Consider the following 60948-nt stretch of genomic DNA (forward strand, 5'->3'; position numbering starts at 1 on the left):
GAAAACGGAATGAGGCCTACAAAGAAAAGAACACAGTACCACAGTTCAAAAATAGTACAAATATGGTGAAGGTTGAAATATGTTTTGGGGTTGTTTTGCTGCCTCTGGCACTGGGTGCCTTGACTGTGTGCAAGGCATAATGAAATCTTAGGATTACCAAAGGATTTTGGGTCGCAATGTAGGGCCCAGTGTCAGAAAGCTGGGTTTGCATCGGAGATCGTGGGTCTTCCAACAGGACAATGACCCCAAACATACTTCAAAAAGCACCCAGAAATGGATGGCAAAAAAGCGCTGGAGAGTTCTGAAGTGGCCAGCAATGAGTCCAGATCTAAATCCCATTGAACACCTGTGGAGAGATCTTAAAATTGCTGTTGGGAAAAGGCGCCGTTCCAATATGAGAGACGTGGAGCAGTTTGCAAAGGAAGAGTGGTCCAAAATTCAGGGTGAGAGGTGTAAGAAGTTTATTGATTGTTATAGGAAGCGATTGATTTCAGTTATTTTTTCCAAAGGGTGTGCAACCAAATATTAAGGTAAGGGTGCCAATAATTTTGTCCAGTTCATTTTTGGAGTTTTCTGTGACATTTTGTCAAATAAGCTTTTTTCCCTCCTTGTTTTCGTTTTGTTCCAATACACACAAAGGGAATAAACATGTGTATAGCAAAACATGTGTTAATGCAATACTTTTCTGTGAGAAAAACTAGATTTTCTGAACGTATTTCAGGGGTGCCATGACTGTATCTAAAACTATTAAATCATTTCTGTATGAAATCACATGAATTATAGGCTTACATTTTTTTTAAACTTCAACGAAACAAAAATTAGAATGGTTGCCCTTAGCAATAAATTTGTGAAATAAATTTGAGATGAGGCAACTTAAATCATTATCTTAAAAAATAAACTAAAACTACGATGAAAATAAATGTAACATAATATAAATAAATAATAAAATGGTAAAAAAACTGAACAAAATGGCCAGAACTAACATGAAAACTATACAAAAAAATCAGTTCAAAATATTAATAGACCTACAATAAAACTAAAGAGAAGTTAAATCACTACATGCTATACATACATGTACATAAGAAAACCCATTGTGTATTGTACATACCGATACATACATTACATTACATAAAGTGGGGCCTAAAATGCTCTCTAAAACCTCAATTGAACCTACAATTGTATAAATGTACAGACATTTAACATTGTTTATCTGTAGACGTTACCACAATGTGGTAACAATATTCCCACATTGTTGCACATATGCATGGTGTGTTTTATTGATTTATTTTGCATGATCTGCATATCTCCCACCTTCATTATCCCTCAAAAGTTCAAATACAAATTCCTTCATAATTGTTCTCCCCACAAAGAGAGCAATCTCGACGCAATGATCGCTCAATAGTGCATAAATCCTTCCTGCATTGTTTACGAATTTCATGGATATTAGTGGAGATGTGTATGTATCTGCATTAGTTTTCTTGTAAATCAGAAGTAAAAGATATCAGGGATGACTTTTAATGATGTATTATTGCATCTGTTAAAAAGTAAGAGGGCATGCTTTAACAATTCACAGAGAGAGAGAGAGAGAGAGAGAGAGAGAGAGAGAGAGAGATGTGGAACTGTGACAGAACAGTTAGTTAATTGTTCGTCATTACTGCAGGACAAACATGTATACTGGCAGAACCTGAATGGAAATTGTGTTTACACTTTGTGCACAAACACACAATGAGTAATTGTTTCTTAGTCTCCTACTAATGAGGACATCAAGAGCTGAGATTAGATAACACGTTCACACGCTGACAGTGAAATGCATAAAGAATATTTTATTATTTACTAAACTGCATCCTAATGAATGTTCGGGAGGCGCATGTTCATTAATTCTGCCAATCACAAGGAAGATACAGACCATTTCAGTGACTGCGATTCTGATTTTAAAATGTACTATTTATAGGTGTTTAGGTTAAATTATCATTTTGGTTTTATTCTGTGAACTACTAGCTACTTTACAGAATTTCAAATAAAAATATTGTTTCTGTTTGCAGAAAATGAAAACAGGAGAAACGGAAAAGACGCTCTTTACTTTTTCGGACCTCAAAAACTGCAAAGTAAACAAGTTCTATTATTTACATCTAAGAAATTCACCTGTAATATTTGTACATGTATTTGGGAAAGTTCAAAAACATTTTTGCAAGTGATAATCACAGTTTTTGTGTGTCTTGTCATGCCTTTTCAGTTTTACACGTTGCTTTTTTGATTTATTGTCACTCCTGAGGTTTGATTTTGTAAAAATTCAACAGACAATGGGCTGGAATGGCCATAATACTTCTAGAAATGCTGATTACATGACAATTTGGAATGGTCTTAATTTTTATCCGCAGCTGGATAAACAGCTGTCAATTCTTCTGGCATCCCCCCAACAGTCCAAATGTCTTATCTCAAATGTAATAGACCTTGCAGAGGACATCTGATTGATTCTGATAGACAGGCATTGCAATCACTAAAAAAACACCACTGTTTTATAGTCATCCAGTCCATTAACCGAGATCAACATGCTTAAAAGAAACATTCAATGATGGGCTGGACTGTTTTTATTATATTGTGTTGTGTGAGTGATACGTATGTTTCAACATCAGGAGTGTGCTTCTGTTGCAATCGTGTTAACATGCAATGTGCGTAAGACGCTAAGTATAAAATAATTTAAATAGCAAACTGGACTCGCAATACATTGATGAATCATGTCAAATTAAAAATAATATAATTATTCATAAACGAGCAGAGTACATCCCGTTCCAATGTTTGTATGACAGCCAGCATGTCATACTATACTTTTATTGTCGTAGATGTTATAAATGTTTCCTGTATGTTCATTGTGATTTGTTAAAAACATCAAAATTGCTTTCTAGAGTAAACAAACTAGAAGGTGTTATGATGACACAGCCAATATGGATTCATTCATAATAAAGCAGAAAATAACTTGTATTCATGTAACATGACTGCATTCATTTCACTGCAAAATTTGCGTTACAATATTTTACTGTAAAATTAACACATTCAAGCAAGTCATATGGGTATAAAATACTGTATATTCAGTGCCCTACATATCCTGCATGCAAAACATGAATTATACTTGTAGAATTCCAGAGTCTAAAGCACTGAGGCAGAGTTTAATAATGTTAATTTATTTGACAGCCTTCTTGCTGTTTGGCCTTTGACAGTATTTCAGATTAAATGAAACTTTGAATATGATTAATAGGCATATCAGTACAATTCATTAGCCAATAAAGATAGAAATTGATCTTACACTGCAAGTAGTCAAGCAAGCTTTGCAGATGGACAAGCACTCAATGATCCTTAAGAGATATTTTAAGATTAACGCTATGAACTGTAACTTATGCAACACATTGCACATTACATTCCTGTTTGCACATCCTGTAGCATACACTTGAACTCCACACTGCTCCCTTAACATTTATAAAGATAATGCATGAAAATATTCTGTTTATGCTTTATACTCTGTTTTACATTCTTTCTACACTTTTAGATTCCCAGTGTTTTTTTAAATGTGCCGTGTGATATTAATGAGGATCTATTGCTAGAAATTCAATATAATATGCATATGTCTTCAGATGTGTATAAAGACCTTACATAATGAAGCAGTATTTTTTATTACCTTAGAATGGGCATTCTTCTATCTATACGGTATCCCAAAACGTTCAAATTGTTCTATTGGGCACGTTTTGTAAGTACGTTATTCCTTTCGGCAAAGAAGCGAAAACGTGACGGCAGTATTACTTAGAAAGGAAGGGGTAGAGTGATCCGTTGGTTGCAATCTCGTTGGTTGCTATCTCACCGCTAGAAGCCGCTAAAATCCCCATGTGGCACCTTAATTCCTGTTTTTATCCAAAATTCCTGTTTTTGATTTAGATTTCTACTTATAAACCTTTATACACCAGACACACTTTTTCGCATCGCGCAGCGCCACGTCCGGTGTCGACACGGCGTAACTTAAATTAAAATTTTGTAAGCTTTCAACTGGATAACTGGTTGTAATTCAAAGGCCTAAATATTTTTGGAACAACATCAAAAATAACTTGAATAGTAATTTCGTTATGGAAGTGCCCTAAATTGGTACATTTTTGGAGGATGGTTGTCTGTACCCTAAGTAACATCAGAAAAATTCAAATACCATGCATTGCAAAACTTTGTATTCTGGGGATATACCCAGATCCTCTTTCTATCAATAACCATCAGAAGATCCTTATCGACTTTGGCCTTCTGCGAGCCAGGAGGATTGTTGCTCTGAGTTGGAAAGAGACTGAAAAATCCTCTGCACAATCTTGGATTATGGAGATGGCAATGTGTGTTACTTTAGAGAAGTTAACACATTACAAGGGGCGAAGCGCAGCAATTTGAAGAGATGTGGGTATAAATGTTTTGAGTGTGACATATTTTTGTTCTGTTTTGTTTTATTTGAATTACTGCTGCTTTGATCAACATATTTAGAAGGTTTTTGGTTTCCTTTTGGTGACATAATAAAAAAATAGTAATTTTGAGAGACGAGAGTTATTTTATTTTTCTACATTCTAAGAAATTGGTCAAATGTGTATTCTAGAGACCTTTCCAGTAGTTTGTCATGAATATGTAATAAAATGTAGATTTTTAAGTACACTTAAGTGTTCCACTGAAGAAACCAAGGTGTCCTTTAAAATGACTTACTTTGTTATTGTTTAAATTGCACTTTTTAGTATTATAACTATGTTGTATTCTATCACTTCTTTTCTTTTACATTCTATTACTTGCACAGTCTAAGAAAAGCTGACCAGACATTTCCCCACAGGTAGAATAATGTGTAACTGTAGGCCTATATGTAATAAATAATCAAATTAAATGAATTGAAATATATTATTATAGACCTCAAACACCACACTATGTGTGATAAAATGAGGGGTGAGTTGTGTCATCTGTCGTATATGGCTTATGGCTCTGTTGGTCATGCTGGGCATTCAGTTCACTGTGATTTGATGAAGAAGAGCCGGTAACAGGACACTCAGAAAGGAGTCCATGGACAGCTGGACAGTCTGCAGAAGGCATGTCAGTGTGCGGAGCCCTCGATCGATGCAGGTGCGTTGAAGACGTTCATTTGTAAAATGTGCATCTATAGGCTATTATTAACACCTACTGTACAGCTTAGTTTGAGCTTTTTATTTAAAAGTTTTCGTTTAAGAGATCCTTCATAAATCAGATGTGAATATTTCTTTAAAATATGTTTGACCTATATTTAATATGTTCTTGATATGATCCACTGAAGTGGGCACGTGTCTGCATGTGTTGATTTCTCTGAGAGCATTCGTGACCCTGTTTAAAGTCCTGCTGTATTGTTTGTCCTTATAAAAAATTTTTTTTGCCGGTAAACACTTTAATGGAGGATGGAGTTGTTTTTATCACCAGCAAGCAGATAATGATTTGTTTACCAGTCGTGTTTAATGAATCTTAATGGTTTTATTTGAGAATTGAGGAAATGTTTGTGAATCAGAGGGAGGAGATGCTGAGGACTTTCAGACATGTGTTAAAGAAAGGATGCGCTGTAGTTCACACACACACCGCAGTTAAACCAGCACGCCTACAGTATATTCTCGTGACTGCGTTTGCGGTAGACTTCACCCGCAGACAGGATGCGTGTTCAGGGATGAGAAAAGCGTATTCGCACGTCTCGGCTTCGGATAAAAGGTGTGGTTGTCTTCGGTAAGTTTGTCGGTTTTTTGTCGCGTTGCTTTGGAAACGGATGTTGCTGAGCAAGTCCAAATTTGGACTGGTGTATGGAAAGTTTGACGCACCTGACAGAGAAGATGCTGGATATACGAAATGATCGTATTTCAATAAAACATCGTCGTTTGGTTAGACAACGATGAGTTATGAACCCGCACGAGAGAATACGGTTAAAAAGTGTTATATTGTTATTTTTACAAGAACACCATTATTCATTCATTTATGTGTTTATGTGTTCATGTTGTTAGGATTTCAGCTAATTGGTTAACAACATCGAAGAATGTAAGCCAACATAGGCTAACCACAGTTTATTTATTTAATCATTTCATTAGTGAAAACAATGTCGCCGTCACTATTTGTGCGTTTTGCTGTTGCAGATTGAACACTCGCTGTTTGGTTATTAATACACACGCTGTGTTTATGAATCTTTCTGTTATTTTTTGTGTGCTCTTTGGGTTCCTAATTGGATGAATTTCCACTTGAAATGAGCTCACAGATGAACTGCAAAGAGACACTTTTAAGAGATATAACGTTGCCCTTTAAAAACACCATGATAATCATTTTAATGAACATTATAGTAGAATTATCTCCTCTTTCCTGGATTTAGTCGGAAAAAATAAAGTTCACTCTTCAAAAAGGTGCTTCAAGATGGCACAGAATAACCATTTTTGACTGAATGGTTCCGAAGAACCTTGTTTCATAAAAGTGGTGGGAAGATTGTGAAAAGAAAGAAATGGTTTGACTAAATTGTTTCGTCAGAATGAAGAATCTTTAGTAGCACTTTTTTTCAAGAGTGTTCACTGAAAGTTTCTTTGTCAGAACCATACACCTCCATAAGACCTTTCTGTTACACAAAAGGCTCTTTGTAGTGGAAAACATACTGTTAAAAGTTTTTTTAACTGAATGGTTCTTCTTTGGCATCACAGCAAAAAAAAGCAATAATCCTCTCTGTTAAATACAGTTTTGCTTTTGTGTACAAATAATAACACAGGTGTTTATATGCTTACTTTGTGTCCCTTCAAGGAGGTGTGTATCATCCTGCTCATGCAATAACACTGTCATGGCCGCCTTCAAGGGTGTGTGGACACAGGAATTCTGGCGAGCCGTTTTGGGGGAGTTCCTCGCCATGTTAATATTTGTGCTGCTCAGTCTGGGATCCACCATCAACTGGTCGGCAAAAGAAGATAAGCCTTCCCCTCCTGATCTTGTCCTCATTTCTCTGTGCTTTGGCTTGTCCATCGCGACCCTCGTCCAGTGTTTTGGCCACATCAGTGGTGCCCATATCAACCCGGCTGTTACGGCAGCAATGGTCGCCACACGGAAGCTGAGTCTGGCAAAGGCTGTGTTTTATCTGTTGGCACAGTGTCTGGGGGCATTGGTGGGGGCAGCGATCCTGTATGGGGTGACCCCTGCATCAGTGAGAGGAGGAATGGGAGTTACTTCTGTGAGTTTGATTTTAGGCCCGGTTTCAAAGACAAGGCTTGGATGACGACAGGACTAGGCCTTAGTTAGATTATGATATTTAAATTGTTTTTATAAACCTGCCTTAGAAAAAGACATCCCTGGTGTGAATCTTGAAACAAAACAGTGACATCTACATGTTTTAAGATGTAAGACGGGTCAAACTTGCATTTTAGTCTGTAAAACCAGGCATTAAAGTTTCAACTGTACATAAAGCTGCAAATCGTAACTTTTGTCTCTATATCGCCATCTCTGTTTGAACCGTAAAATTGCAGTTTACTTATATTTACATGACCTTAAAAATAACTTATATTTTCCACAAAATTAAACCTAAGTGTTCAAAATATAAATTATTGTAAACTTACTGTTGTGAATCAAGGCTTTTTAACATTTAGGAATTTTAACAAAAAAAACGTACTTATTGCAGCTTTAACTGTTATTGTTCTTAAAGGTACAGTCTACCCAAAAATATATGCTATATTTTTTCATATAATATAAATAATAATTTACTTCACCCTTCATTCCATACAAACAACTCACTCTCGCCCCCTGTAGGTCAATCCTGAAATCTCCACTGGCCATGCAATTGTGATTGAACTCATAATCACCTTTGAGCTCGTTTTCACCGTCTTTGCCACGTGTGATACCAAACGCAGTGATCCCAAAGGTTCGGCGGCATTGGCGATTGGCCTGTCAGTGTGCATTGGTCATCTGTTTGCTGTGAGTATCCAAATTTTATAGCTTTTAGAAAACAGGACATTTTTTAATTGCTTGGTTCTTTTCTGAGATATTTCTAATGAGCTTAAACAGTTTTGAGAGAATCCAAAGTTTCATCCAGCACTGTCAAGCACATTTTTAAACAGTGCTTGAAGATCTTTATCCTGTACAGATCAATCCCTTGAGAGCGTATCTGCTCTGTTTTACGGGCTGCACTTTCCTGTGGAGAATCTGTGCCCTAGCTACAATCCCATGTGATAAAATTAACTCCATGCAAAAAGTCCCAGCAGAATTTCCAAAGAGGTGTTTTTACGAAGTCGTCTACGTTGTTAGGGATGTTGGCATGAGAGCAAAATGTCTCCCTCTTGGATTCGGGCCTGACATTATGACAACATATTAAAAAGACCAAACACTCTCAAATCACTCTTGCATATCGTCTTCTCTTCTGTTTCTTTGCATTTTACATACTACTGTTCAGTTTGCTTTCGTTGACCAACGTTTGCCTCTGTTGTGATCACATCACAAGTGCACATATTTAGTATAATGCAATGTAAGTCGCTTTGGATTAAAGCGTCTGCCAAATGCATAAATGTAATGTAAATGTGATCTTGTATCTTTTGTTTTGTCATTGTGTCTCATTTCATGATCAATGTAGAAAGTCTTGTCTGTGCATTACAGATCCCGTACACAGGAGCCAGTATGAATCCGGCTCGCTCTTTTGGGCCTGCGATCATCATGGGAAAATGGCACGATCACTGGGTGAGATTCACTGTACACAGTGGGTTCGTGCAGATTCTTAGTTGATGTTTATGTGCACAAAGATTGAAGGTCAGAATTGAGTTTAGAACTATGGTATGATTGATGGGACTTTTAAAATGTTTCTGATTTAGTGCCAGAACATTTTTGAGAAGGACTAACTGTGTCTTGCACAGCAAGAACTTTCACTGAGTTCATCTCTGACCTATCAGGTTGCTTTAAATTTAAATAAATATGTAAACGGATTGTAACTTGTATGCCTATATGTCTAAAAATGGGGACAGAGCATAAAAACACAAAACATTTATTAAAGCATTATTATGCCACTATAATGGAAACCTATGGGTGCACTATTTACGCCGTTTCTTGAGACTTCTGACTTAGTTTGGTTCGTATTTGGGCGCATGTTATTTCACTATGAGTGATGCTTGCTGTCCTCACTGCCGCTGTAACATTAGAAAGGTCAGAACATCTCCTTCATGGAGTGTTTAATACACCTAGCATGTTACACATGCTTTTTAAAGGCTGGGTGTGGGTTTCATCAATGGAAGATTTAGGAGATATCACTGTAAGGAGAGATGGGATACTTGAGAGACTCACAGGCATAAATCAGAGACAATGCCAAATAAATGCTTAACGGTCAGCTGGTTCACCCGGTGATAGCTGCTGGAATATAATAGCTTGGAAATAATGACGAAACAACTAAAACTGTATGCGTAACCAATATACATCTGCAAATCAGTTTTGTTCGTGGCACTTGGAAAGCAATGAGCAGAACAGTGCTTTGATTTCTGTGTTTCTTTTTTTCGTAAATTACTTTTAGAGACTAAGACGCGCATATTGCGCAATTTTAGTTCTGTTTTCAGTACAGTTTCTTATTGTATTCACCACTTGTTTGTTATTGTGACTTCCTCGATAAATCTCTTAAATAGCACAACAGCAAAACAGCTGTTTTTGGTCTCTTTACATGTCACTTAAAGAATGTCTTAACTGTTCTTAGTAATAATAAGATGTTTGAACCACAGTGAATGTGGATTCCCCAAGCTTGTGGTGAACTTTGTCCACTTCATCCTAGCATGATTTCATAATATGCCAAAGAACATTTTGTATGATTCAATGTAATTTATATTCATATAGTCAATGTCATGAATTCTTAAAAATAGTGCCAAATTATTAATACTTAATTTTTTGGTACTTTATAAAATCCTAAAACCTTTTTATTTTGTCAGGTTATATTAAGTTAAAAATTTTTTATATACATCTTTTTCTGTGTTTACAACAGACAACTTAACAAGATTCATCCTTTGTCTTTTATCTCTCTCTCTCTCTCTCTCTCTCTCTCTCTCTCAGGTGTACTGGGTGGGCCCTCTAATAGGGGGTGTACTAGCTGCCACTGTGTATGAATATTTATTTTGTCCTGACCCTGACCTGAAGCGTCGCTATGTTGACGTCCTCTCCAAGAGCCCCTTCCAAATCGACCCGTATCGGGTGGTGGACACTGATGCTTTCCCCAACGATCAAGCTCAGCTTATGGTCAAGCAGGCCACGATCAGAGTGTTGGACATGGAGAGGGAGAAGAAGAAGAGAGAATCGACTGGAGAGGTGTTGTCATCTGTATGACTAGTAAGACGCACTGAGAAGGAACCACAAAACAATGAAGAGCTCAAGGAGACAGATTTGATCTAGTCACGGTGTGTCAAATCTGCTACGAAAATACACCTGACTAGCAATGAGCTAAAAACTACCTTAAAGTCAGGTTTCACACATAATTTGTAATAACTTTTGTAATGGCCATACACAGGATACAGCCATATTGTCAATAGAACCCGCTATGATGTTTTTCCCTATTCTTGTGCATTTCTTCAGCAAATGCATCCTAATTTATCCTCAGTAAGTCAAATACCTGAGGAGTCTGACACGGGTAACAGTTTTGTTTGGTCTACATGTTATTTCCAGCACTATCAGGGATCATGATTAGATCATAACCATTGTAATTCAAAGGCCTATAATTTTTCTTCTCAGTGCACTCTATGTGAATAATCCCCTTCACTCCCATGCATGCCATACTGTACGGAGAACTTTTAGTTATGAAGGTTAATGTTTGGAATGTTACTTTAGTAATATGTAGTATTGCAACTTTTATGAATTAAGTACCTTCTATTTGATATTTGATGCTTTCAGGTTTTTGCATATCCGACTTTATATATGATGGACATGTGCACAAAACAAAATCTTAAAGAACACAATTTCAAAAACATATACAACTTTTAATAGTGTAATATCTTAAAAAAAACATTTTTGATTAATAGGTAAGTGATTTATAAATTTTTTTATTCAGTTTACAGTCAAGCTTCACAAATTAAGTTTTTACATAATAACTTTGTGTTAGCCAATTCTGTTGATTACCCAAAAATGTTATTAAAACTACTTGTTGCATAGCTTATATAACTAATAATCGAAATCAAAAAAAATATTTATGTACATTGCATTGTGCCTACCTGTAATTATTATAATCTGAGCATCTTTTCATTCTAACACCGAGTGAAATGTTTAATGTATATACTCTTTTTACCAGCAGAGGGCAGCATACACTAAATCATCGCTGCCCACCAGAGATCCCAATAACACTTTGATTATCTTTTTTATAACAGATTTGTTTATCTTTTATTGACAGATTTTTCTTTCGTTTTCGTGAACTTAGAGGAGGGACCTTCAGCTCCTCTCTTTGGTGTACGATCAATACTCCCGATTAAATACAGTAAGCAGGGCACACCTTTTTTTAAGTAAAGGCTTTTTATATATAGCCAATGACACGTCCTTTGATTTTTCTGGGTGTGTAAAAGGGGGAGGAAGAGGGAATCAAATTGCAATAAAAGTGTTTATATTTATAATTAAGAATGTGGTAAATCCCAAGGGTGCTGACGGCATGACAGCATCCCATTCTTCAATGCCTCCCTCAGCTATTTATTAAAATTTAAATCTTAATTGCTCCATTTAATTTAATTGGAGAAAGAAAAAAATCTCAGTAGTTAGTGTGTTGAAATATTTATTTTCCCATGAGTCTACAGAGGAGATTCTCTAGCACAATGCACGTAGAAAGCTACCCAGACTACTCGCTATTCCAGCATCAAACACTTGCGTGTGCATGTGTGAATGTGCATTAATCCGGTTTAACAGCCTTAAAAGTTATAACAGAAGTGATGAAAATTGCAAAAGCATAGACAGTCAAACAGATGCATACCTAGACACACACAGACACATGTGTAAGGCACAAAGGAAGGAAGTTGCATTCTGTGACAGTTGAAACAGGGCCAGGGGCTGAACACAATAAACATTCTCAATATGAATATTCATACAAGCTCACACTTTTGGTTTTGTGTAATATAAAGCAGGCCAATGAATATTCCTGGAGACAAATTCACTGTATGTGGAAGGTTGTGTCTATTTCTTTAAGTATTGCATTCCACCCGGAGTGTTTAAATGGGACCTGAGGAGTTAAGCTTACTGACCTTTATGTAAATTGGCTTTCCGAGTGACAAATCTTAAATGAATGAAATCAGGTATGAAATAAAATTATTCAGGCTAACTTTAAAACCTTCTGTCTTGTGAAATGTTTATGTTGAATGGGTTTTTGCAGGTAAACTGACTCCTAATTATTCATTATATCCTATAGACATATCAGATCCAAATACACACAATGATTGACAGGCCACAAACATGTTTGTTTGGCTTAGCTTTGTCCCATCTAAAACCAGCCTGGATTACTTGTATTATCTGATTTCCAAGTCTGGGCCGGGATTCCCAAAACATTCGTATCACGGCGTTGTTTTAAAGAATGACGTAGCATTAAGAGGGTTTTGGGAAACCCAGTCCTGATCTCCTGAAAAAGTGCCCAAAACCCCAAAAGCGCCTTAACCCGTCCAACAAACCAGTTGGGACAAGCTGGTAAACTGGCAAATACAAACAAACTAAGCGGTTGCCCGCCACAGAAGTGTTTTTATTTATTTATTCCAATTTATTTATTATATTTACATTCATGTATTTGGGGGACTCTTCAAAGCACCTTAAAAGGGCATTCATGGTACATTTTACAAAATTGTATGTTGGCATCGAACCTGCCATCTTGGCTCTGCACACTAGTCACTAGTTTAGCTACAGTATAGGAATCCATTTCAATTATATACATCGACACTTTCACAGCTTTGAATACTGCTTTTCCCATCATCCGTTTCATAATAAAAGTTTAACACAAAGCAAAACACTCTAGCCTTCATTCTAACTCTATCAGATCAACCTCGGGGATTTATACCCCGGCAAACACAGACAGTTTTTCTCTCATACAGTACATCAGCCAAACGCACCATGCAGAGATCCAAAGAAATAGCCTTTACTTAGGGAATTCTGAATTTTAAATGGCAAATCAAGCATTTAACACTTTCAACCTCCTAATAATTTATACAATAAACAGGAGCCTAAGTCACTTCCTTAATAATTTAGACATAAGCTAATGTTGATTTATTCAGCAGGGCTAGTGCCAGCAGGAGACCCGCAGGAGCTGAAATGTGTATTAAAGTAGGACAGAGGCAGCCGGCGCCATAATAACATTTGGATAATTTTATTATGGCTCACGGCTCAGTTCATTTCCCCTTCTGCTCGCTGCATGAAATTGTTTGATTCTCACAGTGCCTGGAGTGAACTGAGAAGGTGCCACACGAGCACGTAAACATATGCAAAACACACTTTTTTCGCGCAGTTCGCGCACCTTCTCCCTCATACCTCCATTCCTGTGATGCGCACACACCTTTTCACATAAACACACACAAATGGGTCTCATGGTTCCACCTGACAACCTGAGACACACAGAGAACAGGCAGATAAATGATGTGTCTCATTACCAGAGATGTGGAAGAGTGGCAGCGCTTTCAATGAGAATGGACTGAGATTAATACCCTCTATCAGCCTTTATTCTGTCAGGGAGACAGACAGCGAGACTTGGAGAGAGCGAGGGGAAAGAAGAAAATCGGGTGCACGTGCATTTGTTCAACTAAAGATAAAACGCTGATGGTAAGATCAGTCTGCATAGAGAGACACTGGAACACAGCAGTCAGCCATAATGCTCTGGCCTCAGGGTTCTATGCGTTGACGCCTTATTGTCACTTCTGTCTCTTTACTACCTTTTCTTTCACTTGAATAATATTTACATCACATCACAACAAGCACGTGTTTGTCTGTGAGTGTGCATTTATTTAATATGACATGTTTTATTATTTCTGTCCTTGCCAATGAAAGGAACCCGATCAACAAGTCACACCAAAAAGCGCCCAAACTTCACGCTTTGTTCCACTTACAATTTTTTACCAGACACAGGTAGGCATTAGAGCAACAAAATGCCATAGGTTTCCATCTGTGCACTGGCCCTCTTCCCCTCTGTGAGCGCGCCTGTGCGCGCGCACGCATCATCCATTTGCAGGAAGCGCCTGCGGCAGCGTTCCATCAAAACTAATCATAACCATTCAAATCTGCCTCCCCGCTGCAAGATGTAGGAAGGAGGACGACTGTTTTAGGCAGAAAAACACCAGAGCCTTTTTTAAAGCCTAGAATAAGACAAATTGCACATCTTTTTTGCTCGTTCGTGCCATCGGTTAATTCACTAGTTGTCCTGAAGTGAGCAGAGATCTGCAGGGGCGTTTGTTTCAGAGTGCGCGCTCTCTCTGTCTTTCTTTCTCTCTTTCTCTCTCTCTCTCTCTCTCTCTCTCTCTCTCTCTCTCTCTCTCTCTCTCTCTCTCTCTCTCTCTCTCTCTCTCTCTCTCTCTCTCTATCCGGGTCTGGCCCAGAGGGGTTGTGAAACCCCTGGAGCGACTACCAGTGATTTCAGCTTCAGCTACCTTCAGCTGGGCTCCATTCCTCGGCGTTTGAGCGAGGGGCGCGGACAGGAGCCCAAACGTAAAGGTGACACGTCGCTGGATGTCCCATGTTCCAGGTGAGAAGCGCCGGATTGGGTTTTGTGGGTTTTTTTCCTACAGAGAGTGAGGTAGTGGAAGTGGGTCTTCAGAGCGCAGCTGCGTGTACGCATGTGCCAGAGGATGAGCGCGTTTGGGACAAAAATATGTATCTTCTTAGTCGCTCGCCGATGTGTAGAATAGCGAACAGCACTTGAAATAGTTCAGGCGGTGTCATGTGTTGAAACTGTCCTGTAGCGTTGATTCATATTATTGGCTCGATGTAGAAGCCTAATGGCGTCCTTGATTCGGTTTCGCGATGCGCTGTGATAAGTCTGGCTATATTTAAACGCATTTGCGATGTCTGCTAATGTGGGATAGGTTTGTTAATACACGCTTTTAGGGACGGCGTTCGAGATGTCGCTGCGATGTCGGTGCTTTTGTTATACATGCATTGTTTATTTGGGTTTACGTCAAATCGGAAAAGTGTGCGTTCGAACGAATTCGCAACACTTTTAATGTTGTTTTTTATCATTTGTATTCGTTGACTATTGTGTTTGCAAGTCCTCTAAACATCTAGCAACCATTCCATCGTCTTCTGTAATGTGCTACAGATGCCGCACACCAAGCACGAGCGAGAGGAACAAGATGCGTGTGCTTATGTTACAACAGCGTCAAACGTAAAGATGCACTGCGTTAAGTGTTGCGCCGTGTTCACTTTTGTTAGAACTGTTTCTAGAAGTTTGTTGCGTTGTCTCACTGCTGTTCACCCCAGTGATACAACAACTCGTAGATATGCTTTTGGCATTTCAGTTGTCAGATATGCCCCCTATACCTGGTCGAGGGTCTTATCAAATGGATATTCTTGTGCACTAGAGGGGGCTTTATGTTGTTATGCCTTGCTTTTACATGCCCAAGTCTGTAATGGAATGGCTGTGCATCTATCTATCTATCTATCTATCTATCTATCTATCTATCTATCTATCTATCTATCTATCTATCTATCTATCTATCTATCTATCTATCTATCTATCTATCATCACGTTTAAAAACCTTTAGGAAATTTTTATTTGTGCCTCCCTTATTCTTTGTTAATAATAAAGATGCACTTCTCTATTATTATCATAGCTACTACAGTGTAAATACTTATTCCATTGTCTGCTTTTAAAAAATATATTAAACTTAGTTGAATTTAGTTAAGTTGAATCTCATATCACTTATAAAAAGTATTGCTTACAACTTTTTCAGTCTGCACAGTAAAATCCCCAGTGTTAAAAAAGGTCAAATTAACTCACAGTGTATATATTATCCACATTTTGAGAGTGTGGATTATATATATACACTGTGAGAGTGTTAATTTGGCCAATTTTAACACTGGCGATGTTACTGTGTGTTACAGCAAGGGAGCGCTGTGCCTGCTGAAAAGTTCCCTCAGTGACATAAGAGCTTTGATTCATCGATTCTCCAAATAGGATTTGACATTACATGACAAATAATTATTGTTGTAGCATTAAAGCGAGTGGAAATGACAGAAATGCTGAATGCAGTGATATTATAGTGAGCTGTGTAAGTGGCCTACAGCAATGCAGGTTGCTGTTTGCCTAAAGAGGAAAAACGAAGGAATAAAGCACTGACTAGAATCCGTATTTGTGTCCATGACACAGCACAGATTCATCTGTTAAATCTGGAAGAAGTCTTGTATAACTTAAGGGGATCATAAAGTACACATGTAATTGGTCTTGCAAAGAACACAAGCATTCCTGTGCGGAACACAATCAACCAGTAAAATGCACATGGACACAATGGATTGCGTGCGACGTGCTGAAAAACAGATGCTGAATCGCTGCCCACGATCTGAGTTTTATAGATTATTCAACATGTTAATGTGAGCTTGGATTCACCTCAAACACAGGTTACTAATCCTCACCCTCTTCACCGGTTTTCCAACACATCCATATTTATACCCAGGCACCTATGAATATGGATAGGATTAAAACCAAGAATGCGCAAGATGTTATGTCGAAGGCGCCGCACCAGAAAAACCACGACCGTAGACCAAACAGGCTACTTTTATCAGTCAATGGGAATCCAACCCATGACCTCATCGTTTTTCGTGTGAATGAGTGATCCACTTAAAAATTGCGCAGATACATGTCATGGTGGACCAACAAACCCAACAGGTGCTATATTCAAAAGCGACGTGCATCGCCAGGACTTCACCCTGATGTACACACTCGAATATGGTTTCCATCTCTCTCCGAGCTGTACATACCCAGACACACTCACACATTCAGTAGTTACTCTTTTTTTTGGACAGCCCCGGGCACTGGCAGTAGGTTCAGCTATATCGCACCTTGGTGTTCCTCTCTCTCTCTTTCATTCTCTCCCAAGCCTCGGAGGAAGAGGCGATTTGTGATGCTGCGCTCACACTGTTTTTTAAAAAAGTGCTTCCTCTGAACTTCTCTATCTCTTTAGATTAGTCAGGGAACAAATTACCTGCCTGCACATAAAAAGCCCCTCTCCAATCCTCCACACAGCCATGTAACGAGCCTGATCTCCCTTTTGAAGAGTGGGCATGTTATTTTCCCTCTCGCCCGCAGGCTACCCTGCCATGCAAATGATTATGAAATTAAATTTAAAACTATACATGTATTCAGCCTCTCTCTTATCGCTATCTGCACAAAGCGCATACAAATCAGGCCGGGATCAGGGCCCCGGCTCAGGACTGCACTTTAAAGCTTTGCTAATTGCTAATTGGGTATCTAGGTGTGAAATGGGCTCTGCTAACGAGAATTTAAAACATGGAAAAGGATGGCTTATTTATTTATTTCATGCTCCTGCTTTCTCTCACTCACACTCTCTCTCTCTTCTTCCCTTTGAGAGATGTCAGAGCTGTTTCTGGTGACGTGCCTGTGGGCACAAATGACAGAATAAGACAAAAGAAGAGAGGTCTCTCATTTCAAAATGGAGGCACGGGGATATATCTGTGTGCTCTGCGGAGTAGTGAAATGAGATACACGACCCGCGTTAGATTCGATGGTGGTAGCGCAACGATTAGAAGCTTGGGCTTCGAACAAAGCTTGCGGCTTCGGTTTTTAGCTGGGGGTAACCCGGGAACTTGAGTTACTGAGATCACAATCTTGCTACATTCACACCGTGGCCTTGAGCGAGGGACTTTACCCCAGGTTTCTTCCAGGGAACTGTGTGCAGTTTCTATAGTAGCTGTACCTCGGGCGCTCCAGCACTGCAGAATTTAGGTCTAATTTGACACACCCCTTTCAGGTCTTCTTGGAGTGCTCTGCTTATAAACTGAAGCAGCGCCGGGCGGAATGATGGAATATGTTGTTAGAGATTTTTCTATTCCGCGTAATGCAAATAAGTAGGCGTGGTTTACTCGGCGCTCTGCAAGTTGGGAGTTATGATGAAAAAATAACAAAGTAACAAATCATCTAAGCTGAAGAGTTGAATGGGCTGTGTTCCCAACATCTTTAAAGTATGTGAAAAGCAGTACGTCAAATGAGTATCTAAATAGTAACTTTATTATTTGATCACAGGAGTTTGACTAAACTTTAGATGATAAAAACATTAAAGGTCCAACGTGTCATTTTTTTGGGAGGCTCTATTGACAGAAATGTAATATACAATGTGTGTTCAGAGGGGTGTAAAGACCTTAAATAATTAAGCGTTATGTTTTTATTACCTTAGAATAAGCTATTTCTATCTACATACACCGCGGGTCCCCTTTCATGGAGTTCACCATTTTGTTTCTACAGTAGCTCTAAACGGACAAACTGCTCTAGAGAGCATGTTTCGTAAATGGGTGTTTCTGCAAATGGCAGGCAACCCAGCAGTGAAATTTTATATTCAAATTTTGTCATATGACACTTTAAAAATATATTCACAGTTTGACACAGCTTGAAAGAAAATAGAATAAATGATTAATGTGATTTAATATAAAATTATATAGAATTTATAGCCACAGCTCTGGTCACATGTTAAATAAGATAATTGAATTACAATTTGACATCATTTTTAATTGAATTGTTTAATATACACATTAATTAAAAGCATTTGAAATGTTTTTGTATATTTTACTATATAATTTTTATAATTTTATGAAGTAAATGTGCCTGTCAGTGTCCCACACTTTTCAGTCCTTACAGTGAAAAAGGCTTTTATAAAGAAGTTTTATCAAAGACAAACAAGTTTCTATGGAAACAGAAATTACCACATGAGCATATTGCTGACAGATTAGACCACCTCACTACCTCACTCACAAGATCCCAAAAATATAAGGTAAATTTAATATTTTCTGTGTCAGTATTTATTTTGTGTCCTTACCATGCAGCTTAGTTATTCTGTACTTTGAACTACATTTTTAAAATAAATGTATATTACTGTTTAATTCATGTATATTAAGATGCTTTTGTGGTTGTCATTAATACATCATAGGTTAAGGCACGTATACGTCACAAGATGATGCCAGCATGCGATAAATGTAATATCTACTGTATACTGCTATACTACATTTGCATACCTAATAAAACTTTTCCAACTGTATTCAAAGCTATCCAAAATGTTTAGTCCTGTAGTGCACAATACATTGTAAGCTAAACAAATGTTTTTACAGGGAAAAACTGGCAGCTGTGGTTGCTAGAAAACATCTGTAAAGATACAGTAAGTTTGTAAAAAAACGTGACAGTTTGATAATAAAACATCCTGATGTACTGTACATAACATAATCGGTAAGAAATATAAGAAACATAATTCTTAAAATGATCTGGTTTTAGCATGAAGAAGTTGGTTTTACACTGTAGAAAGTAGTAATTGGGATGTGCTTAAAGAATATTCACAAGGCTCTGACTGTATAAAGTTAATGAGTCAGATGATCACTGTTGATTCGCTGATGGATGAATAGAGCTGTTTTTTAACCTTCCTATAGCTTTGAGCCCTACTGAGCTCTAAAATCCGCTTCCTCATGCGTTGCCTTTCTCTGAGGCGCAGAGCCGGAGACAAACATCTGCCTTATTCTCCAGAGCCAAACCTCAGCTCTGTGCTGTTCATACTGAGACAGCGGTAGCCTCGGGGTGCTCACGACACACACACAAAAACAGGAGAAGAGAGACAGAAGAGAGAGAGGCGTGAATGTAGAAGCACTTAGAAATGTGTTCTGGATCAAGGTCACTAATATATAATGATCTTATATTAGTGGGTGAGTGTAGGAATCAAATGACATTTTTTTAAAGGGTGTGTTTAGAAGTGGTTCGTGGATTTTTATTCACTGGGCCAAAAGCAATCATATATGGAGTACGCTAGAATCATTCATACATACAAATATCAATGCGTTAAAATTGTGAAAATAATTATCCTACATTTGTTCCAAACCCATATGTTGTTACTTTTATTTAAATTATTAAAGAATTTTCGAACAGCTTCTTTATCATCAATAAAACGACACTATATTATATCATTTTTCTATCACTAACAAAAAACACCACAAGAGCTGTCCATAAAAGGCATGATGTGTTTGGTGTGAGGAGCAGATTGAAATTTCAGGCTGTTGTTTACAGATATTGTGCCTTTCCAGTGAGCTGGAACTGGATCATTGAATCATCGAGTTGAACTCAAACAGATTACGTTGGTTTGTAAATTAATCATTCATCCTGATTTATAAACAGGACCAGAATTTGGTTGAAGAGTCAAAAAACAACAACAATGAATCCACAAATGGGACTGATCCAGTTCTTGACTTCAGCTCACTGGCTATAAGGGGTAGTTCATCCCAAATAGAACATTCGGTCATCATTTACTCACCCTTAAAGGAACAGTTCACCCCAAAATGAAATTCGGTCATCATACTTACTCACTCACAAGTTGTTATAAAATTTTTTATAAATGTGTTTGTTGTGTTGAACATGACCGAGGTAAATATTTTAAAGAACTTACAATGTCAAAAGTACCCCAGAGCCAGAACTGTTTGCTTTTCTACATTCTTCAAAATATCTTAATATATAAAGCAATTCTTTTTACTATGGTAGTCAATGACAGCCAAGAAATGTTTGGTTACAAGCATTCTTCCAAATATCTTGCTCTCTGTTCCTCTATACAAATTTAGAACAACCTGAGGGTGAGTAAATGATGAATTTTGGGTGTCATTGTAAACGGCTTCTTGAAGATTCTTCAAAATTTCTACATTTGGGCTCCACAGAAAAAATAACAGGGTTTTTTTAACAATCCAAGAGGAAATAATGATGGACATGTCATTATGGGTAAACGACTATAATGTAAGCCCTCACCTTTTAGGCTTCATTCACATTATAAACACTTTCTTGCTACACAGAACATCAGCAAAAACAAAACAAGAAGGTCTGCGGTAAGCAAACTGCATTCGTAAGTCACAACACATACCACATCTAAATAGCAGAAGATACAATCCAGTCATACTAACACATTATTAACAAAATCAGCGCATTTTTACATAGTATGTCCCTACTGGCCATAATTGTTCACACGCAGGGTGTGCAGTGCAGACATTATCCTTAAAATACACAGAAATATCAAGTATATTATCACACCTTTGTTCCCTCTCCCATCTGGCACATTCTCTCTCTCACAAAAGGCTGCATTCTCACATAGCCATAGAAAGATATAAAAGTATATGGATGGCCTAAGGGATAGACATGATCACAGCTGCTACTGGAAACTCCAAAATAAAGTAAGCCTGCCCGGGCTTCATAGCCCTTTAATAATAAGCAGGTGTGTATCTGTGCGGGCGAGCGTGTATAGTTGGGCATCTGTAAAGCATAATTGCAAATGTATTGCCTCGCTGCGGTCCAATATAGAGTATAGCTGACTGTGCTTTTCCCCTCTCGCTTTAGCTCTCTTTCTGAACGTGTGTGGGAGCATAGCTTTCATTTAGAGGGTTTTAGCTCCACTTAACTGCACCTTTAAGAGCGCGTTCCTGTTCTCGTAGCTGAAGGTCACTAAAACACACCAAAAGCTCTCAGCGCTGCGGTCCAATATAGCGCATGCGCACTGCCTCGGGACTCATACATTGTCAGACTGCAATATGGCGAGAATGCCTGGCAGCGGGGACCACTGCTGTAGTGATGTACCGGACCCGATGTCAGGGGATCGAGAGAGACTCGAAGGCTCGGGAGATGGAGAAGGGGAAGAGGAGGGAGAAATTCAGGAGATCCAGATTACAGGGGAAGAGGGAGAAGTGTCAGAAGAAGAAGCCGAGTTGGAGTGGGAGGAGTGCGGGGAGCCCGACAGCTGCGCTACCGTGGAAACGGGGGAAGCGGTCCTTATGCGGAATACAGACCAGCACTGCGGGGACGAGCCCGAGTCCGTGGACCCGTTTTTCGCAGCTTTAGACTCTGAATCCGAGGGAGACATGCACCGCTCCAGGCTCAGCGAGAACACGCGCTTGGCAACCCGATACGCGGTGCGAATCTTCAGGGAATACCTGACTGAGAAGGCGCAAAGTACGGACTTTGAGGGCATGGAAAAGAACGCGCTCTGCAAAGTGCTGCGCTCTTTCTATTCCGAGGCGCGCTCCAAAAGCGGCCAGCTGTACAGCAAGTCTTCTCTCATCAGCATCCGGAGCTCGCTCAACCGGTACCTCAACGAACCCCCCTTCTGCCGCACGCTGGACCTCACCAAAGACCCCGAGCTGCGCAGCGCCAACCTCGCGCTCGCCGCGGTCATACGCAAACTAGAAGAGCAGGGCGCCGGTCCCGTGGTGCAGAAGCAAGCCATTACGCGTTCCGACCTGAGAAAACTATACACTTCGGCGGTGTTCAGCGCCTGCTCGCCATTCGGGCTTCTCAATAAAGTGTGGTTCGAGACTTGTATGTACTTCTGCACGAGGGGGCGGGAGAATCAGCGCGAGCTAGAGGAGGACTCTTTCGGGCTGGCCATGGATGAGGACGGAAGAAAGTTTGTCTACTTTAAAGCTCTCGGGCCGTATCACAAGTCTCGTTCCGCCTCCTGGACTAAAAAAAGATCCGACACGGATGATGACAACCTTCCACGCATGTACGAGACGGGCACGGAGTTTTGTCCGTACGCGAGCTTCGTGAAGTACCTCTCCAAGCGCAATCCTCTCTGTAAGGCTTTTTTCCAGCGCCCGCGGGATCACTGCGGCGAGAGCGACACGACTTGGTACGAGAATAAAGCCATCGGAAAAAACCTGCTGGGCACAAGAATGCAGATGCTCTCGCGGGCCGCCAAACTCTCAAAGACCTATACCAACCACTGCATCGGCGCCGTCTCCATAGCAACGCTCAACGGCATTGCGGGCATCGGGTCAACGTTGGCGCCTCTCCGGGTCTCCCCGGAAACGGTCAACGGAACGTGCCATCCGCATCACTTGCAGCACGTACTGTCCTGCGCGCAGGACTGCGAGGACGTGTCCGAGCTCAAACCGCAGAAAGTGATCAAACGCCCGCGGCCGCTGGTCTATCCGATCGGCGTTTCAGGACCAGGGCCAGGGGCATCACCAAAAAGACTTTGCGCGCGCTCTGCGGTTGAGCGCGCGGGCACTCCGAGTGTCACCCCGCTGGTCACGTCTCTTTGCGAACCCAACGGAGACATCCCTCATATGCTTCACTCACAGGTAATGACCGTTTCACGTTTTTTTGCAGCTCCGTATGAAATCTAATATTTTGGGCTGGAATAAAAGTTTGTATCAATTGTATCACGCCAAGTATTTATGCAAATAAACGAATAAAAGGAACAACTGTAAGTTGTCATATTTGACTCATGTCTGTCATATTGTGTCCTTTTTGGATAAAACATTTGTCATCAAACCTTCCTAGGGGTGCATTCTTTTATTGTAATGTTATTTTAACAGTATGGTGTATATTGTTTGTGTGTTTTGTTTTGTTTTTGAGACAAAGTACTTAGTCTCAAAGGCAAACCCGAATAATGTCACTGGTCCTACCATTAACCAAACTAAGATTCTTTGCTCATTGATCTTTTTCTATTTGTTAGATTGTTTTTGTTAATTTCTCTGTCATTTTAGATCTAGCTGTTAAGTTTATAACTAAACATCCGCATTTCTCCTTGTGCTTCTTGTCTTTAAAAGTCAGCACAATCTATGCTTGGAGGCCACAGCAAAAGCTACCAGCGGTCCATTGGGGATGCGTTTATGATTGATATCTTCATATCTTAGTGTATTATTGTGCTGTGTAAGTAGGCTATGTGAAAACAGGCAGTGACTTTTTCTTTAAGGCCTTTACCCTTAGCATGAAGGTGAGTGTGAAAAATAAAGACATTCTTTGCCTGCGGAGGAATGAGCTAATATTGCACCTGTGCAGAGCTTAAACAAAACCAATGACTCCTAAACACCCTAAACTGAGAAGAGCTGTTTGTAGTGGGTCAAGTGTGTACTTCAGCTGCATTACACTACATAAATGCCCAGAATCAAACGAACACAGTGCTCCAGTAAAAGCATCACACATACCCACTCATGCATGTTTGCTCTTAAATACACAAATTATTTTTATCCTCAGGTGTTTACGCTTGTCCATGTTGTACACTTTCAGCTGTGCTCTTAATATATTTGCTAAAGTATTTTGTGCTGTTCTTTTTCTGTGCGTGGTAGTTAAATCCACAGCATGCTTGTCAAAGTTTGTGTCGGGGTAACAATTGATTAGGGCCCCCCACAGGGGGGATAGAGTATTGAATATACTAAGACAATATTGACCTAACCCTTTATCTAACTATATGCCTTTTACACCTAGTCTAAAATTTGAGACATTTTTACAGTTATTAACTGCAAGTTTGTTTACGCTTTTATTTTGGACTAGTTGGGAAAGTGATTCAGATCTTTCCTGACATGATTTTTAGCACTTTTGTATAATGTGCCAGATTTATATTGAATTGTTAACTTAAATATGAAATAAATGATGTAATATTTAAACCCGTTAAATAATTAAATAATCAATCAATATATTAATGCCCGGTTTCACGACTTAAGACTAGTCCCAGACTAAAATGAAAGTTTGAGCTTTCTCAACTGAAAACAAATTGCTCTGACATATCTTAAAATATCCCATTGCCATTGTTTTGTCTCAAGATGCACACCAGTGATATTTTTATCAAAGCATTTTAATAAAAGCGACTTAAATATCCTAATTTAACTAAGGCATAGTCCTGGCTTATGATGATCCTTGTCTGTGAAACCAGGCCTTTATGTTAAATATATTGAATTGTAAAGTTTTTGTTAAACTCTTTTTATTTAAAAAATATATATTTTAATTGTGTAATATTAGCTGTAAATTTTGACAGTAATAATTTTATACTGTGAAACTATAAAAAATAGAATAGCTGAACATTTTAGCTGTACTTTTTAACAGCAAAATGAATATAAACTATTCTGCCCTACAAAGGCAAAATACCTTAACTCGAATGACTATATATTTTTATTTGTTATTTTTTCATGGGCTTTTCAAATTTAGAACCAATTATATCCACAAGATAAAGGAGGTCTTGAATGTCCCAAAAATATTAATAAAAAACTTTACTGGCTTTTGCCTTTGCATGGCAGTATTGTTCTAACAATTTAATAAAATGCTAGCCAGTTTTTTAACAATAAAATGACCTGACCTGTTTTAATAAACAATAATCTTCTCACAAAACTAAAAACTCAATGCCAGTTACAGAAACACATGTAGATTAATATTACTCCATAACAAGACAGCTTTTGCCCAATAGGGCAAATGAAAGTTCTGTTAACTGATGAAAATCTTTCTCCCACTGACCCCGTGCCAGTGATCCATCCTCATTATTGAGCCCTGATATAATGGACTATGAAGCACACACAGACCTCTATATCTCACTATATCTCCTTGCATCTCAAATTACAAAGAAATATGCTTCATATACAGCAATATTTTTATACATTGTTGATTTCTTTTCACAATAAAATATGTTTTAGTAGGCATTAGCAAGAACTAAAATCATGTGACACAAGAATTTTTGGTGCATGAATATCACACTGCCACTGTATTGTCACTTTATTAGAATGTGCTTATTTACAGCACTGTTCCTATAAAACGCGGAACCGTTTTAATGCTTTTTCAATAAACCGAACTGGCTTTGCTCTTTAAACTATCACATCACATTTACATTTTTATTGTGTTTATACACTTTGTATATGTGCATGTGTGTGTACACACAATATCTCTATATAATAGCAAATATTCTACCATATGATATAATTTCTTCACTCTAAACTTACCAGAAAAAAACATCAACTTTCTTTTAAAGATGAGACAAAGACTTTTGACCTAAGTCAGTTCCCCTAAAGGCATCAGACGCATTTCAGCCACATTAGAAAACTGCACCCGCTAAAACATTCAGTTGTGCCAGATATGTTTATCATTAGTGTTTTAATGTTTTAGCCCGAATGCATGTTTACTTGCACATGCTCTGTGTATCATCAAGGGTTAATGCCTGTTTTTTCAGGTCGCTGTATCAGGCAGCCTGATAAACTCATTCTCCAAGACAGCAGAATAAGATAGCTACTCAGCTCTGGGCGAGAAAGCCATTGATATATGCACGTACACAAGCACGCTTATGTTACAGTTTGTGCTTTTTCCATCTTTTAAAAAGAAAGTTTGCCTGTGGCGGTTTCATTGTGCCTCAGTAGATAGTGACCACCGCAGAGATTTAGCAAACCTATAGATAATGTCAGACATGAGCCAATGGAATTAGAGACTTGATGAGGGTGCAGCTACAAAAAAGATATGTGCACTTCTGTATATTCTAACAGTATGTTCTAGGTTATAAGGCAAGATAAATAATATTGGGGTTTTTTAAAGGGGGAGGAGCCACCCAATATGTTCCGCCCTAATTTCCTGTTAGAATGAATTTAAGTCAATGCATTGAACAAAGATGCACATTTCAAGTCACTTTAATATCACTAAGATGCTGAGATTTTTTAGATGTTAAAATACTTTTTTCAGTTAATGGGAACAATAATTTGAAGGAATAGTTCACCTTTAAACTTAAAATGTTGTCATCATTTACTCACCCTTTTGTCGTTTTAAACCTGTGTGATTGTCTTTCTTCTGCATAACACAAAAGAAGATATTTAGAAAAATTTTAATTACCAAAAACCGGTGGTCCCCATTGACTTCTATTTAATGGATACTTGTCTTATTGTTCCAAGGTTACCAGGGCGGGCAGGACGCAGTCCAAGGTTACTAGAGCGGGCAGGATGCAGTACCTGCCCAGACCTGACAAAAGCTGTGATGATAGAGCTGGACAAAGGTCGTGGCGACTCTACAAAATTTCTTCTGCTATTAGATTATTAATGATAATAATCTTAAATAAAAACAATTTTGCAAGCACTGTCGAGCTTATGCAGAGGCTGCAGCTTTTGCGAGAGGGGAACTGGAATCCCCTGGTTAGGCCTTGGTTCCCTCTGAGGTTTTTTTTCTCCTCCAATGGAGGTTTGGGTTCCTCGCCACCGTTTTCATACTCTTTGCACTGTTTGCCTGGCTGCTAGAATTTTATAGTTTTATTTAATTAAGACTGCATATAGGAATTTATAGTCTGTCTGTGCTTTGACCTTATATGTTTTGCTTATAGTTAATTTTTTCTTGTGCAGCTGCTTTGTAACAATGAAAATTGTAAATAGCGCTATATTAATAAAGCTGACAATGGACACAAAACCAATGCAAGTCAATGGGGACCAACGGTTTTCTGTTACATTTTTCAAAATATTTTTTGTGTTATAGGTTTAAAACGACAAGAGGGTGTGTAAATAATGACAATTTTTATTTTAAAGTTGAACTATTCCTTTAAGTTTAATTTAACATGAATTCAAAAAAACAATGATTTACCTTCTCAATACCCATTTCTGTTGTTATTGTGCAGATTTCAAAAAATGTAAATGGTCACAGTTCTTAAAAACTTTGTCTTGCTTGGTGCAATAGATCATATTCAAATTCCAGGGAAAACACACTGATCAAATATCTTGAATACAATATAAGTTGCAAATGCATATATAAAAAATGCAACTATAGCTAAACTGATAGCAAACAGATTTTGAATGTTAAACGAGCGGCTCGCACCGTTCCAACATGGCGGACAACCAGATGCTAATGCAGCATCTAGTTATTTATGTATGGATTGTAGCAGTGCAACATATTTAATCTTATTAATTTTGCTGTCATTTTAGTTTTTATGTTAAATAATAATATAAAATTGTATGCATGCTTACTTTTCATCTATTTTTATCAGTTTATATTCAGTAAATAAAAAGTTGTTTCCAAAGTCGATAAGTACCTTAACCCCATTTCTATTTTTAGTTTTTTTACTTCCATCCAATCACTACATGGGCACCTGTTTTTTCACGTTTCAATACATTTCTAAATGAATGAATAAAGTCCATCTAAGATAAAAAAATCTCAGAAATTCTCTCCTTTTCTTAAATTAAATGGCTCACACCATTTTATGTTGACTGTTTAAACCTTCTGTCACAAATAATTATCTTGAGACTGACTTTTCTCAACTACAGTGATATTTCTTCTTCCCCAGGAGAATCGCAGCAACAGTGTGGGCATGTCGACTCGGCCTCTCTTGGCACATTCGCCTGCCTCGCCGCTGGGCACAGCTGGCATCCCCACACCTGCACAGCTTACGAAGACCAATGCACCAGTGCATATCGACGTAGGGGGTCACATGTATACCAGCAGCCTGGCCACATTAACCAAATACCCAGAATCCAGGTATGATGCAAATACAACTGAACTACCAGCAATAGTCCCTGTATTTGGGTTTTTCTAACAAAGAATGATGACCACAGCAATCTGTGTCTCTCGCTGTATATGATGAACGACTGCTATCATTTCCCATTTTTCAGATATCTTCCCCCAACTATTGAAACATTTTATTCCTGTTATTTTTCCACCACATATAATGTATCTGGCAGTCTGCCTTAACTTTTTCAAACAGATGTCATACTTTCAACATGCTTGCTTGATGCGCTTGCTCCGTATGTCTGTTTGTGTAGATGTGTGTAGCTTGTCTGTGCTCATTAGCTCACTGACCGCTATATTTCTGCAATGCCAAAGAGCATTATTGTCTTGTAGCCGCTGACTGAGCTAAACATCAGAGCACAGGCCAAAAGAAGCCCGAGGCGCTTTGAGCCAGACCAGGATCCTGTCTCACAACTGCTCACATGTCTCGCACAGTTTTAGCTTCCCACTGCTTCTTACCGTGTCATTTAAATGCACAGCATCTCACATTATCTCACGCAAGCATCGCACGGCTTTAATCACATCTACATGTTCTCAGATCAGATGTAGCATAATTTAGGAAACGGCTTGGGCCGATGGTAAAATCTGCCTGTATTTTGGTCAAGTAGAGGTTTTTGAGAAAGGCGTAGGCATATCTAACACTGACAGTTGTGATCTGTTTCACCCTCGGCTACTTTATTGCAAACAACATCAATATGACACACACTCATCAGAGAGCCAGAATAAAGGGCGCTGCATGATGGCATTTGTGTCGTCAGGAGTAACGTTGGCTACTGCCTACAGCTATGCCCTGTCTGAAACTGATGCAAGATATCGTTTGGGCAGAATCAGTGCTGACCGAATGCACTTTCAGTGAATTTAAAACGTTATCAAAATTTTAGATTATTAAAGGGGTCATATGACACTGCTAAAACGAATATTATTGTTTGTTTTAGATGCAATGCAATATGTACACAAGATTTAAGGTCAGTTAACCAGTGCGTAGTGATGTTACAGAAATGTAACGCTTCTTACCATATTTGGAACATCAGGTTCCAAAGCAATTTTACTGACAGGTACGCCCACCTTACTTGCGGATACATTTAGGCAGTCATAGTCAAATCATACCACGAACTGACGTAGATTTGTGGGGGTGTGGTTACACAAGGTATTTCAGGCAGGTATGGGTGAGCATCTTTTGTTACGACACTTTAATTTTTGCAATTGTACCTGTTTAGTTCATGCATGGGCAACTTATAACACGCCAAATACACTGAAAAACACGTATTCGTGCCATTATTGCTTTATTAGAACGACAAACGTATCATTTGCGTGATTCAGAGTCGACTCCTTTTTCCCAAAGCCAACTTTGTTATTCGTTCACTTTCTTCTTTGCATCTTGGCAGACTGCTTACATTCACATACAGCAACATTACACACTGCATGAAATGTAATTTTAAGGACATTGTAATAGTTACTCTTAACCTAATTGTCATATTTAAAAAATATATAAAGTGTCTTGGCAAGATGATTGTACAGACTTTAAGATTGTACAGCTTTTATTTTGTATTTCTCTCTAACAGGATTGGCCGTTTGTTTGATGGCACAGAGCCCATCGTATTGGACAGCCTGAAGCAGCATTATTTTATAGATCGGGACGGACACATGTTCCGCTACATATTAAACTTCCTCAGGACCTCAAAACTGCTCATCCCAGATGACTTTAAAGTAAGACTTTAAAACTGCATACTTACTGTTAACAGAAAAATAAGGAAAACCAATTTTACTTTTGTTAATGTTTACCTCAAATCAATGATGTAAAGTAATTCAAAATGGTGCTTCATTACTACAGTTTAAAGCATCATCTAGTAGTGATGTTGCAAAATGCAACCAACGGCTCACTCCACCCCTCCCTTTCAAAGCATTACAGTGGCTGACACCGGGCTAAGATGTCGTCACGTTTTTCGCTTCTTTGCATAAGGAGATCATGTATTTACAAAATACGCTCTGTAGAGCAGTTTGTCCATTTAAGGCTACTGTAGAAACAAAATGGTGAATTCCATGTAAGGGGACCCGCGGTGAATATAGATAGAAATAGCTCATTCTAAGGTAATAAAAACATAACCCTTCTTTATTTAAGGTCTTTATACACCTCTGAAGACAGTTATGTGCGGTATATTATATTGCATTTCTGCCAATATGTCCTTCAAATGACACACAGCACCTTTAAAAATTATTTCGTGAAATGTTTACTTAGTTTACTTGGCAGCAAACTGTTTAAACTTTTAAAAACTTTGGGCAGTTTCCCAGACAGGGCTTGAGCCTTGTCAAAAAATAAAAAGCATGTTGTGGCAGTCTAAACTGAGCACTGACATATCTTATATATATATACTGTTTTATCTCAAGATGCACACCATAAATGTTTTATTCTAAGGCACGTTTATGAAAGCTACTTAAATTTCCCAATTTATCTAAGGCTTACTCTTGGATTAATGTAAACCCTGTCTGGAAAGTGGAAACCGCCCCTTTGACTCCTACTTAACTGTTATTATGTTCCCATAAAAAACACTGTATGTCTTTCAGCCCTTGGTTTGCATTAAAAAATTGTAAATGTGATCCGTTTATAATGGAACCTTAACGGGAAAGATGGCTGGAGGATTTCAAAGGATTGTGATTTCTATGTTTTTGTTAAAGCCTTAGTTACAGTATGTTTAGCTTTTTTCAGACGTGATTTTAATTGCTATTCCTGTGGGTGGAGTTTGTTCTTAGTATACAGCGCTTTTGAATACTTAGGTTGTGATGCTTACAGTAACTTTCTTGTCTCATCCTCCTCCAGGAGAAAATCTATTCATCTTGTTTATTACCTATCCTATGTATTATGCTTCGATGCCAATGGGGATATGTGCAGTTTTGGAATCTGGACACCATGAAAATGGTCCATAATTCACTTCATATTTCTTCTTTTTCTCAGTTTTTGTATACAGTAGCTTTAGCAGACTTGGAAAAAAAGTCATAAGATTTTATTGTATTTGTTATTAGGTTTCATTTTGGAGCCCGACAGCCTCTTGTGACTGTTGTTGTATATCAGGTCATGAGTTTCATACTGAAAGAATGCACACACTCATAGACATTACAGTTTGAATAAAATGAATAGTCATAATCGTATGATTGGTCTGTTTAGGACTACTCTCTGCTGTACGAGGAGGCCCGATATTTCCAACTTCAGCCACTGAAGACCGAGCTTGAGCGCTGGCGTTCCGAGCAGGACTCTAAGTACACATCACGCATGTGTGAGTGCGTGGTAGTGCGCGTGGCCCCCGAGCTGGGAGAGAGGATAACACTCAGCGGCGATAAAGCCCTCATTGAGGACATCTTCCCGGAGATAGGAGACGTCATGTGCAACTCCGTGAACGCGGGCTGGAACCATGATTCCACTCATGTCATCCGATTTCCTCTTAATGGATACTGCCACCTCAACTCCGTACAGGTGTGTAATACCTACTTACATGGACCAGATGAAAAAATTATTCACTTTTGTCTGGTTGCGGAAACTTTACACATTGACACAATGGTGTTGATTCAATACATAAATGAATAAAGAATTTGAGCTCAATGTTTCCTATTCTGTGCATTGTTACCATTTCATTCTGTGTGTGTGTGTGCATGCATGCATGTGTGTGTGTGTGTCTAGAGGCTGTCTAATCCTGTTTGGTTATTAAATCTTTTGGCCCCTGGCATTCGCCGTCACACTAATGGAAGCAGGAGATTGAGAAATGTAGAGGCACAAGACTGCAAAAAAATGGGAAGACAGAAGGTTGAAGGACAAAAGCATTATAGAAGGAAAGAGACACAGACTTGTAACCTTAACTTTGACCTGTAAACTGGGGTGAGAAAAATACGGAAAAATGGTGGATGAACGTGAGTGTAGAGAGTGAAGAGTGAAGGATGCTGTGCTGGAGAGGACCAGCAGAAAGAGACGTCCTCAAGCCACAGTAATGCAATGTGATCTTATAGATCTATGAGGCGAATGTCTGCAGGACTGAAGGATCTAAGAGTGTGAAAGCAGAAGACAGAAACAGATGCAACAGACAGATATCCTATTTTTCGCCTTAAGTCTTGTGTTGAAAAATGCAAGATAAAAAATAGCTGTTTGTAAGCATAACAGAAACGCTGTGGTATGTATTTGTGTGATGTCACTGGAATGGGAGGTACTTGAAAAATTATGCTGATTATCCGATATAACATGTAATTATAGTAAATAGGTGATTTTTTCTGCATGTGATACTTTGCTGTCATTTAAACCGAACATATTCTGCGCTGTTTCTGCAGACAGATAATTCTGTGTTTTGCTTGTTTATTTGTTATAAACGCTTTAATGTTCTGCCGTGTGTGGGGATATGTTCATCAGGTTCTGGAGCGTCTGCAGCAGAGAGGTTTTGAGATTGCCGCTTCTTGTGGAGGCGGTGTGGACACAACCCAGTTCAGCGAGTACGTACTGAGGAGAGAGGTGAAACGAAGTCACCGTGGGGTCACAACCTCCGTCATTCGAATCAAACAGGAACCACTGGATTAGTTGTCCAATCATACGGAAAAAAAGAAACTGGGTATTTTTAACTGAATATAAGGGATGTTTTGATTTTTTTTGTTTTGTTTATCTTATAGTCCTAAAGGACTTTTTCATGGGTACTGTTCGGAATAAACAGTTTAAAGAAGGAAATGTTTTGTTTAAAAAGCTCCCTGGTGATGTCGATCTCCGAATGATTTCCTTTGTGATGGTTTGTTTTAAAACGTCAAGACTGCACCTTTGCCAGATTTGTCTTCAGGATGACGGCTTGGAGGGAAAGAAGCTGACGTTAGACTCTATGTACTGTATGACATCTTGTAAAGAATTTCATCAGCCAAACTTACTTAATAACCTGTTTGATGAATCATTTATGTTGCTCATCTTGAAGTGTTTCTCTCATGAATATCTCATCACACAGGAATAGCAGCTCTAGCTCCATGACACCTTTACTTAGAGAAATACATGATATAAACACACACAAACAAATGATAAGCAACAGCAGTGATTTTTGTATTTTGGGGAACCTTTATTTAGTTAAACACAGTCCAGATGATACAACGTATTTCATTATTAAATAAGATATTTCTTCCTTAAATAAGGATTATTTTTTAAGTTTGGTATTTTACCAAGGGGGGCTCCTCTCTTATTGCAAAAGTCAGTCAGGTCGGTTTAATTTGTGTAATTTGAGAAAAAAGTAATTAAAATGTTAAGGAAAGTTGTTTTTTATTCATTTATTAACTATAAATTGACAGGTTTGACTGGATATAGACCTAAAACTGCTTCACAATCCACGAGAATAAAGTTTGAGAAGAATGTAATGTGACATTGTTAATAAAAGTTTCTAAAAATGACCTTGGCTCGTTCATTAGCACTCTTTAAAAAATGTAGAACCGTATACACAGTATAATCAGAATCCATGTGCTTTAATTATTTATTTAATTAAATACGAAAATTGTCAAGTTCTTTTAATTTGTATTTTACGTCATGATTACTCGGACGTAGTTGACGTAATATTGAACAGGTGGGGTCAATGAGCTGGTGTCGGCAAACAGCGCGAGATTTGTTTGTTCCTTTTTACGCGCATAAGTTTTGTTCGTAAAGACGCACAGATGGGAAGACGCGTGTAAGTTGTGTTTACAAGCACAGTATAAACACATAAATAATGGCAGAAACGTCGGTCTCAAACGAGCTAAACAACAATAACACCTTTGAGAAAACAGATGAAGTGTCCGCTGAAGCGTTTAAAGAGCGAGGTGACGGCGAAGAGTCTTTGCAAACCAAACAAACCGCGTCAGGGAAGGAAAACGAGACGTCAAACCACGACACATCTAAAAGCAGCAGCTCGGATTCAGCTTCTCGTTACGAAGAAAGCGAACCGCCGAAACAAAACGAAGCACAACAGCCTGTGACTTCATGTAGTCTATCGGTTTCATCCGAACCTCCTGTGACTCCATCAGTTTCATCCGAACCTCCTGTGACTCCATCAGTTTCATCCGAACCTCCTGTGACTCCATCAGTTTCATCCGAACCTCCTGTGACTCCATCAGTTTCATCCGAACCTCCTGTGACTCCATCAGTTTCATCCGAACCTCCTCCTAAGATCATTGCTGGCACTGCACACGTCAGATCCACCACACCATTGGTGGTAGGTGCCAGGGTTGTGACCGCTGCATCCGGTGTGCAGGGGTCGGGGGCGACCGGCTTGGCATTGGTTCATCAAACTGCAAAGGTAGCCGTGAACCAGCCCAGGGTCACCACCCTGACGCCAGCCGTGACATTGTCGAGGATTTCCACCCCGCCGCAAAATATGACCGTGACACGTGCCCCCGTGCCACTGCAGCTGCCTGCCAACTTCCAGGTCCCTCAGGGTAAGTTTTGGACGTGTTTGGCAACTTTGCATCCTTCAGGAATTTTGATTTCTTCACCTTGCTGTAGTGTCATAATGTCATTCTCTCTCTGGCCCACGTGTGAAGGAATGGTGTTAATCCGCAGTGACAGTGGGCAGTTGATGTTGGTATCTCAGCAGGCTTTGGCCCAAGCGCAGGCTCAAGGAATGCTGCCAAAACCACCGAATGCTTCAGCTATAGTTAGACCTTCATCCACCCAGGTGTGTGTGTGTGTTATTTTGATCACTGTTTGATGTCTGGAAATGAAATCAAATGGTTCTGTAAAACAACAATGTATGAAACGTTCCATATTTAAAGAAATGCATTCGCGCTAGTTGATGTCTCGTATCTCCTCACAGGCAACTGCTACACCCATCATCCGAGTTTCTCTCCCCGCTTCGACCACTACCAACTTCAAACCTAACCCAACTACTGTAACCGTTCAGAACACAAGGACCACAGGGGCCGCTATATTCACACCATCCAGTTCGACAGGAACAACCATCATTAAACCAGGCAGTGTTACAGGAACTGCGGTCAAAAAGCTCAACTCCACTGTGGGGACCGTTATCAAAGGCAGTCAAATGACTCCAAACAGCAGCACAGCGGGGACCTTTAACCAGAGGAGTAGTTCTGTCAGCGCAGCAACTGTAATTAATTCCCCGGCTGTAAAGGTATTACTCACTTTGGCTACATCAATTATTGATCCGAACGACAAAACAAAAAAATGATTCATACGCTGACTTCAGGGCGATATCTTGACTGACGTGCATTGTTGGCTGCAAGTTTCCTTCGGGTCATTATTTCCTATATCTCATTAATCTGCTTAACCACGTCTATATATCATTTGTCTAGTCTACGGGAAAATGCGCTCCTGGTCAGGGTAACGCCCCACGTATGGTTTGTCCCAACACACAATCCAGATCCAACACAAACACATCCTCAACCCCAGTCACCGTTACGGCGGTAAGTTATATACTGACGAATGGCTTTGACGTTGATTTTGAAAAACGTTCATTTTTGTTTTGTCTTTATTGTCAGGACACCCTCGAGAACGTGAAGAAGTGTAAGAACTTCCTGGTCACTCTAATGAAGCTAGCGTCGAGTGGCACTCGCTCGGCCAACATGGCTCAAAACGTCAAAGCGCTTGTTAAAGGCCTGCTGGTGTGATGTCACTTCCTGCTCTCATGATTAACGTGTCATATATATTAAAATGCTTTAGTTTAATGTGCTGTCTTCCCTATGTGTAGGATGGGAAGCTAGAGGCGGAAGAGTTTACTGAAAAACTCTACATGGAGCTCAAGTCTTCCCCTCAGCCATATCTGGTGCCTTTCCTGAAGGTGATTTCAGCCATTTTTAAAGCTTTTACAAAGTCATTAATGAAGGCAATGACCTCATTTTGACCCGTTTTTCAATTTAAATCTTTTATCCGACCTCCATAGCTTTATATGAATGAAACTCTCTGCCAAATGGCTCCTTTAAGAGACGGGTCTATATACCTGGAGATGCAGAATGTTGACGCGGATGTGTTCTCTCATTTAGAGAAGCCTGCCAGCTGTGCGTCAACTCACCCCAAACTCGCAGCTTTTCATTCAGCAGTGTGAACAACTCAAGCCCTCGGATTCAACCAATGCTGCAACCCAGAAGCCCGCCTCCTCTTTCAGCTCCTCCCTTAAATCCACACAGCCAACCAGAACTGCTCAGCTGGTAAGCCTCTGCCCATTTTCATAACGGCGTGTAATTTATCAGGAAGATGATTTTAGGGGTTTGCATATATGAAACGACGTGAGTAATTTCATAATAACGAAAACAAATGATCTTTCAGTGTTGGCCTTTTTCTATGGAAACAAACCCGGTAGAGCATAATTTCTTTAATAATCTATAGTCGTTTGTTTTAACATTACATGCATAAGAGCAGTGAAGAGACACTTACTTAAGTGACCTTTAGGCAAGGAGGAATTAAATGAGGTACAGCATTCAACACAGCAGAAGGAATTATATGCATTTTATAAATATTTGTTTAGACTGTGATGAGTTTACTATGGCATCATTTTACCTGCCATGTGAAAAATAATCTTGACATGCTTGCGTCTAAGAACCCACTGTGATACAGGTGTCACAAACACTGGTGATGATCTGGAAAGGTCTGTTCAAAGATTTATCCTTTGACCTTTATTCATGAAGTCTAGTCTAGATTGCGTGTCCAATTTTGTCCAAAATTGTGGTTTGCCTGATATAAACATGCTGTGGCATCAACCCATTTAACAATTGTAATGTAGTAATGTCCTGTATTAAATCGAATTTTTTAACAAATTGATATAAAACAGGTTACATAAATATTGTGGTGATTTTCACATCAGCCTGTAGACCATCAAACGGTTAATAATAAAGACAGTTTCATCGGATATCATATAATATAACTATTTATAATTTTTATTTAGCTTGTGTGCATTTTAATGAATAATATTATTTTGTATAATAATTGTATTAAATTAACGATTTGTTGATTTTTATTGTATGTTAATTTTAATAAATAGCAATTTGTTGAATAGGTCCTGTAGTTTGGTGCGATTTAAAGAAAGCGTATGGTACTTCGCAAGTTTAGCTAAGTAACAGTTATTCTCGGTTTCTTTTGATTGTTATGAGAGATAATCTACAGGCACTATTGTTTGTGAATGTGTACCGGAAGTTAAGGGCAGCACAAATGCTCCGTAACGTTTATTTATGTTGTTGCTTTGAAACCGTCTATAACCTTTTCTTATATGTATCAATATGAAAAAATGGCTGACATCTTATAATGAATTAGTAAATATATCAACTAACTTGAACTATCAATGATCATTTATTATTCTTTGTTAATGTTAGTTAAGGCCAATATGATACGTTTTTTTTTTGTAATGAACTACTGCTGGGTTCACACTAACCGTGATTAAATTACATACAAGGTCAATGCAAAGATGAGAGTTGAAGCAAACTTGTGCCAGGCGATGCGAGTTGGGCAGCGTGATTGACGTCTTCCACCCAAGTTGAAAAGTTTCATCTTGAGCGAGAAATTCACGCAAAGAGCACATTGATTCAAATGGTTTGACGGGTCTGTATGTGTGAAGACACTCCCCATCGTGTGATGTCTTTCCCGTCACTCACACAAACAAACGTTTCCCTTGAATCATAAAGCGCATGGAACGTGATTATTGGCTGCAGCACAAGTACTCACTGGTACATCTTACACCGCAATTCCTTAAAATACGGTTTCTGGAATTTAGTATGTTTGATCCTAAGTGCACAATCCTGATGTTTTATGTAATAACAGAATTAGATGTTCATGTGTTAGAGAGAGAGAGACTCTAATTTCACACCGTCTCCTTCCCAGCGCACTGGTTCATTTTTGTGACAGCCTCCCCTCACTTTGTCTTCATTTCCTGGTTAACTCACCACCGCCCACGGTATACAGGCTAATTCACTTAAAACCACCAGTATCCCACAAGCTCTAGCACAGCCAAATTAGTTTTACACCCGAGACAAAGATGCATGAGTCTTACCCCATTTCTTACCAGGAATGTCATGTTATCGTATTCAAATAATGTCATGATTTGTTTTTCTCTAATCTAATATCACCATTTTATTGGACGTCTTGATGGATTTCCACAGAAATATGGAAGCTCATTTTGCATACACCTGAATAGACCCCAGAGATTTTGATTACTTGAGAGAATCAGAAAGTGTTCCTCCTAATGCTCGACACGAATGGCTTCAAGGTGGCTCAGACACACCATAGTTTCTTTAAATATTTCATATGCATCATTTTTGTGTCTGTGCTGCATTATTCAGGAATGCCAATTGAGACTCTGACGACTTATCGCTTTAACTTTTTGGCAGTTGGTTCAGCAACCCAGAGGAGTAATCGTCCAGCAGTCTGTTACATCATCAACACAGGTGGTCCTACCTCCGCAGACCCAGTCTCAACCCAAACCGCTGATCATTCAAACCAAAACTCATCCAAAAGGTTTAAGCTCCATGTATATCCTTTCATAATGTAGACATTGTGTGATTACATGGATGTGTCATTTTTACTGACTGTGGCTTAATTTGCCGCAAGACTAGGTGAGTTTTATTACTTTCTGCTTCTTTCTCCTCCAAATGTCCCAATTCATTTCTAGCTGATAAAAATATCTGTATTTCCATTCTGTCAGGTGCTGTCGTGCGGCCTTTCCTTCAGGCGTCTAAAACGCACTTTCCTCAGCCGGCCCTTGCAGCACAGACGCACGGCTTCAAGGACAGCACCCCAGGCTCTTTCCGGTAATAGCTCTGACTCGTGGCCATTCTCAGGCGCTCTGTGTGTGTAGTTTCTTTTAAGGGTGAGTGTACGTGTAAGGCAGTTTTGTTGCTGTAGATTTGGTTTCCTGATAAACTGCATCAGTTGATTGGTCCGTGACACACACACACACAGGCATTTTCCTAAGAGGTAAGAAAGTCAGTGGCGCCTCAAGCCATGCGGAAAAGAAATAATTGGCGAGTACAAAAAGAAAATGATACAAAATGTGAAAGGTAGTGGTGTACAGCACTTTTAGACACTAATAATAGCTGTATAACAGCTACTAGTAATCCATTAGAGAAAATGAAAATTCTGTCATTTATTCACCCTCTTGTTACTTTTCTCTTCTACACAACAGATATTTTGACAAATGTTGGTAACCGAACAATGGCAGTTCCTATTGACTTGTATTGGTTTTGTGAAATGAGTGAATGATTATAGAATTAAAAAATCATAAACATGATTTAACATAAACATTAATAACAATACAGTAGTCGTTGCTTATGAAACATAACATCGCAGTAAGACTTTAACCTGGAAATTGTCATAGAAAATAGAACATGAGATGACATTGGAAGGAACCTAATTTCTGAAGCCACGCCACACTTTTGATCAAAGTAATTTGTAGAGAAAGCAGTTGGATTTAATTTTATGCTCATGTGCATTTGTTGCTCTTCATTTAGAGATGACGACGACATTAATGATGTGGCGTCCATGGCAGGAGTGAACGTGAGTGAGGAGAACGCTCGTATCTTGGCCTCTGGCTCTGAGCTCGTGGGATCAGTGATCCGCTCCTGTCAAGAGGAGCCCTTTTTATTCCCATCAGCCCTCCAGACACGAGTGCTGCACATCGGTAATTTCACTCAGCCCAGTCAAAACCAGCTACTAGAATCTTACTATCTGTATCTTTATATATATATGGATAATTCACCCAAAAATTTTAATTGTCATTATTTAGTCACACCTGTCTTTTCAAACCTTTATGACTTTCTTCCACAGAACATAAAAGATATTTTGAAGAATGTTGGTAACCCAACAGCAGTAGACCCCATTCATTTCTATTTAATGGACACAAAACCAATGCAAGTGAATGGGGACCGGTTAACAAGATTCTTCAAAATATGTTCTTTTGTGTTCTGCGGCTGAATGAAAGTCATACAGGTTTGAAATGACAAGAGGGTGAGTGAATAATGACAGAATTTTTATTTTTGGGTGAACTGTCACTTTCATATTCAATTCCAGTAAATGCAAGTCTCGTTTTGTCCTACATTTCATAGACCGTTGCATCGGACACACGCACCTGGCCCGGAGGTAACTTCCGGTCTGTGTTTGCTTATAACTATTTATTTTATATTTAAATTATGTTAATATGAATTATATTAAATTACCTACTTAACAGATCTACTGGAAGTTAAATACTGGGCCACATATCGTTTATGTTGTTGCTGCTGAATAACTGTACATACACCCATAGTGCACTTAAAAGTTGGGAAAGGCCCCTTATTGTTGCATGCAAACTACACCAGGGGCCAAAAGTGATGTCTACCTTAATCTCTGTGTCCTTTATTTATCATATTATTAAAGGGATACTTTACCCAAAAATGAAGAACTCACCTTCCAGTTCTTCCAAATCTGTTAACACAATTTCTTTGTTCTGATGAACACAGAGAAAGATATTTGTTAGAATGCTTATATCCAGATAGATCTAGTCATTGACTCCCATAGTAGGAAAAAATACAATGGTAGTCAAAAGTGCCCCAGAACTGTTTGCTGTTCTACATTCTTCAACATCTCCTCTTTTGTGTTCAACAGAACAAAAAAATGATAAAGTAATATTTCCTACTATGGGAGTCAATGGGGGCAAGATATGTTTGGTTATAAGCATTCTTCAAAATATCTTTCTCTGTGTTCATCAGAAAAGAAAGGTGAGTAAATGATAACAGAATTCAATTTTGAGTGAAGTATCCCTTTAAGAATGTATTCAATATCTTGAATGCCTGTTTTGTAGTTGGGGTAGGCGTGTGAACTGAAGCTCAGCTTTGAGATGAATTAAGCAAGACGCTGTAAAACATGACATGACACTTGCAAACTTGTCAAGGCCGAGAAAATAAATACAATATAGCTGATAACTGTTAATATTAGATTTTTTATAGAATAGAATAAACCATAATGTCTGTGCTAAATTGTCAGATAAATACCTTAAAGGCCAGTTCACCCAAAAATTTAAATGAGTATTTATTCAACCATGTCATTTAAAACGGGTATGACTCTTTCTTCTGTGGAACACAAAAGATTACATTTTAAGAAATGTCTCCGTGGTGTTCTGTCTATACAATGGAAGTCAATGGAGGCCAATGTTTTTTGGTTACCGACATTCTATGTTCTACAAAGGAAAGCAAGTTGCAAATAATGTGATAATTTTCTTTTTTGGGTAAACTTTCCCTTTAACCAAGTTCAGTATTTTTAATTGTTTTTCATAAAGCTCATATTTTGATGCCTTAATTGAAACTCAGGTCATTTAAAACAAATATGCCCTCCGAACATCACTTCTGGCCACTACTGGATGTTGTGGAGATGTCAACTTGTCGAAAGAAATTGCCTTTTCAGTATTAAAGTAAAATCCTGGAACAAATTTTTGCTCTTCCAGTCAACTTTATTCGGTGTTATGCAATACAGAGAATATGAAGCTGATGTAACGCCCTATGTTGCAGTGCTGCCGCCATCTTGGGAGGCTCATACTCCACTGCAGTTACTTGTTTTGTTTGATATATGGAGAAATCTGAACAACTCTGCATAATGCTATTGCAGTTTTTACAGCTAGACAGACCTACCTTAGTTGTATTTACTAATGAAACAAGAAAAACTAAAATGCGATCCTCCCAAGATGGTGCAACATTCTCTATACTGCCATTCCCCAACACACTGCTTTGCTGACCCAAGCTACAGTCTTTATCACATTGAATAAAGATACGCCAGTGAGTTGGGTAAGCGAGACGATTGCATGTCTCCTTCTCTGTTTGTCAAAGTGGGTTCACCTCCCTCAGTTCTGCCTCGACGCTGAACATCCTGTCTGTGTTTTTTGGGGCATATGTTGCAGTGTGTTGTGACAGACACGGAGCGCAGGCTCTGTCTTTGATCAGTGGTATCTCTGACGAACCCGTTCTGCTTAATCAGTATGCTAATGACTGCTGAGGCGCGCAAAGTTGCCAGAGTGGCAGGAATCCACTCAACTGCACTGATCAAAAAAGTGTCTGAACAAGGGAGAGAAAGGACGAGAGAGAGAGAGATAGCCAGGAGGTATGGGGAGTCGTGCGGAGGAGGTGGAGATGGGAAGGGAGAAAGTGGAAATAAAAGAGACAGGCTTGGCCTCCAAGGAACACGGTTAGCATCAGCAGAAAGGGCAAAAATGAGATGGCGTTGGAATGTTTGCAGATGTCTGTCTACTCGGCAAGAGTAACAGGCCATCAGGAACAAAGCACGTCTGACGTTGTGGAAATCTGAACACAATGTAAACAGTACAGGAAAACATCTAAATTCCAGCTGAATGAAAACATTCGCTTCCAAGTCCCCCGTGATCTTTTATTCTGTCAGGCGTTTAATGGGTCTATTCAAAAGCTCAATTAGAACAAGATATACCGGATTTTTAAAGAACTACAGCCACATGGACACTGTGGCTACATGGGGATAAAAAAGGGTAAGCGTACACGGACTGTTCCAGAGGGGCCGGACGATTTGTGGGTGGGCTGGCCAGATGTATATACAACATAAAAAAAGTTATGTTTAAAATAAAGACAAGGTTTCTGACCAAAAGTTATGTCGGATGGGCATATTTGTACAGTTTCTGCTTTTAATGCTCCCCCAGGTTAAATTAAACCATCAAAATATGAGGTGTATGGTATAAAATGTAGACACACATTCTTAAAATTAAAGGTGCTTCAAGATGCCATTGGAGAATCTTTTTTGTCTAAATGGTTGCATTAAGAACCTTCAACATCTGAAGAATGTTCTGTTTCACAAAAGTAATTTTTTTGGACAGAGATGTTCTTCAGATTCTAAAAAGGTGAAAAGAGATGGTTCTATAAAGAACCTTGACCCAATGTTTCTATTGCATCGCTGTGATGAAGCTTTTAAGCACCTTTAGTTTAGTGCAACTTGGTTGAGTTCTATATTTTAAAACATGACATGATTAAATCAGGGAAAATAGGCTTTATTTTAATATGAATAACAAATACAATTTTGCTAGATGTTTTTCTATGTATTTTTTATTTATATTTTGTTGATCTTCTTTTACTACAGCAGTCATTCTGACTGGCCTCGACTCAATAAGCTTTGCACACATTTTTTGCCAAGCATTACATTTTTGTCAAAGCTGAGCTTCAATGATGTTCAACAATTTATCGCCTCCCAGAATTAAAGTTTGTGTTTACATAATATATGTCTGTGCACTGTGAACTTTTTATTTATAAAAACATACACATACATGTTTAAGAGAAATATATTATAAAAAGAAATCATGTTGATCTATAATCTAAATGAGTGTATACATGCTTATATTTCCTTAATGTGTACGTGTTTGTGTTAATGAACACAAAATAAATATGCACAGTGTACAGACATGTTTTTATGTAAGCAAACTTATTCTGGATACGATGAATCGTCGAGCAGCTCTATTAATATATCTAGGATTAAATGTTTCCATAAAAAGCAAAGATTTCAATTTTCCAAAGGTTGACATCACTTTTGGCCTGTTATCATTGTTTTGTAGAGCAGCACTGGACACGTTATACTTTTCTGTGAAACATTTTCAAGATTGTAGATATATGCACTTTGAAATTTTCATTTTTAAGAGTTCGCCTTAAGCAAAACGCCAATGCCAAGAGAACACTGTGCGGAGGTGTTATATTTTGTTTAATACATTAACACTGTGTGTTTGCATTTGTGTGTGGACAGGTGGTTCTCTGGGTGTCACAGAGGTATGTCCTGAAGTTCTTGAAAAGCTCTCTCTGGCAACACAAAAGAGACTAAGAGACCTGCTGGAGAAGCTCACTGCTGTGGCACAACATCGTCAGATCTCCTATAAGGTATGACCTTACAAAAACACATGGATATTTGTACACATTGGCTAGAATAATGGCAGTTGTCCACATTAAATGTTGACTTTAGGAAATGTCTTTATTAGAATTGTCACACACAATTCTTTTTGTTCCTGACATTCAAAGCTGCAGTATGTCACCTTTGCCTCTATGTCTCCATCTCTGTTTAAATTAAAATTAAATTAAAGACATGGCCACACAATTGTACCTGACAGCTCAACTTATAAATCATTATGAAAGAATAGTCTCCATCACCATCAAGCTGCTTAAATAGTGTTTTGCAGGGTTAGCCAATAGCCAAGTTTTTGTTACTGTGCTAAAAGCTTTCTAAAGTCTACACAAATGGTTACCATTGTGCATTGAGTCCATTAATTTCAATGCATCTCAGAGCGTGGTCTACGTATTTCCTGTTAAATCTCAGGGTGCTAAAGCTCTTCATTTATAGCAAATGTGCCTTACCAGTGCAATGTTTTTTAGGGAATAAACGAGTATTATAAATTGTTAAAATACATCTCATTGTTAAATATTATATATTAAGCATGTCACAGTGCTATAATACAAAACTTAAGTTTATTCCGGCATGGCTGTGTCCCGTTTTATGAAGCTTTAGTCAAGTTATGAGCATGGATTTACTTATTACATGTAAGGATTTAAAGATGAACTGGTACTACAGTTTGTCATCACTTCAAGTGTGAAAATATCATTTTTTTAGGTAAAATGCTAATACAAAAACTATTAAAATACATAAAACAAATGTCTTTGAACTTTTAAGTTCAAAGTAAAATATTTTTAAATGATTAAAATGAATGGTCTTATATGACATTCTCACAATACACAGTAAAATGCTCAATATTTCCAAAGATGTTATCCCTCTTAGCCCATTTTTCATTTTTCTTGTTAACAGTACGACTTTAGCTGTTTTAATTTAGTGTATTTTTAAGACATTCTTTGGTGTGTCCTGCTCCTAAACTTTGTGGCTTCTCTGACTTTATCATAATTCATGTCGTACTCTTGCCGATCTCTTCTGTCATCTGATTCTGACTGGGAGAAAATACATATATCATTAATGATTTGAGAATCACACTCGTAACATAACAATGGGATGTGAAAACATGTAGGAAAAAACATCAAAATTCAAGTTACTGGCATCAACGTAAAATGAATTGTTACATGACAAATTAAAAACCCATTCAATATTTAAACAACATGTATACCTTTTAAAAGCAAAGCGATGTCTCTTTCTTCACAGCAAACCTGTATATCAGAGCCTTATAACAGATGTAAACAAATGTGGCTTCCGGGGAACTGTTATTAATATCTGTACCTTTAAACAACATTTTTGTATGAACCTGCAAAGGAATTGAAGTCCTCAAATAAATAATAAACTCTCTGTAAAGACGATGTCATTCTGTGTTATCAAGCCTTAGCTTGGATGCTATTAGCAAATCTGGATGTCCATGTATTTTTAAACGTGTAGTTTAAAGTGCTACTCCATTTTACTAGACCGGGGCAGCTGACCGTCTCACAATGCTGACGAACATTGTTTATTGTAATCCGGCAAACTTTATGTAAGCAGCGAGTACAAACATTCGTCTTCTCCTGTGTCATGTTTACAACTCGAGATGACTGGCTACCGGTGGGGCAGCAGATGTTTTCTCACACCCTGAGTGTAAATGTGGAAGTGACCGTGCATAGAGTACATTGTGTGTCTTTTTGAACACTTAACGGTGTGTGTTTCCTGTGATCCAAGCGGCTTCCTCTGCTGTTTATCTATTAAATGTGACCTCATGACTAGTTATATTTCTTCTTAATAATCCAGGCATTTTTCAGGTATGATTTGCATAAGAATCGTGTGTCCTGGTTGAAAGCTATCGCTGTGTGTGCTTTTCCTGTGTTGAGGATGATTGGCGCTACAGTCAGAGCAGTGACACACGTTCTCAGCTAAAGTTCCTGGAGCAGCTGGAGAGACTGGAGAAACAGAGACGAGAGGAAGAAGAGCGAGAAGCATTGCTCCGCATCGCCAGGGTAACGACACTCACAGCTGTTTGTGTTCAGAAGTGAATAAACACGAACATAACCTGTTTTTTTTTTTGTTTGTAGAGTCGCTCAAACAATGAAGACCCTGATCAGCTGCGTCTGAAACAGAGAGCCAAAGAGGTGGATGTCTGTGTGTTTGTGTAAATTGAAAAAATAATCCGTCTCCTCTCCACAACCAGTTTTTCATTCCTTCTGCTCTCTTGTATAGCAATGAGGACAATCAATGCTCTTCATAAAGTCCCGTTTGTGCCCCACATAGACAGCTTCACACACGCACATATACACATACCCTGGAGACAAGGCTCCCTAATTGGGGGCTCATTTTAATTGAGTCTAATATTGGGTCTGGAATTGAAGCCTGGGGCGAAACGGGGAACAGAATGTAATGAAAGCCCTCTGGAAGAGTTGTGTGTCTGTTGACAAGGTAACGCTCATTTACTCGGGCTCCCTAACACACGGTGTACACCCATGACACGTACACATGTGTTTTTTGTCATAGGGTATGGGTCAAATGAATAGTGCAGATATATTAGAGATGTATCGCCACAGCTTTGACAATTTCTGGAGTCACCAGAAATGGATTTTATTTGTTACTGCTGGTTTTCTATTTTTATTTAGAGTTTTACCCCTTTGTTTTAGATGCAGCAGTTGGAGTTGGCACAGACGGAGCACAGAGATGCCAATTTGGCAGCGCTGGCAGCCCTTGGGCCCCGTAAGAGGAAACCTCTTGAGGCACCTGGCCCAGGGACCAACCAGGTACCTGCATGTGTCTATACAACCACCCTTTTTGTGTCGAGTTTTCCTGTGTACCCTTTACAAAATGTGTTCGAGATAATCACTTGCACACATAAACAGCCTGTGAAAAAAGTTTAGTCCTGCTTTTTGGATTTTCTGTCTATATTTAGCCAAGCAATGTTTACACTTGTGGCTTGAGTTAAAATCACGTGACCGCCGAACAACTTTTTTCTTGGTTTACACACGCTTCAGCTTTATCCGTATCATAGTGTGTGAAAATGTAAATGATTTTTTTATGAGCTTTATAAGGAAAATGGGCCGTGTTGAGGAAAAGATCGAACAAAAGAACTGAGGATTGGATGTTAGTTTAGTTTAATTAGTTTTTACATTCGTGAATTCCTTGTCCTTTAGGCAGAGCAGAATGCTAATAAGTGAAAAGATGGTTTTGAGTTTTGTATGCTTAAATTACAAAGCCCGAGGAAGTTTTTATTTTCGCCACTTTTTGACGTTTCGTTTCGGTTTAAATATGCATCTCTATTGTTTTCTGGGTCTTTCTTTGCAGAATACAGTTGTTCTTCATAGAGATGCATAAGTTTAAAGGACTTCACTTTTGTCTGCCATCGTTTACCCAGTTTCAAATCAGTTTTTTCTGTAAACACAAAATATGTTTTGAAAAACGTTGATAACCGAACAATGGTGGTACCGATTGACTTTCATTGGTTTTATGTCCATTTGATATAAGTGAATCGGGGGCGCTGCTGTTTGCTAACCAACATTCTTTAAAATATCTAATTTTGTGTTCTGCAGAAGAAAGGTTTGAAATGACATCATTTACATGTATTGTATTTTCTATTCCAGGATCTAGGTGAGTTTCCCCTTTAAAGTTACATTTTCTTTAAATCTCTTTCTGATAATTGAATGATTCCTCAAAGGATATAAAATACCACTTTCTTATTGGTTAAACCGCATAGATGCGTGTGGCTAAAGGTGGTTCTTGTTTTTATTCGCCCTTCAGTTGTTAGGTCGGTACGGACAGTTTTCGATTCAGAGACCACCAATACGAGTCACTTTGAGAGATCTGATTTTCTGCATGGAGCAAGACCCAACACTCAGACACACTCTCATGATATATAAAACATATTTACAATAGACACACACACTTATGCAACTGAACTCATACCTCAACGGTGTGTCATTACCAAGATAGCAAAGATAATTAATTTAATTTTGAGTCAATGTTAAATTGACACATTCAGATATCATAGAATTGGTTTAAATCAAAGTTATAATGTAAAAAAATACACTGTTGTTTTTGTAAGTTTTGTCCCATCGTTGTGCTGACTTATAAAATAATTGTGCTGTTGACTGTATTTAGTATGTATGATATAAACATTAAGATTGTATCCACTTTGTAAAGAATCACAAGAGATTAAACACTTAGCAGGAGCTTTTGTGTGTCTCGGTTCATACCACTGTGTGTTCATTCATTGCGTCTCAAGACTTACTCCGAAATTGCTTTAACCACATAGCTGACACAACCATGTTTGAAATGTCGTAACAGACTGACTGTTATTGCATTTTCAAAGTCAATCGAGGCTTGTGTACAGAGGTCTGTACGAGCTCCAGGGCAGTTCGTGCCCTTACTTAGGCCAAACCAATCGGCACAAAACACTGCCTCGGGGACCACAACTAACCAATCACACTAAACTGCCATAGGCGTTAAAATCAACCAATCACATAGATACCAGAAATAACCAATACGAGCAGGATAAGCCATTCTTGTCCAAATCTGGATAAACAATTACCTTAGAATTTGAGACTGACCAATTGAAAGTCAAGTAAAAATGTTTTTCTGTGACAAGATCAAGATAACAATTGAACAGAGCATCACTTTTTAATTTACTCCTAAATGATTTAAGTTAAAGGCTATCCAATGTCACAGTTGCATAGGGTTTACCTCTACTTCCCCTCAAACATCTTTGCATTTTTAAATTGAATGTTCTTTAAAAAGAGCCCCTTTAATGTATGCCTTGCCACAACCGCAGAAACTTAAATACTCTGTGTGCTTGCCCGAGGTACAGGATTCCGAAATATTCCATTACCTCTGAATAATCATGAATGAGATGCTGGGAGCTAAATATTGATAGGCCTGCAGCGTTCACAGTCCCCAGTGTGTGCGCATGCTATTCAGCGGTATGCCAATACACGCTCACAATACAAAGTCAGAAACTAGCCAAAAATTCAAGCACAAAATGTGCTTTTTCGCAACACAAAAAGACGCAGCTCATGTACATTAAAACACATCCGGGTTCACCCATCAGTCTTTTCATCAAGGACATTTCACGACCCTTCATACTAACTAATGGATAAACACTTCGTGCACGACAGACACGATGAGAAGCAGCTGAAATCGTTCCAGACTGCAGCTCTTCAATTCAATGAATTATTGATCGTATCATCAGCCGCACGCGCTGTTAACCAGCACACATCAAAGGCGCAGAGACCGAACGTGTGCGTTCTAGTGTTTCCGTTCTTCTGGCAGCGCGTCAAATGGAGGAAGACGGAGGTAATTTTCCCGATGATGATTATGCATGAGCGCTCTCATAAAAACAAATATGTTTTTAATGTTATCGAAGACCCGTTTCCCATTCTTGCAGAGAGATGTTGAGTTCCCGTCCCAAACTTTTTAGAATTACAACTAAAAATGCAACGTTTCCATCGCATAAATGAAAACAAATCAATCCGTGCGTACAAATCAAAATGGTTTATTGGGATAATCGGACCAGAGCACATTCTCCCAGAATTCTGTAGTGCAGAGATGCTTTACAAAAGTGACCAGGACTGAAATACAGCGCAATCCTGTTTTTCTTGGTAAACCCAAACCCTTAGCATGCTTTCACTAAATGGGTTTTCCCAGAAAGCATATATTGTATACATTGTCAGCGGATATTATATCTGTTGTAATGAACATATTCTGGGACCAGCAGAAGACTGAGAGATTGTGCTCTCAGCAGATGAGAGGTGGGGGAGTAGAGTAAGTGTGGGCCTTCTGCCTGTATAAACAAAATTAAGAGAGGAAGTATGCGGTCACGAAATTGATTTATGAAGACTTCTTTTGCTTTTTCTTCTCTGCCTCCTCCTCTTTCTCCTTTTCTATTTCAGCCACCAGTGTTTCGATCTCTTTGGACTCCAGAATCTAGAGAAGGAGAGAGAGGGGAGCACCCAATGTGTCATGTGACTGAAAACTACTTGAATAAAAATAAAATGATGTCAGCTTGGTTTTCATCACTCTCGTATGCCATAAAAGCATCTGCGATGCTCAATTAATTAAAGCAATCTTGTTTCATTACTGAATCAATATAGGAAACTTTTTACTTCATATTTCAAATGCTAAGCTTTTGAAGGAACGGTTCATCCAAAAACAAAAGGTCTGTCTTCATTTACTCACCCTCAAGTTGATCCAAATCTGTATTAATAACTTTCTCGTGTTCGTTGAAGAATGTTTGTAGCCAAACAGTTCTTGGCCACCATCCACTACCACAGTAGGAAAAATTTACTTCAACAATTTCGTTGTTCTGTAGGAAAGCAAACAGTTTTGGGGCACTTTTGACTCCCATAGTAGGAAAAATTACAATGATAGTCAAAAGTGCCCCAAAACTGTTTGCTTTCCTACAGAACAGTCAATGGGTATGGTGTCCAAGAAGTGTTTAGCATTTAGCATTCTTCCAAATATCTTATACCCTGGGTTAATCAGAACAAAATCATTTATTCAGATTTGGAACATTTGTTGTGTCATTGAGTTGATGACCAAATGTTTCTTTTTGTGTGAAATATCCCTTTAAGCTAGAAAATAAATCAAGTCTTGGCACAGGTGTCTATGGCACAGGATGGACATCAAGTACATCATACATTTGTCCTAGCGTGTGTCAAAATATCCTGACATCATACCTACAGCACGGATTGACATGATGAACTATTCCCTTCCTAGTGAGTGAGTTAATGTATTACCTTTAGGGGCTGGTTTCTTCGGATAACAGCCAGCTCGATGTTCTTGCCCCCAGATTGCACAACCTGTGTGGCACAGATCATATACAATTCCTCAATCAAACATGTTACATCCTGTCAGCTAGGGCAGGGCATCGATTGTGATGTTCCAATTCGATTCCGATTCACAAGCTCTCGATTCAAGTCAATGAATACACATTTAATACAAATCCTCAGTAAACATCAGACTTATGAAGGACTAAAAAAATTAAAAGAAGAGCCGCAAACAAGTACGTTACATTTTAAACACATTTGGGTATATTGAAATGGAAGTGTCACATACCTTGATCAAACAGGATCAGTAAATGTAAATTTTACATTTAAGATAAGGTATAAAAACAAAATGTCACAAAAATTTGCTGTAAAGAGAGGCTTGCATTCATGTGAACCGCTATCTTTTATGTAAAGGTGATATTAAAATCGACAACACACCACCCGCCGCATCTGTCATGTTAATTAAGCAATAAATGACCAAAATGCTCCCCATTGTAAAAAGACAAGTAACACTTAGTGGAAAGTAGTAGTGATGACATTCGCATTAAAAAATGTTCAGTGCGAGGAAATATGAAAGAAAAAGTCAATTCACGCCTTCTGAGAATAATTATTTACATTTTTCAACCGAGCCCTACTGTCAGCTGTGTGATGTGAGAATGTGTTTTGTGTGCATGTAACCATGGACTGACCTCTAGTAAGGCTTTGATGGCCAGTTTGATGGCATCATTATCACTAGTGATGGCGTCCTCTGTGTAGTTTTTCTCCAGAAACTCCCTCACCGTCTTAGCACTGCGCCCGATCGCATTTGCCTGATGACGCAGATGAGATCAATCACACGAAAGGGATATAGAATAAAGGTTCACTCAATCACGGTCTCAGAAGGCATCTATGCTACTACTTTACCTTCCATGCATGGTATGTTCCAGAGGGATCTGTCTGATATAGACGTGGGGTTCCGTCATAGTCAAAACCCACAATAAGTGCAGAGATACCAAAGGGACGGCGTCCGTTGCTTTGAGTGTACCTCTATGAAATGAGCAAAATACAATAAAATATATATATACACACACACACACAACAATATTAGTAGGATGCTCTTAATTTGAAAAAGACGACTAAAGTACGTCAGCTTTTGATGTAACAAATTTTTCTATCACGATAATTGCAGGAACTTTTATTGCTGTATAATACTTTATCATCACAGTATTGAATTAAACAGGTTAATTCAGCTTTGTGTCATCATAATAATATAATTATAAAGCAAAAGAGTTGTTTGCTTTTCATTAAAAAATAAATTATCAACACTTTTTCAATGTCTGCGAAAAGTTTTATCTGGGCTGGCAAAATATTTGACCTCGGCCCATGCTTTTATTATGCTGTCATCACTGTCATGTCATACCGGTTTTAGAAATGCTCCAATCAGGGTTTTTCCAGTCTACCGACTACATATTTCTTGTCATTGTGATCAGCTAACATCAATCCTAAACCTTCAAGCTTTATATAACTGATATGTAAACTTTTGAATCCCAGTCACTGTTGTTACCCTTGTATTTTCAAGGTTAAATAATAGCACATATGTAGCCTAGGTTCTTTTATTGACAGTAATAATGCATACTAGGGCTGTCAAACGATTAATAATGTGTCTACATAATACATGTCTGTGTACAGTGCATATACATTTTTCATTTATAAACAAGTATAAAGTTCCTAAACATTTAAATGTGTACATGTATTTAATTTCAACTGTATAATGTAAATATATAAATATTTATTCATTTATATATTTTTATTAAGTATACACATGTATGTATGCTTTTATAAATACAACATTATATGTACAATACAGACATTTATTATGTTAACGCAAACTTTTATTTTGGATGCGATGAATCGTTTGACAGCCTTAATGTAAACTATATCATACTGAACAAAATTCCATCTGAATAATTGGACAAAAATAAACAAACACTTCAACCTAAATTGGTTTGTGAGATTGGCCACATTTAGCGAGTAAGGATCTAGTTATAGTGTGTGATTATTGACTGATACCCATCAGCCGATCGATCTGAGCATCCCTAGGCTTTAACTATTCATACTTGAATCCAGAGGAATTTTCGTTCAGCTCCTTACATTCAGCACACATGCAGCATCTGGCACATGTTTGATCTGCGTTAGTGAAGAAGAGAATAATACATTACCTGTTTGAGTGTGGCAATGTAGCGGGTGATGTACTCTACAGTAACTGGGTCCTCGACTGTGAGCCTGTGACTCTGGCACTCAACTCTTGCTCTGTTAATGACAATCCTGGCATCTGCAGTGAGACCTGAACAACACACAAAAAAAAGATTTTTTCAGTGTTACTGAAAATTATGCCGTTTTCTGCCCTAATGCACCAAAGTCATGCCTAAACTTTCACTTTCAATAGGTAATATGTTGGAACGGGACAGTGACCTGTATTTTTACAAGATCTTTAAGAATTCTTTTAAATGATAGTGTATCATGGTTTATAAGATGCTCATGTATATACAGAGGGGAAATAATTATTTGATCCCTAGTCGATTTGGTAAGTTTGCCTGCTTACAAAGAAATGAAGGGTCTATAATTTGGTAGGTTTATTTTAACTGATAGAACCCAAATATCAATGTATAGAAAGGTTATAAAATTATTTGCATTTCAGTCAGTGAAATAAGTATTTGATCCCCTACCAACCAGCAAGAATTCTCGTCAGCTTGTTATGTATATAAAGATGCCTGCCAACAGAATCTGTATCCTTCATTTCCACATCCACCACCATGGTCAAAACCAAATACATTTCAAAGGATTTCAGGGACAAGATTGTAGACCTGCACAAACCTTGAATAGGCTAAAGACATAACCTTGGTGAGAAGGAGACATCTGTTGGTGCGATTATTTATTATTATTTGGAAATAGAAGACATACAAAATAATTATCCTTGGTCTGGAGCTCCCTGCAAGATTTCCCCAATGGGGAAAAGATGACCATGAGAAAGGTTAAAGATCAGCCCAGAACTACACGGAAGAAGCTTGTTAATGAATTCAAGACAGTTGGGATCACAGTTAGCAAGCAAACCATTGGTAACACGCTATATCACAAATTATTGGAATCCTGAAGCACCAGCAAGGTCCTGCTCAAGGCTTGCCTGGCTCGTCTGAAGTTTGACAATGAACATCAAATGATTCAGAAAAGGCTTTGGAGAAAGTACTGTGGTTAAACGGGAAGAAAATTGACTCCTGTTTTTGGAGGGAGAGAAATGCTGACTATGACCTCAAGAACACCACCCCTACAGAGAAGCACAGTGCTGGAAACATTATGCTTTAGGTCTTTCTCTCTACTCAGGTACAGGATGACATCACCTCATTGACGGGCTGAGAGACGGGCCCATGTACCGTAAAATATTGGGCAAGAACCACCTCCCCTTAACTAGATCACTGAAGATGGGTCGTGGATGTCCCTTTAACGTGACAAAGACACAAAACACATTGCCGAGACAACCAAAGAGCAGCTTAAGGAGAAGCACATTAAATGTCCTAGCCAGTCTCTAGACCCTAGTCCTCTAGAGAATACAACTTAAACTTGCCGAGGGACAGCCACGTAACCTTAAAGATTCATAGAGGAGTGGACTCAAATGTATCCTGACACACGTGCAAACCTGGTGAACTACTATCCGAAATGTCTGACCTCTGACCTCAACAAGGGTTTCTCCAGTGAGAACAAAGTTATGTTTTGCTCATATCCAATACTTATTTCAATGACTGAAATGCAAATCAATTTATAACCTTTATATAACATTTTTTCCCTTGATGTTTTATATTTTGTCTCTATCGGTTAAAATAAACCCACCATCAAAATTATAAACTTAAATGTTACTTATATTTTCAAAATGGATGACTTTGATTTAATAATGCAAAAGGTGCATTCAATAAGAACCTGCATAGAAAGAAACTCTCCCAATTTTAAAGAACATTTTAATGTGACACCTCAAGAGGTTAGCTCATACAATTAAAGTATTTGAGCAAATTCTAGGGTGACTTTCCAGAAGTTGCTCAGAAAACATGCTTTGGACAATTCTTTTCATACAGTTACATTTGTGTTTTATTCCATCTAATATGTTAAAATAAATATCAAAACGCGTACAAGTGACCCCAAACCTTAAAACAGTGGTGTGTCTGGAAAAACAGCAAAATATACAAACAGCTTAAGCACGTTTTAAGTTCAAGGCTATGAAAATGAGGTTTACCTGCAAAGGCCATGCACACATGCTCATCCAGGGCACAGATCTTCCTGACGGTTCTCTCCTCCTGAAGCTTTGCCACAGACTTCTTTTCAACACCCAGGACAACAATATCTTTACCCCTGATTCCAACCTTTAAAATAAAATGTGTTAAACCTTAGAATGCTTTTATATATTTAGATGCACGAAACGTTTAAAGTCGAGGCAGTTACGCTTTACTGCAAGAAACTTTTGGTCTGATCAAACTGTGGGCTTTCATCGCCCTCTATAGGACAAACAGGTAACCGCATCCAGAGAGTTGAAAGTGAAACTTTAAGCGTCATCTTGTAAAGGTCTAATAAAACTTAACACAAATAACTATTTCAAATTGGATGTTTTATTTTTGTATTCCCTGAGATCTGAAAGGTACCTGGGACAGTTGCAATTTCATTCATAAGTTGGCTAACGTTAAGTTAGATTCCTGCATCCCAAGTTCATCCATTCTAAGGTTCATTGTAGCAGTAAACGGTGCAGTGGTGTGTCAGACTTGAGATGAGCGTTAAAAGTATTTATTATAATAATCACTATAAGTTCAAAGGATGTGTTTCAATTTAAAAGCTGCAGGATAGCCCATGCTAATATTAGCCGCAACATGCAAGTCACGCTTAGCTGCTGCATCTCTATCAGAACACCGCTGCATATAAAGTCAATTATTCAAGTGTTTCCACGGAAGTCATTACCAACAACAATGTTTATCAATGTATGTATCCCTTGTTTATCATAAACCTTTATGAAGCAGTCACGAGTCTGTTCGTTTGTGTAGCCGTTAGCTACCACGCTAGCACTTGTTCATATCTTGTAAATAACTCACAGCTGTGGAGCCCTTCTTTACAGCCTCCTGAGCATATTCCACTTGAAACAGGTGACCGTCCGGAGAAAAAACTGTAATAGCTCTGTCGTATCTTGCAGCCATTTCTGCACACTTAATGCAAACGTACAAGTGATAGCAAAGAGTTTAGAGACACCTCCGTTTCACAGAAGAGGTTTCGAAATGAAAGCGCATGCGCGGGAACGGCACGCATTGAATCGTGGGACTTGTAGGATGTTGTGTTGCGATATAAAGGAATTGTTGCGTTTTGATCAGCGACAAAAACGTTTTTTTATTTTATATATTTATTTTTGTCCTAAACTATGTTTATTTATTAATAGTTGAGAAACTGTATTTGGTTTGCCATTAATACAAAATATAGCTTAAATATAGGCTAAATGGTGTTCAGACACACTTTTAAAGGTCCAGCTTGTCATTTTTGGAGAATCTATTGACAGAAATAAAGTAAACATAACTATGTGTTTAGAGGTGTATAAAGAGCTTACATAATGAAGCGTTGTGTTTTTATTACATAAGAATGAGCTATTTCTATCTATATACACTGCGGGTCCCCTTACATGGAATTCGCCATGTTTCTATAGTGGCTCTAAACAGACGTACTGAAATCGCATTGGAATGATGTCATCTTCTTCTGCCAAGAAGGGAAAACGTGACAACATCTTTGTCCTGTGTCAGCCACCTTAGTGTTTCGAAAGGGAGGGGCGAGCAGTGGAGTGAGCCGTTGGTTGCAATTCGCAACATCACCACTAGATGCTGCTACATTTCACACACTGTGCTTTTGGGACGATAAGACACAGTTTTGACCTGAACTACTATATAAAAATATTTTTATAATCATTTCAATATGTATTTTGATTTATTTTTTTGTGTTTTTTATTTATCATCTTTTACACTCAAAGTGTGTTACTACAAAGAATTGTAAACCCTTTCCCCCAGAGGTTAGTGGGCTAACAGGGCTTTGTTTGCCAACAGGGGTCCAGTGAAGATATGTGTCAAGATAAAGACAAATCAAATCAAGAAAAGCATCACTAACTACTCTTCATTTTTCTTTTCTGATTAAAAAATATATAAAGCTACATTAAAAGCTGTACATTTATGCAGAACAAAGCCATTTAATTACAAAAAATGTTTTTAGGGATACACCGCCCCAAAATGAAAATGCTGTCATGCATTACTGCCCATCCAAGTCTGCTTTGTTCTGTTGGCTTAAAATACACACAAGTAATTTTTTTAAGGCATGTTACTACTTAAATGTCCTAATTTAATTAAAGCCTAGTCCTGGTTTATGATAATCCCTGTTGGGACACCGCCCCAAATCTCAAACTCGAATTTGGAGTCAATTGTCTCGCCAATGCAGATGAAACTGATCTTTGGTGTATGTGTCCGTGAGAGGTTTGTTGTGATGCAGTTAACTTCCTTTTACCTTGGTTACATTTAATCTGGTTTATTCTTTCATGGCAATAGTGTAGGTTTATATTTGGCTGTTTAAATAAAAAATGTTAAGCTTCATTAAAAAACGTAACTTCTCATTAAAGGGCATTTTGTAACAAATTTTCTTCATTAAATAGAACAAAGATTTGTATTTTGTTAGATGAAGTACTAAAATGATTGGTTAAGGATGCAATAACAGTCATTGCATAACATTATTGAGTGTTGAAAATTGGGCTTTGTTACTGATGCTTTTTCTAACATATTTGAAAAGATATAGTACTGTGTACAGATGTGTTACTTCAGAAAAACTAAAACATTAAGTGGCCAGGTAGTCAATTCATGAAGGTCTTAAATGAATATGTGTTGCATTTATGGTCTGCATCATATGCAGTTTACTGAGACAAGTTGTACAAATCTGATCAAGATATTTAGCTCTGTGGATGTCACTCGGAGCGATTCAACCATCTCAATGTCATGTTCTGTGATATCATATAAACCTTGAACAGTTTTAAACACATGTAAGACAGCATGTTGTCTTTGACAAGTACTTCTAGAAGTACCAACACTTTCATGCTTGTACATCAAAGGCCATTATGGTGCCACCAAACCTCTCATCAATGCTTCATCAAGAGCAAGGTAAACCTGCAGAGAACCAACCACACATCTCCCGCACCTTATTAAAAATGTCCTTTTAATTAAATTCAACAAATAAGAATACATTAAACTAAATATGATGCAACTGGGAATACTGGGTTTTGTGTACTGAGACCATGGAGCAGTGTTCAAAGAGATAGAAATGCCCACCCACTAGTGTTCCTTAGCTGTGTATTCCCTCAAACCAAACTAATGAGGACCTTCTGTGGTGCTTGCTAATGCTCACAACCTCAGCGGTTCTTTCGGGAGTCACCTGTGTGGGACACAAGAGGCTCTCTAATAACATGTCACAACTATTCTAACTAAACCAGGTTGTGGGGGTATAAAGTGTATATCTGTGTTCATTCAAAAAAGTTCTGCTGTTGCGTGTAAATTAGAGTTGTGTTTAAAAGTAAAAAAATAGGATTCCACCAAGGTACAGCATAGGTAAAAAGTACCTCAAATGATCCCATTTAAACTGCTTGACTTTGACCTCAATTACAGAACTACTAATGTAAAGTCTCCTTTTCATTTCCGACTCGGTCTAGATCAGGCCGCACGGTTTACAGACTGAGCTGCAGGATCATCATCCGAGAAATCAGCTTCATCTCTGTCTCTGTAATTAGATGATTAATAAAAATTAACCTTCAGGGTTCATTAATAACCCACAATAATTAATCTTGATGTCCTGATGTAAAAAATGCCCAACTCTTTTTTTTCATTTGCTGCGGTGAGATGTTCATAAAGATAATTGGCTCTTGAGATTGCCTACACTGTAGATTATGTGCGGATAATCATTTTGTCCCTCATGAGCACCCTCTGTTGGAATACGTTATGGAATCTCTGGAGGAAACTATTTTTAAGTTTTAATAATACCCATTACATGTTTGATGCTGGGTTGGTCTAATGCAGTTCAGTCCTCTGGGATAAGTGTGCTTTATGAGATACCGGTAACTGAGCCTGAATCTGTTTCTATAGCTCTGTAAGAACATTTAAGGTTTTGAGGTTGACACTTCAATATGCTATCATGTTGAGGAGCTGTTTATAAACAAAAAACGTTGAAACTTGAAAACACATTTTAATGATGATCATTTAAAAGGCCAAACCAAAAACACTATGGACAGAATGTATTGATAAAATCTTCTGAATACTTTCTCGACTGAGAGGGAGCAGTATACTTTATGAGTGCTATGGTCTATATCTGCTATTTATTTCTTTTTCATTTTATTCATTTTCTTATTTGTACTTATTTTTTAACATACAATTTTTGAATATATAAATAATGATTTAGTTCATTCATTTATTTTGATATACAAACTCTGGTCTTGTATACAAAAAATCCAGGGAAAAAATGACAGCTATGGCAACTAGGTACCAAAAACACTATGGACAGAATTTAATGACAAAAGCGTCTGAATATTATCTTGATAAGGTGTTCATGTGCTTTAAAAGTAAGCAAGTAGGTCTCCTAGACGTGTGCTATTGGTCTATATCTGTTATTTATTTATTTTTCATTTTATTCATTTATTTGTACTTATATTTTTTACATTATATAATTGCATATATAAATAATTATAATGAAATGAAAAATACAGCTAATTTTTGGTCTTGTAACAAAGAAATCCTGTAAAAACTCTTAACAAAAAATACAGCTTTCATGTTTTTCTTGTTAATTTGGAGGTTTCTTCTTTCTAGAATACGTGAAAAATCGGAAAAAATAAACATAATTCTATAAAATTACAGGTTTTATATTACACGTGAAAAACCGGTTTAAAAAATGTAAAATTCAGTAAAAGTACAGTTTTTTACAGTGTCAAAAATGGTATGATGTTTGTTCTAAAATAAAACACACACACACACACACACACACACACTTAAATGTTAATTAACAATGTACTGTATATTCCTCACATTTGAGGGCCCAAAGATCCTGGATACATTATGCAGCAGTTGAATGCAGTTATCTGGATTTATACCGCAGGAATAAATCAATAAAAATATTATTTACAGCAATGTCAGAAAAGTCAATCCCAATAGAACATGACTCTCAGAAGAAAAGCTGTCTGTCTTTCTCTTGCAAGACGCGCAATGTTCTGCGTTCAAGAATTTTTCAGATGTTTATCAAAAGAACAATCCAGGGAAATAATTGACTTTGCAGATTCACAGCAAACTATTTGTTTTAGAAACAATAATGAAACCAAGAGATGCTTGAAGATATGAATCAGAACTAACAGCTATCTCCTCTAGAGATGCTCTGATTGGCTGATACATTATTTCCTTCAGGATTTCCTTAGCGCAAAGGTTGCCTTTGCATGTCAATACTGTCTATTTACAGCTACACTATAGACCTACCGACCTACACTAGACATGCACATCTGTCCACGTTCACGAATACTCTACAGTCTTTCTTTTCCTGTTAGACGGTGCATTTTAAAGCATGTCAATTCTGATGATGACCATTCCCCATACATACAATATGTAGTCAGAAGTAATTTGACCTACACAAACAGAGTTCCTGCTGGCAGCACAGAACATGGCAGATTGATGTTTTTGTGTCTGTGTTACAACCTGCCCACTTTTATTCACAAAACAGTCACAGGCAAGTGTCTCGGCATCTAATTCAAAACTCATTAGAAACATGCAATTGCAGAGCTCACTCCCAATGGGATACAGCTTTCTAATCAATGTTCCCCACTGCAAAGCCCA

At 38.3% G+C, this 60948-nt stretch overlaps 4 protein-coding genes across 8 annotated transcripts; 3 read left to right on the forward strand and 1 right to left on the reverse strand.

Annotated features, from left to right (window-relative positions):
- The first annotated feature begins 4997 nt into the window (after nt 1–4997).
- aqp4 (aquaporin 4) lies at nt 4998–12955 on the forward strand. Of its 2 annotated transcripts, none has more exons than XM_079475523.1 (5): nt 4998–5121; nt 6790–7210; nt 7783–7947; nt 8623–8703; nt 10051–12955. In XM_079475523.1, the coding sequence occupies exons 1-5, from the start codon at nt 5090–5092 to the stop codon at nt 10318–10320; spliced, it is 969 nt and encodes a 322-aa protein (XP_079331649.1). In that variant the 5' UTR covers nt 4998–5089; the 3' UTR covers nt 10321–12955. The 2 variants fall into 2 exon arrangements, with proteins under 2 accessions (XP_079331649.1, XP_079331648.1); XM_079475522.1 differs by lacking the exon at nt 4998–5121 and adding an exon at nt 5598–5742 and having other exon boundaries at nt 10051–12950.
- A 1158-nt stretch (nt 12956–14113) lies between these two features.
- kctd1 (potassium channel tetramerization domain containing 1) lies at nt 14114–33811 on the forward strand. Of its 2 annotated transcripts, XM_079474081.1 has the most exons (6): nt 14371–14680; nt 19270–19316; nt 28194–28384; nt 29977–30121; nt 31575–31880; nt 32802–33811. In XM_079474081.1, the coding sequence occupies exons 1-6, from the start codon at nt 14665–14667 to the stop codon at nt 32964–32966; spliced, it is 870 nt and encodes a 289-aa protein (XP_079330207.1). In that variant the 5' UTR covers nt 14371–14664; the 3' UTR covers nt 32967–33811. The 2 variants fall into 2 exon arrangements, with proteins under 2 accessions (XP_079330208.1, XP_079330207.1); XM_079474082.1 differs by lacking the exon at nt 19270–19316 and having other exon boundaries at nt 14114–14680; nt 32802–33800.
- A 141-nt stretch (nt 33812–33952) lies between these two features.
- Nucleotides 33953–48486, forward strand: taf4b (TAF4B RNA polymerase II, TATA box binding protein (TBP)-associated factor). Of its 3 annotated transcripts, XM_079474898.1 has the most exons (16): nt 33953–34383; nt 34445–34825; nt 34931–35064; nt 35203–35517; nt 35699–35809; nt 35885–36007; nt 36094–36183; nt 36386–36550; nt 38720–38846; nt 39034–39139; nt 39839–40008; nt 44106–44236; nt 46148–46273; nt 46349–46405; nt 46925–47041; nt 48036–48486. In XM_079474898.1, exons 2-16 carry the CDS (start codon nt 34765–34767, stop codon nt 48168–48170), a joined length of 1968 nt encoding a protein of 655 aa, XP_079331024.1. In that variant the 5' UTR covers nt 33953–34383; nt 34445–34764; the 3' UTR covers nt 48171–48486. The 3 variants fall into 3 exon arrangements, 2 of the variants coding, with proteins under 2 accessions (XP_079331024.1, XP_079331023.1); XM_079474897.1 differs by having other exon boundaries at nt 33962–34825; XR_013787667.1 differs by having other exon boundaries at nt 34058–34825; nt 46079–46273; nt 48036–48464.
- A 1283-nt stretch (nt 48487–49769) lies between these two features.
- psma8 (proteasome 20S subunit alpha 8) lies at nt 49770–56400 on the reverse strand. The gene is made up of 7 exons (XM_079474899.1): nt 56161–56400; nt 55317–55443; nt 53257–53381; nt 51962–52084; nt 51748–51867; nt 51029–51091; nt 49770–50216 (listed from the first exon to the last, which is right to left on the reverse strand). Exons 1-7 carry the CDS (start codon nt 56260–56262, stop codon nt 50121–50123), a joined length of 756 nt encoding a protein of 251 aa, XP_079331025.1. The 5' UTR covers nt 56263–56400; the 3' UTR covers nt 49770–50120.
- Nucleotides 56401–60948: the final 4548 nt, after the last annotated feature.

This window comes from Barbatula barbatula (assembly GCF_947034865.1).
Source record: "Barbatula barbatula genome assembly, chromosome: 15".
NCBI lineage: Eukaryota > Metazoa > Chordata > Actinopteri > Cypriniformes > Nemacheilidae > Barbatula > Barbatula barbatula.

Excerpts from the sequence above, each read along its gene's own strand:
- aqp4 (XM_079475522.1), top strand. The coding sequence starts at position 5,687 with ATGAGAAAAGCGTATTCGCACGTCTCGGCTTCGGATAAAAGGTGTGGT. Across the intron at positions 5,743-6,789 it reads AAAAGGTGTGGTTGTCTTCG|GAGGTGTGTATCATCCTGCT; the intron begins GTAAGTTTGTCG and ends TGTCCCTTCAAG. Across the intron at positions 8,704-10,050 it reads GAAAATGGCACGATCACTGG|GTGTACTGGGTGGGCCCTCT; the intron begins GTGAGATTCACT and ends TCTCTCTCTCAG.
- kctd1 (XM_079474081.1), top strand. Across the intron at positions 30,122-31,574 it reads TCATCCCAGATGACTTTAAA|GACTACTCTCTGCTGTACGA; the intron begins GTAAGACTTTAA and ends TGGTCTGTTTAG. Across the intron at positions 31,881-32,801 it reads GCCACCTCAACTCCGTACAG|GTTCTGGAGCGTCTGCAGCA; the intron begins GTGTGTAATACC and ends TATGTTCATCAG.
- taf4b (XM_079474897.1), top strand. The coding sequence starts at position 34,120 with ATGGCAGAAACGTCGGTCTCAAACGAGCTAAACAACAATAACACCTTT. Across the intron at positions 36,184-36,385 it reads ATCTGGTGCCTTTCCTGAAG|AGAAGCCTGCCAGCTGTGCG; the intron begins GTGATTTCAGCC and ends TCTCTCATTTAG. Across the intron at positions 46,406-46,924 it reads TGAAACAGAGAGCCAAAGAG|ATGCAGCAGTTGGAGTTGGC; the intron begins GTGGATGTCTGT and ends CCTTTGTTTTAG.
- psma8 (XM_079474899.1), bottom strand. The coding sequence starts at position 56,262 with ATGGCTGCAAGATACGACAGAGCTATTACAGTTTTTTCTCCGGACGGT. Across the intron at positions 52,085-53,256 it reads ACATTGCCACACTCAAACAG|AGGTACACTCAAAGCAACGG; the intron begins GTAATGTATTAT and ends CTCATTTCATAG. Across the intron at positions 51,868-51,961 it reads GAACATACCATGCATGGAAG|GCAAATGCGATCGGGCGCAG; the intron begins GTAAAGTAGTAG and ends CTGCGTCATCAG.